The following is a 72,089-nucleotide window of genomic DNA, read 5'->3' as shown; positions in this document are numbered from 1 at the left end:
TCGTAATAAATATTAAAACCACGACTTAAATCCTGATACAGCCAAATTGAACAATATTATGTGGTTTTCTACAACACGTTTTGGATTCTATTATTCTTATACACTCGGCTTTAATATAATATTAACTCATGATGTTTTTTTAGTGGTCCACGGCGAGTGTGGGTAGAGTTCTTTTAATTGTGCAATAATGTAAATTATTAAAGCTTCGTCAACCAAATTGTATATTATACAGTTGATTTCTCATCACTTACTTTTTTATTTTACATTTTTTTTTATCCAAAACAACATATCTCTTTTTGAAAAAATATAATTTTTTTAGTATAATAACTAATAAGTATTGTAGTTTTTATGGTAACGATAGCTGGTATAACTAAAAAATGTCATTAGAAAAAATGTTGCGCAAAAACACAAAATTGAATAATTGACGGCCATTTTTAAACTGAGTGTGATGGCTGTTGAGTCAGTTTTTTTCCATCTAATTTTTAATCAATCATGCCATTAACATAATCAAAACAAAAGACCATGGAAGGAAACTGTGACCCATCATACTCAGGTCTCTGCAAAATGACCAATTAATAAAGTAATGCAACTGTCGCCGTCGCCGCAACATTATAATTTAAAAATAATATGCACACTTCCACCCACCGATGAACCACGATTTCAGCTGTAATCGCTTATCCCTTATTGAACTGCGTTATTTAATATTACAAATGAATAATAATTATTATTTTTTATTATATGTATAGAGTATAGACGTCTTCAACTACAGACCATTATCCGTCCAATCTCATACTTCGATTGTTATCGAAGTTGCATAACTATCGGTCAATAAGGACTCATAATGGAAGAGCAGCATTGGTTTCACCATAGCCGCTCTACCATGAAGTGCAATATAGTATGCAGTAACTTTGTTTTGACGTATTTTAACAAGTAATCATGTTATTTACACCGACTTCAAGAAGCAAATCAATACGGTTGGTCATGGTTTTCCTTTATAAAAATGCTAGAGGATCTAACCTCCAGTATGCCTTTAATAACTACTTAAAATTGTATCTTTATGGCGTTATAACAGAAATATGATTTAGACAATTTAGTCTTGCAGTATTTGGCACAAAGTCATCTATTATTCTAGGCCCGCCCAGAGTTCCTCAATGAGCGTCCCCCTACTCACGCATCTAATATCAAATGGCAATTTATACGTTTATAAAGAAACATTTTGAAATAGTTCATATTTTTCAAACTTATAGGTAGATTTGCCGATGACAAGAAACTGTTCACGAACCACGAGAATCGAGTGTTCTGAGGTTTGTATTAAATTTCAGAACGATCCCATTTGTTTTATAGACTGGTCTAAATCGCACTAGGACTTAGGTGCATTAAATTTAAATAAATGTCGGGTTGTGATCTTATCAACAAATCTCATATACAGAATATAAGGTATTATTTCAGAACCATCAAATTATTCTATACTAGATCTAGTAGCCTTGGTTTTAAACTAAATAGGTAGTAGTTTTTATCCCACATTGTAATTATATGTTTTAGGGTGCTAAACATTTTGTCATGCAAACAACTTACTGTTACAGCAAATTACATTAAACTAAAAATAACGTTATTCGCGAATAATTTCTATGATTTACCCAATTTTCGTTATAGACCAAATTACATGAATTCCAAATAATAGTAACTGAAACACGATGTGGTTATTATTTTAAATTTAAAACTGTATTATAGTTTATAATAAATTATTATATTATATTATTATATGTTATATTTATTTTTACAAGAAGCAATTCCGTGACATTTATCGATACAACTCTAGACCCTGTGGCAGACACAACGTTGATTGTTGTAACTTGTAACCTGTTGTATGTAATGGTAGCAGCCAGCTTATTGATGGCTCACTAACACAGCTACCAGTTTTCACGCATGTAGAGTGTAGACTGACGGCTAACCTAAACTCTAAAGCTGACTCTTTAGCGCGATTTAATATATCTTTAACCGAGTCACAGACAAACAGTAAAATCATAATTCATAAATATTTCATATCCGATTAATCTCGTTATTATTATCAACATTTCCCACCTCGTACGCTTATCAATACTAATACAAAACACTATATTCCAAATGTGTAGGCAATTAACGTTAGTTACTAGTGAATAACATTATATATTTCAATATAATTTAACTTACCATCACATACACTTTATACACTAGACTTGTGCACTTCGTAAACACAAAAAATAAATTTACTACAATTATAAAAAATAATGTTTCACTCCAGATTAAAACTTAAAACATTATTTAAATCTGTAGTCTGTAGACCAGCGGTTCCCAAACTTTTACGATCCATTATATCATCCAAATATTAGATACCAAGCCACCTAGGTATAACTGTATAAGTTTAGCTACAAAATGCTCTAAGGAATAGGTACAAACTAACTTATAATGTAATCGTAGGTATATACTTATAATCTACATCACAATTCTCAGCTATAGTATCTAAATGGCTATAATCATATTGTATAAATTAATTTCATAAAAATAAATTGAGCGAATATTGCATATACCTATATTATGTATGTAATAATATAATATGGCTAATACTCGTGATGGTAAAATATGTTATATAATTTGATTTATTTTATACTTAAAAAAGAACGAACGTTTTTTCTTTCAAACATAATATTAATAGTGTTAGATAAAAATAAAATGTAAAAAATATTTATATGTGTTATTATATAGCAATAGGTATTTTAGTGAGATATAGATATTAATGATATTATAGTAATAGATATTATATTACAGATGAGTAGCTTCTTCCATAAAAAATGTCACTTGTATATATACATGATGTACCCTTTAAATTAAAGTTTCCACATGTGGTTATTGTTCATATATAATAGATTGTAAATATCATAGAGACCTAATAGTTTATTTTTAATAAAAAAATACATGTATATTATATCTGCGAATGATTGAACATACTTGTTTAGTTATAGTATATTTTTGTGATTAAAATATTATGTACATCGGATGTTGCAGCACAGTACCTACAATATTTCTTCTCTTTTTTCCCCTTGTTATAAACACCTATTTATATATTACATATATATATACACACTATAATATAATAAACCACCCAAAATATCTTACTGAACACTTATGTTAATAAATTGCAACTAAGAGTGACAATATTTTTTTATTTTAGCTGTTATACCTCTATACATTATATGTACATCGTCCATACTATTAGTCACACCAGTACCATAGTCTTTACATTATCGCATAACTGACATATTCCCAAGCTCCGCCTATGCTTATCATGGCGCACGTGCCAATAATCAGGTGAAAATATTATGTTTCAATATTTTATTCGAACGGCGAATGAAAAATATGTTTTTAAACACCAATAGTGCGGTCCCTGGAAGGGCTAGGTACCGAGAATCAGATACTTATAAGGACAAAACGCAATTCGTTTTATACAAAATAGCATGTACTCGTATATTATATTATGCGCGATTACCTATATGTACAATTGTATACCTAGAAAGCATATTCGTTATAAAAATATTCTGCTTTAGAATAAGAAATTAAAAATGTACTTTCATTCAAAAAAGTAAAAAACGATGGTTACATTATAACGATAAAAAATAGAAAAAATGTTGTTTTCTAGCGACTTTATAATTCTTGTAAATTTTTTTTTCAAAACGTTTGTAGACTTTTCATATAATGGTTGTTCTTTGATACAAAAAACATCCATTTATGTTAAGGACACAAATTTGTTAAAGTATAATTTGATTTTCAAAAATATTGTTATTACTATCAAAACAAAAATAATTTTAAAAAAGTGGGTAAGTGGATGTCGCTCTACTGTATAGTAGGTTACAAGTGGGTCACGGTAAAGGATAGTGTTAAATTTGAATTCAATGATATCAAATCATTGTACACGAAAAACGATTCTGAGCGGAGACGGTATGTCAGTTTAGGATATTTTATATTGTTATTAATTATTAGTTATTTTTAACATGGTAGCCGGTAAGTTGAATTAATATTATTCTTAAATTATCAGTGATGCTGGAAAAATATTAAATATACCTATGTAAAATTGGGCTGTTTTGGAACCGAATTTCAACAAAATGATGATAACAGTTCTTCTTTATGTTAATAAGCAATTTTGTCCAAACTTCAAATGTCTGTAAACAATAACCATATTCATATATTTTTTAGATTTCTTAGTTATCGAAAAAACTGCTTAAGTGGGACCTTGTTTTAAATTTTCAATTCTTAGCTATAAAAATTGAATATTTTATACATTTTTAACTACAAAATCATTTTCAGTTTTCCACTTGATAAATATTGTCAACATTTGAACTTCAAATGCTTATAAAAAAAATAACCGTGACTATGTATTTTTAATATTTTTTAACTACGTACTATTGTAACAAGTTATTAAGAATCTTGTATTAAATTTTTATGCTTTTTGATACAACCCATACAGTTTTATTGACATTTAAAGAAAAAAAAAAATTTAAAAAAAGGAAAATGGAAATGTCCGTCAACAGCCTAAAAAAACAAGTCAGAATATTTTGAAAATTGTATCAAGTATATAAACTGATGAAATTAACATTTGGTGTAAATTTCAAGTGTTTACAATAATTTGTTTTTGAATTACAATAAAATAAGAAAATCGCTCCAAAGAAATCGAGTTTAAAATTTCAACTTCAACCGCTCATAAAAATTTAATTTGACTTTCCAGTGGAAATTTTTTTTGAGAAAGGTAGGCAAATTTTGTAAGGAGTCTTGTATTAGATTTTTAAATCTTAGGTATAAATATAACATTTTTTATGAATTTTTACTAAATATAATTTGCTAATTTTCATGATTTTTACGAATCTTGTCAAAATTCTAAGTTTAAACGCTCATAAAAAATGATTGTGGATTAACGCTCAACTTTTTTTAATTTTCCATTAACAACAGCTTAACAAGGATCCTTGTATTACATTTTCAAGTTTTTTGACTGAGTGAAAATTTTTTTATCGATTTGGGTTAAATAGATCAACACAAAAAAAATATTATGGTGTATGGAAAATGCTTACACAAATATTGAGTGAAAATTTCATGTAGGTATCTACGGTAATTTTTTTTAGAGTTACACTATAAAAACCAAAATCGATTTTTTTGGAAAATGGTTTTGTGTAAGAATTCCCGTTTTTCCTTAATTTTTTGTTTGTTTTTCCTGTTGATTTTGAAAACTATTGGGAATTTAAAATTATATAATTATAATATGTTTAATCAGATTTTGTTCGACCATACTACCCCTACTTTTAAAATTTGTACTTTTAACTTTTAAGTTCATTGCTCATATCGGTATAGTCTTAATAGAGATTCATGTAAATATAATATTCAATATTTTAATAATAATATTTTTTTAATTTGTCTTGTTTGACAAAATTACACACTTCACTTTTCAATCGAATGTTGTCAACTTTTATTTTGTTTGTGTTTTTCACCTTAAGTCATCGTACTCAACATTTGGACAGTGTACGTGACTTTTTCCTATCTTCCATCCCACCAAAATCGGGTATTTTGAAAAGTCCCCTATTTCTTATTATATCCTGCAGATACCCCCAAAAAATAAAAAATATAAAAACACACATCACTGTAAAATCAATACATTCATCTAAAACCGGCCTAATATATTTTCTAAATTTTTTTCTACAGAAGTAACTATTTACATGCGACTTTGTTTTAAATTTTCAATCCTTAGCTTAAAAAGATGTTAACTATAAAATAACTTGTAGATTTTGAATTTAATAAATGTTGTCAAAATTTTAACTTTGAATGCTTATAAAAAAAATGGTGCCTATGTCTTAACAATTTTCTTCAATTTCTACTGTTATAATAAATTAGGACCCTTTTATTACATAGTCAAGCATTTTGATCCAACGAACAACATTTTATTGACATATTTTATAGAAAAAAAAACTAAAATAATTTAATATTGAAAACTAATCAAAATATTTGAGTTCAGATGCTCATAAAAATTATTGTGAATTTACCCTTATTTTTTTTTAAATTCCGACCAAGAACAATGTACGAGGAATCTTGAATACTACATTTTCAAGTTTTATGACCCTGAAAAAAATGTTTAAATAATAGTACCTAATTTGAAAATGAACTAATATTACTCGAAAATGTCATATAACTATAAATAGCTCAACACGAGTCAAAACATTTTGAACATTTCATGATGTATAGAGTTACACCAAAAACCAAAACAGATTTTGTCAAAAACCGTAAAAATTCCCGTTTTTCTTTAATTTTTTTGTTTTAACCGGCTCTATTGAAAACTTTTGGGATTTTAAATTTTGACTTCCCGAATGCACCAACTAGATTTACATTCCCACCATAAAAGATACTGAAGAAGAAAATCGAAGCATTACATTGACTATTTATAGTGAACACTGTACACAGACACACACATCATTGTAAAACCATTGCATTCATCGCTCATCAGCTCAGAATCTAAAAGAGGCCAATTGGCAATTACTTATAAGTTATAACGCTCTGCTGTAGGTGCATTAGATGTATAGAGAAGTCACTGTCATGGATGTATTAAATTTGAATTCAATGATATAAAATCATTGTAGGTATACGAAAAACGATCCTGAGCGAAGACCGTCTATAATATATTATTATATTAGTTATTTATGTATTTAGTAATATATAAGTAGATATGAATGATATGATTATATTTTATGATATGTGTAAGTAATTTATTTTACTATAAAGTATTAGTACAACAGTAGCTTAAGATGTGATAATGATATGAAAATGTAATTTTGTGTATAAATGATAATAATATCCTTCAAAAGTAAGCCTAACCTAACCTAACTTACTTACAATTAATATTATTAAATTTTTAGTATTATTTTTATAATATTTTGAAATACTTAAATCGTTATGCTTCGTTTTAATAACTAATTTAGTCTAAATATGAACTTAAAATGTGTTTAAAATAACTGTATTTATATATTTTTTAGATTTTTTTGTTATGACCAATATATAGTATGAACTATTTATGAGAAATGAGAATCCTTGTTTAAAATTGTCTATGCTTATCTATATAATTTTTTAACTATCAACTAATTTGAAAATGTTCGAGATTTTGATAAATAACCTAACTTGTGAATATGTCTCTCTGTCATAACAGCTTATGGGGAACCTTGTATTCAATTTTCAATCATTTTGACTCAACGAAAAAAAGTTTATTGACATTTAACAGCTTAAAACAAATCAAAATGTTTTGAAAATCGTATGATGTATAGGAAATGATAATGTAAACATTTAGTTAAAAATTAAAATTTTTAAATACCCAAAACTATTAGTTTTAAATTAAAACAAAATAAGAAAATGCTAGTATATATTCGTATGCGCAAGCGGGCCCTCTGAAAATCCTAGATACACCACTGAATAGGTTTACATAATAGAACTCGTATTTTATAAAAATTAATTAATTATGTCAAATTCAGTTTCAAATTTCAATTAAAAAATATAGCAAAATTATAGGATTATTCTATTCAAAATCAATAATACATATTTAGCAATTTTTAATGCATACATATGCCCATATATTTTTTTTTCGTGAACGAAACGACACGTGGATTGAATATTTAGATAAATTCAATATATTACTTGGTAATCTGCAACGTCACACTTTCAATTTCAATTATTGGAATTTGCCTTATAAATTTATCAGGTTCACTTTTTCCAAGGCCTATTCGTCCATGTGATGGATTTTGTGGTTGTTAGAAATTTTAAATGTATAATTTTTAGTAACAAGGTAATATTACCGAATCATGGTACACCGGTACTAAAATACTGGTAATTACCGGTGTACCGAAAATACCATCTATGTGGATGGCTGCAGCCCTAACATATTCATTATTACTCTAGCTTAGAATTTAAAATATCTCATTTTTATATATTTAATCATTAATCATTATAAACCAAAATGTATGATTATATACAAAATAAATGTATTATTTATATACATGATTATATAATTGATGATCATGATTTATTAACGTTTAATTTGGTCGAATATACTTTACTTTTCCTTATAAAACATAACGAAATATTATGCGAAGTAAAATATGTTGTATTTAATTTTACAATTTCAGGAAAATAAATTTATAAATCATACCTAAAAATTAGAATATTCTACAAGCAACACAAAAAAAAATATGCAAATGCAATATGTCCGGAACCTTACATGATATATTACTGTAGTAATTACAATGGGTATCGTTTGAATGTTGAGTATACATATAAAATAATAAATAAAAATAAAAAACGTATTACAGAAGTTGTTTAAATGGCGAATTATAATAAAACACGTCACAACTATGTATGTATTTATCAATTTTAAAAAAGTCAACCTTCTATTGTATTCTAAGATTATTCATTGAAAATATGTTACACAAGTACAAATTAAATTAATATAATTTACTATAAAAATAACCAAAATATAATTATATGTATACGATTATTATTTAAATATATGCATTAATTAAATTATTTCTAATCACTTTATGGTGAGTTTTAACATACATATTAATATACTATAATATACTACAGATTTTTGCTAATTTATTTGCTTTCATCTTAACGAGTTAATAATTTAATTTAAATTATTAACATTGACATATAGGGGTACCCTTTGTATAGGTATTGTTATTTTCATAAACTGAAAAGTATTTCCTATTTGAGTTGTATATTTTTTTTCTGCAACTTTCATGATCATAGGAACTAAAAACCTATATATTATAGTCAAATATTAAAAGACATTATTTTTTTCATTTATTAAATAATCAATGTATTATGACCAGGCAGCTGTACAAATCTATACGGTACTGTTGAATATTAGGTATCTCTTCACAAATCACGATAATCTGTTATTCGATACATATAAAAGCTATTTAATTCAATTATTTGTTTATCGACCGTCTTATATATATTTTTTAAAACTTACTATTTGTATAGTTATATGCTATATTGATATTCTATAACAATTTAATTTTTTTGTGCTACATGCCCTTTTTTCTATTTTTACAGAGTATAATATGGACTATAAACTTATGAAAAGAGAACACAGAACTCACGCTGAGTCATTTCCGCCGCGGCGAGCAAATAAAAACAACTGAAACATTCGTTATCCTAATAAACTACACATTATATTTAACTATAACACCATATCAATGTTCGTACCAAATATAAACATATTATTATATTAACCGCTATGGATTATAATATAAAGATAAACTCTGAATGTGTGCATAATATCTATATAGTATCTAGTATAATTTTTACGCCCATTAACGCATACTTATAAAATTCTTCTATTGGATATTTAATATTATTAAATCAATAAAATTTATCCAAATCATGCCATCACATGTGGACATCACACTCACGCCCGTATGTGTTGTCTCTATGTATTATACTATTATACAAACGAACGACATGGACAAATTGCGTTTTGCTGTTCCAACTATTTTTTGTCGCCAGCTTTAATATTAGAGTGAATAAACCTATTATATAACTTAGAAGTAATATGGAAATATGCTAATATAAAAATATCTGTTTTCTCCTGGTTTTTACAATATTTTTATTTTTATACGAGTTATGAGTATTTTTAAATTTTAATATTTCGCACCGACTATACTATCATACCTCGCTTAAAATTAAACATCGTACAAATTCAGAAGCTTATGTCGGTCATGGCCCAAAGGTATTATGTACTTAAAATTTAAGATGATAAATAATGGATTATAGCCTATAGGGTCATTTTACTTGTCGAGTGTTCCAAATGAAGCAAGGTAGTAGCAATATTTTACACACGAACAAATATACCAGACACCTTTGCAGCAAGACAGAAGATATCTGCTCTTTCGAATAGCAGCACATGATGATTGCGGCATATGCGTGTTCTATTCATTCTTTAATATCTTTGCATGTACTGTCTACGTTGATTAGATAGTCATATACAATTATTCTGAATTCGTTGATGTTAAATTTGTCTACATCGAGTTTGTAGTCTTAGATTATTTCCCAGGACAAAATAATACAATATTATAAAATAATATAATATAATAAATAATATATTATTTATATACATAAATATTAAAACCTATAATTCATTTAAAATTACTTACCTATTTTATGTTTTTTTCAATCATATTTCTATCCGCATCAAGTATTGAAAGAATTATAAGATTATAATTTTACGATTGTCACCGAACGTTTGTCAAAAAAAAGTATGCATATTTGAACCATTTTCAAGAAATTATTATTAAATAATAAAATGGCATTAGATAGTGCATCGATAGGTAGTCAATTTCTATTATACTTATCTTAGTAAAAATAGTTTTAAAAACATAGAATTTTAAAAACCTATTAGGTATTTATTATTTTTACAATAATAAAATTCATCCAAATCATGCCACCACACATAGAAATCACTTACACACGCTCGTATGTGTTGTCTCAATATGGACAATTTACGTTTTGCTGTTCCAATTACTTTGGATCGTTGGCTTTAATATTAGAATGAATTAATCTATTATACAACTGAAAGGAAATATACTGTGGTTTTTTATAGAAAATGTTTGCAAAGTTGTTAAAAGAACACTCTTTGATGCACGATAAGTAAATTCTGTACTTGTCCATCGCGCGTATTCAGTGTCAAAAAACAATTAAAACCCATAGGAGAAATATACAAGGAAAATAGAAATACTATGAACAACCTATTATAGTATGTACTAACCTTATATTATAATTACATTACCTATTTTAAACTTTAAACTGGTGCAGTTGAAACATGAAATCTTCGCGGCAAGTAGAACCGTTATTGAGTCTGAACATCCAACCTCGGCGACTGTAGCAAGGCGACTATACACTTTTTCTATTGTCATTTGTCACTATATAACTAAACAAATATAAAAATATATAATAGATTGTAGCCGTCTGATTGGCTATCATTAGATTATAGTTGACAGAAGGCACGCCTATATCATAACACAACCAACGCTATAGCTATATAAACACAATAATATCATCTAAACTTATTTTTACCAAACTAATTATATTTTATTTTTTGATAAAACTTTAGTATTAAAATTACATTAAGTTAAAATGCTAAATAATTTTAATATAAAATATAACTTATATATATAATAATATAGTCACTCAAATCGATAAGTATTATTAACTACCAGGCTGATGATAATATTTAATTGGTTTTTCTAAAACAAAATGATATGCTTTTATTATAAATTGTGCGTACACTTTTATAAGTATAGTTATTAATTTTATACTTAAAAGTTTGATTCCTGTTTTGATTCCATGTCTTCTCGTGGATATTGCTGGATCCTTACGACCACTTTGCAGGGTATATTAAGTGTATGTCGACTAATCTAAATTTAACAACACTAATAAATTATAGATAGTTTGCAGGTACTTATTTAAAGTCATACTTTCCTGCACAGAGCATATCAATTCCTATTCGGTTACCGGTTGTGTCTATAGACGGAGCTGTCCTCAGCGAGGTTAGGTTAGGACAGGCCGTGAATTATTGTTACTCTAGTCTCTAGTCTCCGAGCCTCGCACAGATCGTAAGGACGGCCCTGTGTATTTACTAGTATAATATATTATATCGTATGGCCGTATGGGCTTAGTCGAGGTTTGGCAAAAAGAGAGGTTCTAGAAACTATATAGTAAGAGTCAAAGAACATTGAGCATTTGCGTATGTATTGTTGCTGCAGGAGCAGTGCAATTAAGAGTAAAATTAAACACATGTGGGTATGAAATATATATACTGTCATATTGTGTACTTCTAGTAGGCTACAACATTTTTATTTAAATGTTGTATTTTACTAGTATCAAATACTATGTGGCAAGCCATAAGCAAACAAAGTAAGAATTTAATTTGATAGATTATATCACAACATTCATCTATTATGTATGGGATATTAACATCATTCAAATAAATTAACCAGTTCTAGGTATATAGATTGAAGTCAATGTTAATCAAATAGTATCATTTTATAATGGAAGAATTCTGTTTGCTTTGAAGAAAAAAATACTATTAGTGATGACATTGATTATATAGATACTATAATATTTATAATAAATGGTGGTAACAATCGTCGGTCAAATGTAAATTATCTGCAGGGCCATAGTCCATATAAAACAATTTTATAATTTATACTCCATGGATTTTAAATAAACTGTACCAGCAAAATATCACTTCATCTAAATTAAAAAAATTCAATTGCCTATAAATAGCTATAATAATTAGTCTTATACATTTTAGATCTTCATTTTACAATGATATGTGTAAGCTATTTTTATATTTTTGTGTGTGTGTATATTTTTTTTGTATAAGCATTTTAAGTTTAAATTATGACAAAATTCGTCAAAATCAAGAAAATTCCTAGTTCATTTTGGAGTTAAAAATGTATAAAAAGTTCAATTTCTATAGCTAACGATTGAGAAGGTAAACAAAGTGGCTCATTAGTAGCTAGTTCAAGTGGCCACGTGGGATTTTCAACCTCACATGCTCCGGAGGGGAAACTTTGTAAATGTTAGATATACGTGTATTTTTGAATTGTTTGTCTTATACAAAATTTGTTGACCTAATGCCACTTTCCGTCTTCTGATCGACCGTGGCCCGGGGTCGAAACATCGTGCAGGACTCATATTATAGATATACCCAGAATACACTGCTAAATGGTTAAACAGAAAGAGTGGTTAAATCTTTAGATATGGTGGAATCGAAATTCCTGCTTTCGGAAAACGTCATCTCCGACTTGGCCGAGTTCTAATTCACCTTCTCTGCTTAGGTATGGCCAGCGGCAGACAATCCTGTTTTAATGGCCTATGTGTTAACGGGTTAACAATTTTAACACACAATTTCTGTTTTTGTATTTATAACATCTATTACATCGCCGTGTTGTTTTCCAGGCCCATTTTAGGAAAATAATTCTAGTATTGGTTATCGGTTCAACTTCATAAAAAAGAATTTTTAAATCGAAACGACTTTCTTAATTAGAGATTATTTGACAAATGAATCAATAATTTTTCAATATTCATTTCAATTTCCCTATACATAAAAATTGTAGGGATTGGAATTGCTGTGTCAACCCATTTAATATATTATTTTCTCAAATATGATTTAATGCGTTTCAGACTAGAGATTGTAGAGAATCTTTTTTTGCTGATCCTGGTGTTATACAGTTAAAATTCATAGTATATTTTTAATAATGATTTAATATAAAGAAAGATATTATTATATTATATCAGGGCAACATTTAGACATTTATTGGATTAGTTGACAACGTTTTTTCCGTCTTCCGTTTAATTTTCCATAACTCAAATTCTCCTTTTTAGCTGGAATATTATGGATGTGCCCATAATCCATATGGAATTTTATTTAAATCATGCTTGAACAAATCATTATCTGATTTAACATTACAAAATGTACATACTGGCTACAACCACATACTTTAGAGTTTAGGAGATGGAACAAACAAGTCAGTAAAGCTAAAATGTCTGAATTGTATTAAACGTTTCATTACAAGTTAAGATTAATATTAATCAATTTACATAAAAAAAAGAAAGCAAGTCATCTAAATATGGATAAAAATGTATACCATCAGTCATTATTAAGAATATTATTATAATTGCCTTTTTAAGTTCTCCCTAATTTTCTTACTGTATGAAAATACGTTTTCAACAAAATTATTGGCATAATCATAAATTGATTTAACTTAATTGTATTTCTTAAACTTTTTAAATGACAAATAGCAACAGCTGTCGTGTAAATGTTATCTAAAATTGTGATCGATATGATAATTTATCATAATAAAAGTAGTATATAATAGTAAATGGATGTATCAACTATCAAGTATAACTATATGAAAAGAAAAACAGATTAAATCCCCTATACGGGATACAAGCATGACTACCGTGGTCATGTAAAAGACACGATAAGATTTTATCTCACTCACTCTATAGGTACCACTGGCAACCTTATGTCAGAATTTTTCCACAGTATATTATATCATTAGTTAGTAACCAATTCGTAATTATTCGTAACCACAAATTCGGAATTCGTAACCACATTTTCACCGCGGAAAATCCAATTTTCTCCCAAGGAGAAATAAAATATTTTTTTACCATTTGTTTGTAGCCAAAAATATTAATTCAATAAAATAAAATCATAGTACAACTGAAAAATATTAAATGAACGAAAACAGACCAAGTTGAATAAAAAAATTTTTTTTACTAAATTAATATTGTATATGTGATAACATTTTTTAAAATCAATTTGGTCTTTTTTAAACGAATCTAGATTTTTCAATTCAATTTAGATTTTTGTTTGATTCATAAGTTTTATGGAGTACAGTTTGTTTGTTCTACTTGGTCTGTTTTCATTAATTTAATATTTTTCAGTTGAACTTTTATTTTATTTCATTAAATTAAGATTTTTCTATTGTTCGACAAATTAAATTTTTTATTAAATTAATATTAGAGATTAATAATATTATAAAAATAAAATATAATATAATTGACACAAAAAATTATTAATTTTCTTTCTTCATCATTTTTATGAGTCAAATTTACTAATTATTTTAATAATAATTTAAAAAAAAATCAATTTATCGTTAATTATAAGTTTCATAATTTGTGTGTGTCAATTATATTTATTATTGTTTTTTAAATATTATACTTTTATTTTCTATATTTAGAGTGAGTTATATAAATTAACTTTTTAACTTTTTAGTTTACATGGTTAAATTGTATTCAACATTTTTAGTTATTTCTAATATTAATTCGATAAAAATTTTTATTTGTTTATACAAACCATATTTAATGAAAAAAGCCTAGTTTAATATAAATTGGATAAAACTTCAAATTATCTAATTTCACTAGTCTCCCGGCCAAAATGTGGGTTTAAAAAAAAACATAAATCTCTACAAATTAAAAAAAGAGAGATAACAAAAAGACAAGCCTGCTAAAAACAGGCTACAAACAAATGGTAAAAAAATTGTATTTCTTCCAGGGAGAAAATTGGATTTTCCACGCCAATGAAGTTATAAATTCCGAATTTGTGGTTACGAATAATTACGAATTGGTTCCTAACTAATGATATAATTTACTGTGGAAAAATTCTGACATATGGGTGCCAGGGTAACGTACCTTCTTTCTATACTATAACGTCCATAAGAGAAAAATAATTTGGGATTTATTGTGTCGATTGTCATAGGGACAAAAGCGTAGCCCAGAGGACAGGGGTAAAAATTACAAAATAGGTAAACTTCCCCCCTCCCCTTTATGACATTTTTAGCTATGGTTTAAAGCTGATGTAGGTACCGTTCGTACTACTTATTGTGTTATTTAATGGCTTGGTGCTTCGACTGCTTCGAGGAATAAATTCTAAAGAAAAAAATGTCTTTATTTTGTAGTTATTGTTATAAACTTTGGTCTTGTGCGCAAACAAATGTTAAAGTATATAATGTAACTTGAAGTGTCATATCACTCATCACTTATCATCAAAGTTTACAGTGTTCAGGTAAATAAATTTAAAAACAGCATTTCTAGTATTTTTATTAAAATATAATAAAAAATAAATTTAATATTGTTTGATTATGTATTTACTATTTACAATCAAAAATGTATATTATTAGGTAATTTACTTGTTGAAATAATATTAGCTATAATAAGAGTATATTATAATACAGTAAAATTAATTTCAGCATATTTATAGGTATACTTTATACAACACTATTATATTATGTTTATTATTTGTTTGAAAGAAATGAAGAAATAAATATATTACCTATGTTTATTGTTGTTTTTTTTTTAATTTAATTATTTACATTTAAATGTAATATCACCTATTATGGGACATTATTTTACATTATGATTTATGGTATAAGTATAAAATGGTGGCTGTATAGTTTTTCTTCGTGACTAAAATCCTTTATAAGATAATGATAACATTAGCAGTAATATAGGTGTATAGGTCAATTAGGGCAATTATGTGCATTGCGCATTGTTACATAATATTAGCATAATATTATTGTTATCCATCATGATTGTACACATTGTATTATATAGATACATACGATTTATTTATACGATAAAATTATATTTTGTTTTGTTCTGATGCATAGATTTCATTGGTAGAGTAAATAAAAAACAACAAATTCGGCCCTTCCCCTCTAAAAAAAAAAAATGTCAGTAGGTAGGTGAATGAAATTACAAAATCGAAGGAATTTATGTAGTCGCTTGTTCGAATCGTGGAGTATCCATTGGGGTACACGCTGTAAGACCCCGAGCACTCCTATATATTGTTTTATGATGATATCGCCTTTCGGCTTTTTTCATGTGCATCTGCATAACTGAGTTTCGTATCAGGCGTGACGTGCAGGGGTCGCCCACGATGTCGACCTCCATTTTGTCTCAGACCTTGTACAATCGACATGCACTCCGTTTTCTGCATGTTGCTGAACGACACATCTGTGCAGCTTCAGTAGACTTTTTTCAGCCATTTCATTCGGATAAAACCGTAGGTATTCATTATTTTTATCAGACTAACAGCCTCCGCAAGAGTTGTAGAAATATCTCGGAGGGATGGCCGGGATGGATCAATAATCATAGCCCATAAGTACTGAAGGAACTAATATACATTTGCTTACAAATTACAGATGACACTTTTATTATACTTGGTACGATTTCGGAGTTTCAAAAAATACAATATTTACATAACAGTACTGCGACACACGGCGGGTAACTAATAACTGAACCTATTATGTAACGTTGACAATTTATTCGTCGAACCGCAATTTAATTGAAACGTGCGCGTGGTGAATCGCTGTCGAAGTAAACGTTCGACAATGTCAAATATGTACAGATTCTGAAAAATATATCACATAATAATATTGTGTTGGCGTTTGGTTACTACGCGGTAGTATAATAATATACTATGTGAGTAACCGCGTCTGTTGTTGTTCTGGGAAAAACGAACTTTACATAACAATAATAATAATAATAATAATAATATGGCATACAATACAAATATGTTTGCGATAAATTTCGTGAGATTTATTTACAGATCATTGAACAGCACATTATATTATAGATACCCATATAACAATAATAAAATGAGAAGGAATAGGACGAAAGGACGAATACGACTAAAGGATATTATGCTAAATATTTTATTATTTAATAATATTAGTACCTACAATCTACGTTGTATGAATACAAAATGAAAAGGTGATACGTGTTTTCATTGTTAAAGAATTTAAATTCCTGTATTTCTAAAAAAACACATTATTATTTTTATTATTTTTACTAAGAATGTTGCTAAAACAATCACATTTCAAACTGTAGTTTAAAAATCAAAATGCAGTAAAAGTGTACACCAAAATTAATTAATTTACTAATAAAGTAATAACTATTAAAACTTCGTTGTCCTGATCAAAGCTGCCGAGTAAGTTAACCATTTTTTAGATTCTGAGAGGAAAGATTGATAAATGTATTGGTTTTACAATGTGTTTATTTTTTTTCTATTTCTATTTATGATTATTTTAAATTTAAATGTTGACAAAAATTTACCAAAATCACGAATATGTACAAATTATTTGATGGTAAAGATGTATAAAAAGTTCAATTTTTATAGCTAAGACTTAAGAAATTAATATGATAGGTTTTTTTATAGATATTTGAACGAAATTAGATATTTAAACAAAGAATAATGATCTTAGTTATTTTGTTGTAATTTAAAAATATACCATCTGTAGGGACTTGCAACTTTTATTCTTTTCACTATATATTAATACTTTAAAAATACATATGTAGACTAATGTTGAGCCTATTTAAACCGTATTTTAGTAATGCCTAGTGAGATAAATTACTTTTAAATCAATATAAACGTATCACACAAGTACACAATATAGGTAAGTACTTCGTATTTATTAGTGTTATAGACTGACGCTAAGAATACATATCACATACACATATCACAGTAAATAATTTAATAATTGCTCAATCACTAGATACACTCGGCACCTACTGTACAGTGTACAGCAGTGTTGCCCACGTAGGATACCAAGTAGTGCAATTGCATTGGTTTCTCATAGGTACAGGGGCCTACCTACAATTGGGCGGTCCATTCTGGTCTCTGGAGCAAACACTATAAATGCATAACTATTCATCTGCATCTTTAAACCGTGAAATGAAATGCAGATCAAAATAAATTTGGGGGCCCTATTATTATAGCTGCACTAGTTCATGGTAAACCTGTGGGCGGCACTGGTGTACAGGCAGTACAGCTGCAGCAGAGTGGTTAATTATTTTTTCAATTAAATTGTATAGTAATAAAACTATTAAATCTGTTATTGATAGCCAAACATTTAGTTAAACTCATATTTTAGTATTTTATAAATTATAGTAGCATATAAATAGTGATTATAAACTAAAATTAATAACATCAATTTTAAAAGAAAAACATTTTTAATTTAGTATGAAACCAATACATTTGGTTCCACTTTTAATTTTAAAACACTACAGTTTAATAGATCGTATTTATTTCGATTTGCATTTTAAGTGATTATTATATAATTTACAACTATTTTTGGTTATTGTCATTTGCACCATACACATGTGACATGTCATAAATACGCGATAATGTTACTGACAACGTAATTGTTTTAGTTAATATTTTATCATTAGCTATTCTTGGATGAAGCATGATATGAAAAAAAACCATCTGTCTGCGCATTATATACTTACACTAAACAGACCGTGTATAACGCACAGTTATCTCTATACTATGACTTATTATGTCTAATACTGTTTGATAAATTTTGGGAAACCAAATAATGGTTTAACAAAATAATCACATAATAGTGGTTTTTGTGTATACTTGGTTTGGGTGCCTAGAGCCGCCCAGCTAACCACCCCATCATCACTAACCTAATGATTGCAACACTATATAGTATAGTAGTGTATATGTCTGTTTAGTGTTTAAGTGGTAATTGGGAGCGATAAAATTAAATTGTAATTGAAGAGTTAAGCACAGTTTGTTTGTTTAGCAACAGACCATGAAATCAATAGATGTAGTTCATATACTTCGTGTATTTTTTTTTTATGGTGGAACACGATTTGTCCATATAAATATAAAGAATATAATATATACAGTTTATATACCGGGTGATCCATTTAACAAAATACTCATTAATAAATCAAACATTTTTTGAAAATATTTTATTTTACCTGATTCCAATTCAATAAACATTAATTTTCTAAAAAAAAATCTCAATTTTTTATCGATAAAATTTTTCTAGTTATTAATTTGTTTAATGATAACAACGTGAGTCCTCTGCTACTCAGTAATAAACTACCTACTTGTGTAAAATTGTATATTTATTGATCAAAATACTTTTTATAATATTCTGCTTTGGAAGATGAAATTAAAAATATATGCTGTCATTCAAAAGAGTACATGACATGTAAATGATAATGATAAAAAATAGTAAAAAAACATTATTTTTTCCCGAAAATTTTGTTTTGTAAGACTTAAAATTATGTAAAACAAATATTTTCAAAAAGTTAATATTTCCTAAAATAATGAGTGTCTTTCGTTAAATTGACCACTCTGTATAGACGTATAGTAGAAAACATATTTTATGTTGTGGTACATAGTACACACATATTATATTCAAGAAGATTCACCACCAATTTTTCTTTTAATAATAATTTTACTACAATTTTGGATTATGAAATTTTTTAAATTTTAAGTAGATGTAAAATACTTAGATTTGTTTTATAATTTAGTAAGTGTTCTGTGGTGATACAAACTTCTTTGTTTCAAATAAAAACCACACTTTGTATAGTTAATTGTTAAGCAGAATATTTAAAGTGTTCTGTACTATTGAACTTAGGTATTATTTATTAAGGATATAATAACCAATGGTAATAGCCAATAGGTTTAAATATGTATAGGGACTATACTGGTTTTAAATTAAATTAGTATAGGTAATAAATGGTAATTAATATTCATGTACTTTTATTTATAGAAACCTATAAATATTATCAAAAAATAAATAAACTGCATAAAAGTGTGTGGTGAATGAGGGAAGCTGTTTTTCATTTAAAAAATAATAAGTTTGTACTCGATAATTCCTAAATAGTATAAAATATCTAATTCGGTATAATTAGGTGTAATCAAATTACAAGGTGATTATTTTAACAGTTTAGTGCAGAGATGGCGAACATATGACACGCGCACACAATTTTAGTGACACACACAAATGTGTAAAAGTTCGATAATATTAAAGTTTTTGAAAAAAAAATCGAAGAGTTATCGAACTAGTTGACACGCAGGGAAAACAAAATCCAACCAAGATTTTTATTTGACGTGCTGGTACAAAAATGTTCACCATCCCTGGTTTAGTGACTAGTGAGTAATTATATTATATTAGTAATAATATTCTTTCTCAACATTATTGAATTTTGTGAGCATATTATTTTTCACATAATTTGATATTATTACGTATATTTAGTTTAGATGCGCTGAATTGAGTATACTGCAGTATTATTGTTTGTCACAGCCACAATGCCACATTGACTTATGGTCATAGCACTCTTTAGAAGTACTCTATATGAAATGTGTTGATCCACTCCTCCACTCATCGTCTAAACTTTAAATTATGATACAAAATCAACTCATTTATTGTTCGAAATTCTAATTTTATTTATTGAGATTCTTAGAAAAATATTTTACTTTGGAATATGAAATTAAAAATGCATGCTGTCATTAGAAAATGTAAAAGACTTAAAAAATGATAATGATAAACGGAAAAACATTATAATTTATTTTCAAACACTTCGTTTTGTAATGACTATTGTTCCGAAAAACGTTAATTAATTTCGAGATAAGAAGTGTTTAATGTTCAATAAGTATCATAATGATACTTAAGTCTTAAAAGCTGTCCTTCCAGATTTTTGGATTTTTTAATAACTGCATTTTGTTTAGGTACTGAAAAATCCAAATTTAAAAATTTGAATAATTGAGTTAGAAGACACGTGATGAGAGTGATGATTTAAGGTGAATCAGCCTGTAACAGAGAGTATAATAAGTTATTTAACATATTAATATTATGTCCGTAGACATAATAATATAGTCCAATATGTATCATTATAGTGAATATTACGTGTCAGTGATATTGAAATCCTTATAATTAAAATATCGCATTTTAACATATTTTATTCGATAGAACGTGACACGTATGTACGTACGTACATATAAATTATAATATTGTAATCTGTGTGGTTAGTTTAATCGTTGTTATTCACTACCAAAAAAAAAAAAAATATACATGTCTATATGAAAATAATAGAGCCAGGAGCCAACGATCTGTATATTATGCATAAAAACGGTCAACAAATTGTTCAAAAAAAAAATTATCACCAACTTAACGCAAAAAATCACTCAAAAATGCATAAATCATCTAAAAAATATCATATCATTATTAATATGTATGCACATTATTATAATACAAAAAAAACCAACATGAATCGACACAGTGCAGTTCGATAAGTTCTATATAATCAGAGAGACACTGTTTAGATCCAATTAATATATTCAGTAGCTTAAAATAACAATATAATATAATATATGGATTCATTTATCTAGATACATAGGTTGTAGATAGTCATCATAGTTTATTTTACATGATCCATATTTTTTTTTATACGCATATTATTGTAATTGTGATGATTATGATGTACTAACTACAAGATAAACCACAACTTGAATGACGGCCGAGTAAAATAATGAGAGTGGCAAACTCACAAGTCAACCAGTTTTATACAAAAAAATATATAAGATTATATGTATACACAACGCATAGGTATATGTATATTTTTATGTTTTCTTCACAACAGGTATACACCTAGAACAACACAATGCATTAATTTATTCAACGATATGTTGGTGATTAACGCGGAGCCGTAACTGGGTAAAAAATTAAGGGAGGCTAAATAATTTATTCACCAAAATCGAAACCATAACATAATTTTAAATATTTACTCAAGCCTTAAAACTAACTAAAATTATCACTTGTTTCATAACAAATAGAACGATTATGTACCCATATGGCCATATCGTTAAACATAATATCCAGCTCAAAGGTTATTATATAACTCAAAACTTCTTAAACCAACATAATCTGAAAGGTACCTCAAAATTAAACAAAATTAAAAATACCATCCATCCATGGCCCTCTCCACCAGACTTCTCAAGGAAAATGGAAACCTCAATCAACAGAATTCGTATAGGACATATACATCGATAACCCACCAGTATCTGGTGAAGAAGGAAGACCCACCCCTATGTGCCATCTGCGGTACTCCTCTCTCAATCAAACACATCATAACTTAATGCCTTTCATATGAAACAGATAGACGAGAAGCAGGCATTTCAAACGGGTGTATATCGATTGCGCCGAAATTAACTTTTTACCTGTAAAAAATGTATTGATTCCGCCGGCTATCGACTCCACCGAAGTTTTTTATTTATTGATTCCGCCGGTTAATGTTTGTAAATTATTTATTTTAATAAAAACAAAATATAAAAAATTATTATTAAATGCAGAAGAAGTATAAGTGAAAGCCTTAATGAAGATTTTATGTCAGTCGTTCCTGATGACCCAAGGTTAAAAAAATTCTGCGATTATATATGTGATAATTTTACTGACGAAACATCAAAATTTAATCAAAAAATGTGGGCATCTTCTTCAATTTCTTCCGAACAAACTAAAAACAGTTGCGAATCGTTTCATTCGAAACTTAATACTCAATTTACCAAAGCACATCCTAATATATTTTTGTTTTCGCATGTATTAAATTTAAAAATTCAAACTGATAAATATATAATAATAAGAGGGCTCGATAATAATAAAATAAGTAAAAATAAAAATTATGACAAAAAAAAAATATATATAATCATTTTTGAAGACTATTTAAATAAATAAATTGATAGATTTAAATATATAAAATTGGCATCAAAGCACTATTCTGAAAAAAAAACACTTAATATTATTATTATTACTAACTATTATTTATTTAATTTTTACTATATTATTTTTGATTTTTTGGTGTTAACTAAATAAATTGTAAAACATATTATTTTACTATTTTAATATATTTTACCAACGAGAATGTTTGAACTTTTTTTTTTAAATTTAAATTAAAAAAATTATGGTTAACTGAGTGTATCTTATACCTGTACTATTGATTAAAAAAAATACAGTCAGTGGAATCAACATAAACAAATATCCGCCGAAATTGATAGCCGGCGGAATCAATAAATAAAAAAGCTTAGCGGAATCGATAGCCGGCGGAATCGATAAAACCCCATTTCAAACATTTTGCCAGAAGCCCTCCACCCAGACAACATAAGACACATGATAACCTTATTACTAAGTACAACCTTATCAATAGTATTTAATATGTAACTTATATAACATGCGTAAATAATTTAGAGTTAAATTCTTTGTTGCCAATAACCATGGTTGCCGAGGCTTAATTCAAATTAAAAAAAAAAATAATAATAATCTGATGTTAATCCTGTAATCATAATTAGTGAAATAATATTATTGGCTTATTATTTTTATTACCCAGATAATACGATAACGTTCGCAATATTTCAAGGTTAGGTTATATTAAATACAACAAGAGAAACATGAAATAAACTAACTTACTGCAATAATTTGATTAGAAAATATTTTTATAGTTTAATTGTATGTTAAATACTTAAAAGAATTGCAATTTTTCTTTCATTTTTATAGTTTTAATAATTTTAGTAGATTTAAAGATATTTGGATGGTCATGCGTATAGGGTCGAGTTACCTTTTTACCCACATAATAAAATCATTGTATTTGGGAGAGTTCATTACACTGTGTTTAAGTGAGTATGATAGATTATAAAATTGTAAAAAATAAAATTGTAAAGATTTAGATAAAATATCATATTATAAATTATATCAACCTAAACATAATATATATGACAATTATAAAAATTAAGCCCGAAAATTGTAGAAAGAAGATAAAATATTATATCTACTCAAGCTTAATAACTATGGCACAAATATCAGTTTTGCTCGAACGTTGCAAACGTAAACTCGTTATTTTTGGTGGCATTAGTTATTACTCATTACGTATAAATATTGATCTTAAAACATTTTTACCATCAATTAAATTAAAAAGCATTTTTATTGAAAGTTATGTTTTTAGTGTATCCAACCACTTAAAAACGGATTTGTTCGTTTTCGATTGTGTCGTTTCCAAGTCTGTAAAAATAAGCAAATAAGCGGGAAAATGGATTGATAAGACACTGCCCAAACGGATCACAGGATATTAAAAAAGGTTGCCCATTATATTATTACAATGTTTTAAGATCACTCACTCAAACAAATTGAAATTTGTATTTTGTACAAACTCACCCAAACATTTGCCCATCTCATATATTCAGATTCAAATATTCATATTGTTGGGATAACAATTACACCTCATTGGCGTTAACGAATATTTCACGAATCAACCACACATTATACATTGATTAATATTGTATTAGTTATTGCATTCATCAATAGCAAAAACACCACAAACAAGTCGATATATTCTTAATTATGATTATTATTATTATTGTGCAGTATGTATTATATTTTAGCGTGATAATGTATAAACAGAATAAAAAGTACGCGACGCAAAATATCAATGAGTTAAACCTAAATAAATCAAATACATAAAAATATTAAAAACAAATAATATAGGTAACGCTCGTGATCGGGACAAAAAATATAACATGTAATATAGGGGCTTCAAGAACAATTGTTATACATACGTGATACGTAAAACCTTTGTAATACGTGCATTTACGTTAGTACGTTACCACTTACCTTGTAACTGCAAGCATTTAGGGAACGAATCCGTTCAAAAATTCAAATGTTTCGATATTTGCTTAATTTCACCGTAGTTCACCACACAAAACAGTCCCACATAATTATGGGAAGTTAGAACGGTACAAATATTATTATTCTGACGTCGAAATTGTTATCATCGAATTTATTGATGCAGAGTATCGAATATCTATCATCCGTAAGTTGTACTTCCAGTTAAATTTTGTATACTATCTATTATTATACCTGAAAAAGCTTTTTCCTACTTATATGCGGGAGCACAAACCAACCCATCATATTGTGTTTACATTTAAGCGCAATGTATTGTGTTATTTGTACTCATTCCCATCAACTACCAAGGCCACAAACAGTTGTACAATAGCCAATAGGGTCCTTGGAATCGATTGTCAATAAGTCGTTGTGATATTAAAACACAGCACTAACTATTAACTAATACGTAACGTTCGTAACGTTTCGTGATGAAGTTGGTTGTACTTCTAACAGTTATTATGTAACTTGCTAACTTTGTATAATCACCCCATTTCCCAGTCACTTTGAAATAATCAAAACATTAACATCCAAAAGTCAATGCAATGGTTAGGTTAGCAATGGTTTTGCGAATTCATCCGTTAGATGAATTTTCCAACAACCATTGTTTTCTTAGCCATATAGTGGCACTATAAGTACAAACAAAGTCAACATAATATCAATACAACAAACAATATGACAAATATAATATTATATTATTTATTATTAAGGAATACATGTTATAATAGTGTTGCTTATATCTAGATTCATATTTTATTCCTTGAAACGCAAGCTTTTAAATGTTTATAGTTAACTCTATAATACTTAAAACCTAATTACCTTATAATTTATTCATATTATTATTTATTTTCAATTAAGAAAATTAAGTGTAGAACTAGTTTAAAAATAATTTTATAAGTACGACTTTTTAAGGAACATAAATGTAAACTTGGTTGCCTATTTCAGGCGCACTACGGCTTTTTAAACAAAAACAATAATTTTACAGTGAAAAATCCATATTATACAATTGTATTATTGTAAGTACTAAATGGCATCATCGGTATTATTGAATGTAGAAAAACAAATCTCTTTTTGAATGACATGAAGTTATTAAGACTTTAATATTGTACTTGTATATTTTCACACTGTCAAGCATGGGAGTTGGCGAGGAGAGGCACATATCGTACGTTGGAGATGTAACCAAAAAAATTATATAAATCAGGCTACCCTCAAGGGAAACGATTAATTTCATGAAAGTCAGTCTTTTTTGGTTATAAAACTTTGGTCTGGAGAAAACAACCAACAATTATTAACTAAAAACCTAACGATAATATGATATTACCTATATATCGATATGCATTTAAGTGTGTTTTAATAATATGCATGTTAAAGATATGTAAGTCTTATGAGTTATGACTAACGATTCTATCTACAATACTTATTCAATTACAGTTTACGTTTACCAGAAGATAAAACAGAAAAGTAACATAATGTTTACAGCTCACTGACATAGTTGTGACACGAAAGGAAAATTATATAATTTGTTCATTATAATTGCTATTCACGGGCCCTTAAAAAATGGGACGGGGGCTGCTTTTTTGACGCCTGCTCTAGATATGAGTGGAGCTATCGATTTCTCGCCGTGGAAACGCAAATATAGAGACGACAAAGATGATACCTACGACGTTTTCAATTCATTTAACACGGTCGAGGAGGTTCCACGTGTAATGGTTGCACACAATTATTTAAAACAATGGGCGGCAAGTACGCCGCTCAATTATATTTGATTTTATAAAAAGTCCACCTCGGAGTTTTGATATTCGATTGTTAATTAACTTTTCATCCCAGCGTGGGCGTCGGTGATTTTATCGATAATCATATTTTGGACAATGAATCTAATTCGTCCACAGATTGATGTATATACCGAATAATAATCGAGGTCGTAGGTATAAGCGCATAACATTATTCTGTAACTCTGTATCTCTATATCTCTAAGTATAATGTAAATATAATAATGCGTATTATGTACCTACAGACAGCAGTAGGTTACCTATGTGTGCCTACTTATCTATTTTACGGATGAATTTCAAATGGAAATTTACGAAATAAACAAAATACTAGATAACAGTTATGACGTATAAATTATGATACATTCATGCATCATGCATGTTTGTTTTACAAGTATTTATAAATTACATTATAATATTATTTGCTCAATTTGGCTCCTGCGTTATTCATTGAGTTAGCACACCATTGTGTTCATTGTGTTTCGTTGTTTCGTATATTATTATACATGTGCAATTAATGAGTATTAATTTATCAAGAAAGTAGGAGATGTATGTGTTAAGACGTATTCCAAGAAAGTTTTTAAAAATTATCTTAGTATCGATAAACATATTTATTAATTATAAACATTTTTCAAAGAAGCCAACAATAGAATCGATAAATAAACATCATAAAAACGATATCTTTATAATTCTACATGCATTATTTAACTATTTAAAATTAAATTATTAAGTACTTTGAGGGTATTGACGATATTGTAGATATATTTAGTTTCAAGCAATTTATGAACATACCTACGTATAAGGTCAGTATAATTGAGCATTGACATAACCTTGAACTAAAAACGGCCAACAATAGTTTTAGTATAGCTTATAATAATCCTTCATAACTTTGTTTATAGAACGAGTACTTATACTATGTTTGAAATGATATTAAGTTGTAGGCAGGGATAGGCCAAATACTTTTAAAACTAGATATAAATACTGAATAAAAATTAGGAGCCTGCTTCAATTGAGTTATAAGCTACAGAAACTTGTATAAAGACGAAAATAGTTTCTTAATTAATAATATTATAAGTTGGGTGAAAATGACAAGTATTTAGTGTTTATTTAAATAATTTTTTTATTAAAAAATGTGATATATTCATATATCTAATTAACTCATTTGTGAAAATGATTTATGATTTTGTAAGTGGTGTTTTTTTAATTGGTTTTTTACCAAACATAAATTTTTTTTGACATTTTGTGTGTTAAATTGAAATTTACTAGTTTTTTAATCATAATGATTTGAAGAGGAAATAAGGTAAATTCGCTTTAAATGAGTTACTATACAATTTCTTCAGTTATTCTCTCATATACTGAATAGAGAAATAGAGAAATTCATTTTATAGTAATTACTGTAAACTATTTTCTGATATTATTTACGACACAAATTTAAATGATTAACAGTTAAACCTTTTTATTGAAAATAGTCTGCCGTAGTTTAATGTTAAATTACTCAGTATTTTTAGATACTACATCTTTTTAAAACAATAGTAACTTTTTTTATAACAATTTTAAATTCTTAGATATATAAAAATCAATACTACTTTAAATACATATATTTAATAAAATACAATTATTTTTGTCTATTTGACTTAAGATACCTACTCATCTAATTAATTACTGTTGCACATATTCAAACATGTTTTAAATAATTAAAACGCTTGATATTTGATATAATATTATGCTTTTAAGATAATATAGTATGTTATACCTAAACATTATAGATTAAATTATCAAAGTTCCTAAATACTTAATACGTAATAATTTCGATGTTTTAAACTTACAGTTTTAGTTGAGGAGTAACTAATACAGTTAATGCTTAAACTATTGCTGTAGCTGCATTAACCAATTTTTACCTCTTTTCCTATTAATTTTAAACAAATGTCACAAAAAAAAGACAAAGAATACCAACTAATATCCAGTGGTGGTCAAATGACATTGGTGAGAGGGTGGTTGATTTTTTAACATATACACTATTTGATCATTGAAAATATAATTTATGGTTACCGTTTTAAACATATATCTTAGTTTTTGTAAATAGTGAAAAAAGGTCATTCCTCACCCTCTTCCCGGTTTGACAGCCTCTATTTGTCATGTACTAAATAGTAAGTAAAAACGGTTTAGAAATAATAAGTCTATAAATTAAAACATATATTAAAAGGATTGATATCAGATTTGGAGGAAAATAAATTGCTTACAAGTTTCAGTGTTCGTCAAACTCTAAATATTATTAATAGAATAAAATCAATTATTTACCATGTATAATATAGATATAGATGTAGATATTTACCTATAATATAAATTATATGTATTATTTATTATTCTTATTTCAGTTGTGCATAATATAATGGTTTAACAATTTTATCTGCATTCAGGAATTACATAGACTATTTTTCCTATAGTTATTTAGTCTGAAACTAATATATAGTATACTATAGTATTATACTAGGAGGGTAAAAAAAGTTGATTCCATGTCTCTGAATAATATTGTGTATTCTCTTATTTTTCTCTTTGAATAAGATTTACTGCTTATTTGATTCTTCTTGAAGACATTTATTGTACTTACCTTTTTTTCATATTTTAAATATAATTGTAATAGCTTAAAATTTGGATATGTGAGTTTTTTTACTACATGATTTGATTCAAAAAAGTTTTTCTTTCTATGGACACCAAAATCTCAATTTTGACAAAATTGGAGTTACTGTTTTGTGGTTAAACCCGGAAAATAAGGGTACTTCGATAACAATAGTTTTTCTTATAAGCAAAAATATTTGATAATTCAGTACAAGGTTTCTCATTCAGAAATTAATAAATATCAAAAATAATGTTAAAATTTTTTTATAAAGGTTAGGACTTTGAAAGTTCAGATTTTGACCAAATTTATTAAAATACCTATACTACACTTCCGAATGGATTATTTAATTACTTTAAAGACAATATTTTGTACTTCAGTTATAGTTAGTGTATTTAAATGTTTATTTATAATAGAATCTCAAAACAAAATAAATTACATCTATTACGAAATTCTAGCTTTAATTTTGTGTAAGGATGCTGATCTTATTACGTTCAGGAACTTCAACGCAAGGTAATTAAATATAAAAAGTTCTAATTTATAAGTATGGGCACGATTGTAAAGATTGCATGTTTAAATATTACGTATTACAAACATATTGTATCGACTATAGAGTATAAGCTATAGGTACTTATCTAATTTTCAAATAATAATTTTTTTATGACAGATTAAATTTGATAATACTAATCATTAATCAGTAATAGTTGGTACATAGTACATACACATGGCATAACTAGATATCGATGAGTGGTGTACAAATTGTATGTCACGATATAAATAGTTTTAGATAAAAAAATTATTAGAAATGTTCAGATGTATACGAATTTATAATTTATACATTAAAATATGTAATTGTTATGTTATGTTGTAATAGTATAACATTCAAAATAAACGTAAATAACAATATCCATAAATTGTTACGAGGGATTTAAAAAATGTGTGTACATAATATTGTTTTGTAAATGTAGAAACATAATTAAATAATAACAAAAAAATATTTTTACTCATAATATATTCATATATATTTATATAATATATATATATGAATACCCTAAGTGTAACAGGCCACAGGTTATACACCGAATGTTTGTCTATCGGATGTTCAAATCTGCGTACTTATAGAGCTAATTACAAATATATAGATATGTAATTTAAAATGACAATCATATTATTATATTATCATAAGTATCTCTGAAATAGTGAATTTATTAAGTGTATTCAATCAATGATTCGATGTCTTCGAATGTCTTTATTAATCTTGACTGCAATAATTATGTGTTTATTTAAAGTCTTTTTTTCAATAAATAAAAATACGTGTTGAAAATAAATTATTATCATCCTTTTTGAATGCACAGTGGTTTAGTTAATTCCTCCGTATTATATAGGCGACCTTGACGTCGATGCGTGCGTTAAAAATGTCGTTTGACATCTGTTTGGTTTTTGCTTAAATCTTCGCGCAGTGCATATAATCGCTGCGCTATGCGCGCACAATGTACTTACTACGTGCATATCAGGAAAGACTGTTTCCTGTACACGCTAAGAGCGAATGTTTTAAACTACAATATATTATATCGCCAACGATCGTTCATTCAAGCCGAAGACTACGATCTCTCATGGGGTCTCACATGAACTTCGAATACACCGTGAACTATTAACTCACTCTTATTGCGTTTATGCTTACCAGAAAAATGAGTCTGGCAAGATATGGGGACTGAAAGTTGAGTCTTGCCTTAGGTTTGCAGGAGTCAAGGAAGGATAGTTGGTGCCTATTGTTATTATCAAACATTACAGAACACTTGTGATAAAAATCATTGAGCGAAAAACCTGCACTGCAAATGCTGAGATTATTTTAATAATTAACAATTTCCGGCGGTCACTGTTAATTTTTCATTACATAATATATTTAAAGAAACTATAAGTCTATACACAACATTAAATATTATACATGTAGAGATTAATATATATTGCGATAGTTGCGATGCTGAAAAAACTTAAAGATGTCCCTTTTCGAATAATTAACTACAGCCGATAGATATTACGATATTACTGTAGGAATGTAGGATATATACCTAGACATTTTCAAAAACTCGTTCTATCATTAACTACACAAAAAAAAACATTGTTGTATCAGCTAAAACCATTGCATTCTTATTCGTTATATCATAAGGAGTAGGTTACCTATTATTAAGAGTTTATTAAGTGATGATTTTTGTCGTAGAGGTTTCTCGTGTATTATTCTGTGTTAAATCGTATAAGTTGTTTATAAACAAAGTCGATTACATAACAATAAATAACAAATCTTATAATATATTGTATACAAACAATATACGCTAAGATGTAGGTACCTATATTATGAAATATTTATAATAATGTAAACAGCGCGTTATATTAGCGATATTATTACCTGTAGACTACTTCTCCTATATAATATAATATTATACTGCACATTCATAATATTCTGTATAATGTTATACAATTTAATATATATAAATACAGTATGTGAACGCTTATAAATTATTCGCTTATCCTTGACTTACACTATTATATCGTCGTAATTCGTGTTTGTAGTTATTCAATGCGTTATAAAATTCACGTACGCGATTATACGCGACACAAATACCTTCAGTAGTCGTAACTTGCGTGAGTAAAAAACGTATTCGCATGGTAATCGGCAGGTATATTATAATAATTATTATATTATCTCTGGCTAGCAAATAGCTGGGCATGGACCGGTTGTGCCAAAAATAAAAATATCAGCAGATACCTAGCCATTTGCACTACCTTTGACGTCCGGGCTATAAATGCAATATATGTATTTGTACATTCAAGTACACCAATTATTACGATCACGTTCCGACTAGTAATGTGAAAAAACTTCTACCCAAACGGGTCAGGTTAGGGGTTCCTTTTAAGTTTTTAACAAATATTTAAAAATACATGTACAATTTGAGTACTAATATACTGCAACGTTAACGAATTTTATAGCATGATTATACGTACACCCATGAACTTGACTTTTTGCTGCATGCCTGCACATGTAGGTACACCAACAAAGTTCGCAATTTATAGTAAATAATAATATACAATACATTTACGTCAGCTGAGTCTGTGCCCCAAACCCGTCTGCAGTTATATGTGCCGATTCCTGTGTTTGCAACCCACCTGAGACGGAGTGCGGAAGCGCTTGTCTGGTATTTTTTTGTAAGTCAAAAAGTGAAAAGTAAAGCTATGATTGAGTGTTTAGATATCAGTCATCTTCTGTGAAAACCTATTCCAATTTGTACAAATTTTCATTTATATGTACATAACGACTATACTTTCAGATAAACTTAGATTTGTTTTACCATTTAATTATTTAAGGATTTTCAATTTTGTTTGAGGATACAAAATTATTCTTTTTTTTAAAACAAATTGTTAAGCACAACATTTTTTTGAAATGTTGATACATCTAAAAACGAAATCAAAATTCCCACGAGTAGTTTCAGAGTTCTTAATCCTAAATATTTTTTTCATCGAATATAAAATAGTTGAAAGTTAAGCCAATTCTTAATAATTGTTTTATATTAAATACTTGTAGAATAAATGTAAAATGTAGACAATTTTTAAAAATTTAAAGCTTTTTATTAAAAATAAACGTAAAAGTTAAATTATTAAGTTTATTATACAGTAATTACTTGTCCAAATTTCAATTTATCAACATTTAAAAAATTATTATTTGCAGTCTGGTTAAGGCTTAACAATTTACAGATTAAAAAAGTATGTATCAACACAGGGCAATCCCTAAATGGCATACATCCTAGTACTTAAATAATATTATATAGTTCTTGGAGTTATATTTTAAAATTCAATCATCCAGAATCAGCCAGTGTAATATTAAAACATAAATTATAATTTAGATATTAAATACACGATATAGGTAATGTACAAACCGAGACAGACCGCAGGAGACGGAATCCCAAGCACAGTGTCCGACAGTCAAATCCATTCTGAGAACCTCTGATGTAGCAGCGACATAACCGCCACTGACGGGGCCGTCGGTCGGTCGTGTGGGTATAATACGCATAGTCGTCGTCGCGTATTATTATAGTCGTTCGGTTTCAGTTTTGTTTGGTACCGGTCGTAGTAGTTGTAGTCGTCGTCGTCCTCCTACTTCACAACCACCTCTACCTCGGTAACCACCACCACCATCACCTCGTCGTCGGGCAACGCCGAGCCCGTCCGTCCAGTTCGGTGCGCGCGCCAGACGACCGCTCGCCGTGGTCGCACGAACTCAGGTCTCGCGCGTTATATCAGTCATCCGCGTCATTCCGCTCCGCCATAACCATATTTTGTTGTTTCGCGCCCATTTCCTTTCAATCCCTGTTGTACCAGCCACCCATCAGTGACGAAGTTTTTCCAATCCGTTTAACTCCTGACAGAATATTAATTAGTATATAATATATACACACACCTGCTCGCGTACGTGAACTGCAGTGTCGTCCGTTTAGGTTTCTTATTTTTCTTTAGAATTTCGTTTTTCGTATTCCGCTCCGATAAGTGCGCAAGAAAACCGTTTACCGGCAAACGCAGAAGTGCGCGCCTACCTACCCGTGTCTTCACGTCATCGTCTCGTATGACGCGGTAGCCGATTGCTGCGATGATGCAGGACGACGATGATGACGACCGCGGTCGTCGTCTTAATTATCTCCGTCATTGAAAGACCCACATGAAGGTAAGAATAATAATAAAATGGACTTGGGGCTGTAGCGATTGGACCCCCCACCCACCTCTTTGCGATGCCCAAAAATCGATACACCTTATATATACAATATACACCCAAACTCACAATGTAATCAAACCTTTCCTCACGTCGTGTATATTTTATTACGAGGATACTAAAATATTATGTACAGGCGTTGTTGTTTTCGATAAACACGCGCACAAACACGCAGGAAGACTCATTGACAGAATAACTACGTATATCGCCGTACGGCTTCTGCATATAGTTATTAATATATAATATACGTTCTCGGGAAAGTAGACGCGTATTGCGTTACTCCCACCCTACCCCCCTCAACACACACGCCGAGACTACCATAAGTCTGTTTTTCAAAAACCATCTTTTGAACCTACCCGACACTCGAGCGTGCGTATGATACGTGTATGCTATATAATGCGTACGGGTGTGCGTAGGCCCACAACGAAAACGACGAGACGGGGTATATAATAAAAACACCACGCTGTTGACGTATTGTAATGGTATTATTTTTTTTTTCGGTGCCTACGCCATATCGGAAACTGGATGGGGTCGATGTCAATGGAATAATAGTAATAATAATATACGTCCGTCTTCCTATATTTCCGCGAATTCCGGCAAAAGGTTTCTTGTCGTCGGGTATTGGTACTATATTGTTGTCTGGTGCAGCGTCATAACATATTATAACAATAATAAAATAACGCTTTTACTGTAGATGTATCTCTACCCATATAGTATTAATATATCATTTATGTTATAAAGCGTTTTTTAAAAGTCGTCGGTCTGAACTAGTTTCCCGGTTGGCCCGTTTGCGAACAAAATGTCAAAATCCATAGGAGAGAGATAAACTCGTTTCCATACATATACATATATATAATATTAAAACACACGTCGGAATCTCAATAACAAGGTGTCAACTCTCACTTTATACGCATACATACACAATATCTATTGGCCTGCCCGTGTGTGTACGAGAATATAAAAATGTATGTGTCTGTATGTGTGTGCACGCATGTGGTGTTATTAACAGATATTTTCTATAATATTATTATAATGTACACGCGGAGAACGAGCTCGAGGGTTTGAAACTTCTCTAGAGAGTATAGGATTTATATTATGATACTATATTATTCTCCTTCACGCGGTGTAAAGGGTTTGGAATCCAGCGGATAACGATACTGACTGCCGATGTAATAGGCGAAGAGGTACCTGAAGGTATAACACTCTTTAAACCGTATAACGTTATGAATTGAACACTTTAATTATTTAATAATATTGTCATATTGTACCTATATAATATTACTACTATACTTATGCGAACCGGCGCGCTTACAGTGCGTGGCCCGCGCCGTCTCCCTATCCGCGCACGCATTGTGTATCTGCTGCCTACGTCTTACACGGGTATAATATATTTTCGAAAGCCTGCAGTTAGAAACACAAGAAAATTCCACCGGTAATAAATGGGTTTCGTTTTATAGTTGTTGTAATATAAGAAACGCGTTGGAGACTCCCAAGTCCCGAAATTTAACGACCGTCGTCGCGCCTCTCGGAGGTCGTTTCTCGACCGACGGATGCTTCGCGTGGTCCGACGACTGAAAAATAGTTATTCAACACGAATACCTGTTTTGGCAGTAACTCGATCTGATGGAGATTTATGGTCCGCGTCTCTCCTTATCGCGCGCTGGTTGCTGCACGCAGTTATGTACATGTTACCGCCTCCACCAACGCCTATTATAGCTGCCCCGCACACCCCACTGAAACAACGAAAAATTTATAACATACGCACATAAATACATAATAATACATAACAGCATATAATATATTATTTAAAAGTACATTATAATGGACTAATGTAAAATCTGTTTCACTGTGTTAATATATTTATTTTTTCCATTCTCATCATAATAGGTTAATAGTTTGCTCTATACCTAATTCGAATAGTTAGAACTTTTTTTTAAGCTTGTACCTAAAAAATAGCATTTATCACATAATAATATCACGACCTTACATTACAGTGATTTAGATGTGTTACCTTTTGTTTTTCCCGACGAATCTTCGTTTGGTTTTAGTCAGTGGGTATATCAGCTCAAAAGCATAAATATACAAACAGAATCATTGATAATGTAAGACTTGACGAGCGTGGCGGTGACAGGTCTATATAGTATTATAGTATAGTCATAATCAGTTGCTATATACACTTTATACAGTATACACACATAGTACATACTCACACACACTCACACTTCTTCGTGTTTTTATGTACACTTAAGATGGATATAACATGTTATGTATAATATATATACGATATGAATAAAAAAAAGGAAAACAACGCGTTGTTGTCATCGCGTAGTACGGTAGTCTCACAACTCCGCTTTTGCTCTTCCAGAATAGCTAATTAGCCACGTGCTGTTCAGTTTGTTAGTTTTTATACATTGGTGGGTACATTATGGTATAATAATATTCGCATGTGACCATAATATTATTTCGAGCCTTTTGGCTATACCGCAATTAGCGCCCTATTGATATTATGTCACTTTTTGGATCTATTAAACGATTTAATGTCGTTATAATGGCCCCCCTGTTGGATAGCATCGATTTTTCAAGGACAACCGTATACGGCGATATTTTACATAGGCAATGTAGGTACTATACATATATAGGTACATTGAAATTATTTACTTTATGTATTATACGAGTATGTTATGTAATAATATAATGTGAGGGACTGCAAAACCGTTTTTGACGCCGTTGACAAGAAAATAAAAAAATGTGGGTATAATAATTTACCGAGAACCGTATAATGTAGTGGTTTTTTTCTTTTGCTCATTCGCATAGGCATACCATATTCATATTAATATATATTGTACACATAAGAGCGTGTCATGGGACATACTGCTGTCTCTAAAAAACGGTGAGCTGAAAAAAAAATTGTTTACTTAACATTTACGTCTACAGAATTCGACACACGATACGAGTAATAACTCTGGTGCGTGCGCGATTAACAATAAATAAATGAAAAATAAAAAAATAATAGCCGACGCTGAGTCGTCGCCACTGATGCAGCGTGCGATTAAATCGCCATTCGTCGTACCAGAATAATATTATTGACCGACTTTTTGCGCCACCATGGAAGACTTAAACATATCTGCTTGGTTGTCCGTACGACTAGGGCTTCACGAGGGATTCTTGGGCCTGGCTATGTATCTCCATAGAAAAAATTTTCCTAATGAATTTACATTTTTGAAATTTTAATATTTTGATAGGAATACTTATTTTATAGGGACTTCAAAAATATTTAATACAAGGGCCCAAAATGTGATGGGGGGGGGGGGGGGAGATGCTTACAGCGTATGCGCTGTGGGTACTAATAATAACTATAGTTAGGTAATAATATTTAATTTTCAGATATAGGCATTCGATTGTTTGGTATTATTAATCTGACGCTAGTTAGAATTTTCAAGATTTAATAATACAAATAAATATATACACTAGCTGACACGGCAATGCTTTGCTATTGCTTGATTTCAGTACATTTATATATGTTTAGGAATATGTGAAAAGTTTGATATGATTTATATCAGATATTTAATTTAATTAATTTGTATACATTTCTATACATTCCTACAGTATATTATACATATTATTAAAACTGATTAATGACCTATAGCGGCACATAGACATACTGATAATGTATTGATAGATTCAACAAATTTGGACCTTTCAACTTGATGTGTTGGTGCAATGCGCTTCATCGACCATCGGGTGGCCGTAGAAAACTCAACACTATTTTAAAGTACTTTTCTGTGTTAAAATATCACTCTTTAAAAATATTTTTCATCTTATAAACTATACATTTTTTAAATCATTGCACATTTTTCCTATTCACTAAACATACTTAATTTTGAAAAATAATAATCAATAGGTATTTATATTATAATTTATTATATGACTATTTTATATACAGGTAGCTTTAAAGTTGTTACTCGTTAGGTAGGTTTAAATATTTCTTGGTTTGTATATAGCAAGAATTCTTGATTTTTAAATAATCTACATTTCTATTGCGTTACTTAGCAAATATTTTTTTCACTATATGTATGTTTATAATAATATTTGTTTGTATCCACTTTGAATTTTTTCTACGGCATTCAAGATTGCCGAGTAGAAAATTGTTATTACAAATATGCGGTATGTTTGGATTTAGTATAAGTATACAAAGAATAGCTTAATGCTTATAGTAATTTATCAGAAAATTACTAAATAAGAGATTCATAGGTCGCGTCTATAATATTACAGCATAATGACTCTTAAAACTACATAACTGAAATGTTATCTCTTTTTAGCCAGTTCCTAGTTCACATGACGTAGTGTCTGTCATATTTGATAAGAGCAAACTGTATGTCTGTATAGGTATTTCTAGTGAGCCAAATCCATTTTTTGAATTTTGAGATAGCCATATATAGCCAATTAGATGGCTCCCAAATAAAAGACAGTAATAATCATATTTGAGCATTTCAGGAATTTCACCAAGATATTTTTTTTCTTGTTAGAAATAAAATTAATATAACTATAGAATATCTGAAATACGTATAAAAGATTGGAATCCAGTGCATCCTAACAACCGGGTAAAATAGTACAACGGTTTTCAGTTGAAATAAAAACGTTTTTCGTGTTTCTGGAGCGGGAGGATTGTGTTTCCGTTAAGTAGTTATTGATGTTTTTTCAAATTTGCTTCGGGGCAGAAACAGACAAGCATAATATCATTATCGTTTACGCTGGGAGATTGGTTGTCGAAATGTTGCAGATTTACACACACGACTGTAGGTGGTATCGAGTTTATATAATATTGTGGAGAGAGGACAATCTATAGGTACCAGCTATTGGGTATAGTATATTTATTACTTGTAACATTACGACGGCGACCTTAAAGGCGGGTTTCCACTGTACTTGTGTGCTGTGTGCACGAAAAATGTTCTGCTATGTCCAACAACTCGGTAATCTGGTAAATCATTTGGTAACCTAACCTTACCTACCAATCACAGCAAAGGATTTACGCGAACGTCTATAGTGGCAACCCGCCTTTTCTCGACGGACCACGGACGCATTAACCTTTTATGATATAGCATAATGCAAGTGTATAATGTTATGCATTGTAATGTTATTATACTATCGTGCACTTAAAATACACCTGTGAGCATACGCACTGCACCCGCCGTCTCCAAATCGATTTCAGTTTACGTCATCAACACGCGATGCGGCGAATTTTTTCTGCACTGCGATTTAAACAATTTTTTTCATATAATATTATATACTCACGTACACACACAGTACTCACACACGGCTTTCGCGTTCATCATATATCGCATTTACGGTGCACACACACACATTTGTGTTTGAGTGCGTATGTTTACGCGTGCCTGCGTGTGTATGTGTGTGTATAGGTATTGTATAGTCGGCACCTGGTCACGCACCTGGTCTCTGGGGATCCGGCGTGAGTATAAGTGTGTGTGAGTGTGTGTGTATGGGAGTGTGTGTGTATATGCGTGTGTAGACGGGCGGGAAAAAGGTCGACCGCATTCCAGGGCCGGATCGCTCCCTCCAAAGCAGTGTAGGAATGTCGTCGGCTCGTGACCCCGCCCCCCTCTACACCCCCGCGTCCATAACCGCCAACCCCTCTCCCCCGCGACGGCCCCACCCGATCCTCTTTCGTACTAGGTCTCTCACTCTCGCACCGCGTATTTATATACACACACACACATACATATTCTGATCAAACAACGCAATCGTCGTCGATCTGATATAAACATATAATAATAATATATACCTATAATACATATTATATACATACCTGCGCAGTCGAAGGTACCTACACCTATACATATACAAACCTTTTTTTCTTGGATTTATTATTATTATTATTTTTTTTTTTGTTTTCCGAACGCGCATCTCCTCTCCCGAGGCGACCATTATTATTATTACTATTATTATTTAACCACCGGTGGCTATATACGTATTTTATATTATGCGCTACTTTAACACGCACCCTCCCTCCGAAGAGATTTTTGTATTTTCCTTGGGACCTAACCGGTAGACGGTTAAGGAGGCGAGGGGCAGGAACAACGGAGACGTGTTTTTTATTTACGACAAAAATCACGGTCCGTTTATATACGCGTGTATACGATGACGAGTATAATAATATAATAATAACGCACTGGGTTAGGTGCGCGTAGGACTCGTAGGCACAACAATAATATAATATGAAAAGACAAAAAGTCGCGCCAATTATTAATGACACACACACAAACACACAATAACATTCCACGCGGGGTAGATAAATCGGAGAATGATCGTACACACACAACAATATACGAAAACATTAAACAACGTTGAATCACATTTTAACCGCGTTCGCTCTTGGAGAACCGGTTCGGCCCGGCACGGGGGAAATATATACGCATACGTTCGAGTCCGACGAAGACGCGTACCTATATTACTCGCGCGCATACTTGTAAAGAAGAAATAATAATAATTTTTATTCAACAGCGGTGCCCGCGATGTATATTATAATATTATTACATTACATTACATTTTCGTTGTGTACGATAAATAGGTACACGCGCGTCTGCAGCGGCGTGTATTGTAGGTTCAAGAATATTACTATATTGTTCATTATATCTTGCAGGTTGCTTGTTATGTGGTAAGATGCATAGGCGCAGTTTGGGGGTGTTTATCCCCCATGTAACTTGATTAATTATGCACTTACTAAGTATATATTAAGGATATATAGGTACAAGAGTGTATTAATTATTCGTAAAGTGCATTGAGTACGGAATTGGCTACGGACTAGCATGACGCAAGAACGATTTTCAAAATTATCAATGTTAAATTTTGAAAAAGAATTAACAAAATACCAATAAAAAACTGGAGATATTATTAATGAATTTGAATTTGAAACTTTAGACTAGAGAATTATTGCTTTGATTTATATATGTGGTTACTATTGTTATATTAATATTATGTTTAAATGATTTAGACATAAGTGTTGTAAATAATTTTAGTCCCCTCAAAATGTTTAAGTTTTAAGTTTCTTTTTTATAGGCATTATATTATTATAATATAACAGGCTTATTCGACTATCCGCGCCGGGTGTTTACTGATATTAGGAAAGCGTAAACGGTTCGGAAGGGATATTTTGTGCCCATATGAATTGTCTGCGACCCTCCTCCCCGACTTGGTCGCGTTAGAGGACATCACGCAACCTACATAATATTACGATATTATCGATATTCTGACGTGTCGTTGTAAACCAATTTCTTTTTCATCTGACCCCTTAATGAAAAGCATTTTGAGCACCTAATATGAGCACTCCGTAATAAACGGACTGTTCGTCAATCGTCCCCGTCATATAATCGAATTTACCAACGTGGCAAATATTAAGATAGGTATGTACATATAATAAATCTATAACGTCCTCCTCCTTGCCTTTTCGCACCCCAATACAATGGATGTCCCCCCCCCCCCCCAGAACGGGACAAATTACCCGGGAGAAAAATAAAAATAAAAATATTAATGAAGAATAATAACATACAATGCAAATAAATTTTCTCAATATAATTCTATTAAATTAATATATAAATGTAATTCAATAATACGTCATAATAACGCTTTTGCTATTTGCCAAATACCAATACAAATAAAAATTATAAATACTTACACAAATATTATATAATTAAATAATACAAGTAAAAAAAGACGTAACTTATATTTTATATTCTGGTAATATAGCTCACGAAAATTAAAAAATTAAAAATATCATCATTTGAAAAACTTTCTCATAACTTTTTTAACCTGTTGTCTTTGCCTAAATTATTACGAAAAGCTCCTGCTCTATAATTTAAAATGTTTATTGGTGTACTTGAGTTGCTCATCTGTAAATCTTCAATAAAAACGTGAATTATGATAGTAAATAGATGCCGATATCGATATGATATGATTATATATTTCCGGTAAACCAAAGAACCTATTTTCCAACCTATTATTATGTTTAAATAAAATTATATAGATTCATGTGGGAAATGTCTCTGTCCTGGAGAGGAAACATCCAGTACCTCTAAAATTGACGGTAGCGGCAGGGAGGGGCGTCCAAATACCACATATAAGATATTAAGTTTCTGCATGGAGTCATAAATCTTGGTACATCAGTGTTTTAAATCATTGCAATGGTTCATATTTTCATAATATCTTGATCGAGTCGACAAATTACTTTTCTAAATATTAAATGTAATTTTTTTTTTTTTTGTTAATCGAAAATGACAATAATACAAAATACAAATACAATTACAAGAAAAGAGTTAATAATTTACGTCCCACGAATGGCGGTTAATTATAACGTCTTAATTATATTAGTAAAGTTTTAAATCATTTAATTTTGAGTTATTGAACTCTTAGTTACTCATAACTATAATGTAAGTATCATTTTTGTATGTAATTTCCGTAATTACCAATGACTTGATCTAGAAATAATAATACTGTTCTGATTTCCAAGCTTTATGTTAATTCCCATTGCTATTCAAATGTTACTGAAGAAAAAAAATTAATATTGCCTAATAAAAATAATTTAAACCAGTGGAAAACCGGTGGACTAAACGCGTCCTATGCAATCAATATAGACCTGCAAGGACCGAACGTCCGTAAACTGATTTTTTCGATGGCGGCGGTCCTATATACATTCGAACACATCGCACACGGACTACGGTTATAGGTTTAACGTGTCAAATCGGAATGTCGTATTCGACGGGGACTCGACGTGGATAACCGAGAAAGTAAATGTTTTAGGTACCTACATTATATTATACACATCAATAATATAGTTGGAATTATCGTCGACGGCGCGGCGCCTCGGTCAAGTGGAAGGCCCGTGCGCGTATATTATAAGTATAATAATAAATGGCTGGTGTAGGCCGCGCACATTCTATATTATATTATAGGTAGGTAAAGTTATACGTTGCGGTATACCTTACTCGCAGCCGTTATTAGGCGCGACGATCGGATAATACTTAAGGGCGATTCATTATGAATGTATATATATATTATATAAGGTGATGCAGGCTAATATGCATCGTTTGATTGTAATAATTGTTTTTTCGTTCGTTAAAACGCATATTTCACCCAGAGCCGTGGACTCAAGTGAGATGTAGAAAATACGATATGACATCGAGGTATAGTGTATAAACTATAGTTGTACCTATACATATAATATGTAATATGGCACCTAAAATATGTATATTATATATTTATATAAAGGTAGTAATAATAAAGTATTCACATTTAAACTAATAAACATGTTTAGATATGTTTTTAACTTTATAGTATGTATTAACAAATAATAATAACCTATATCAGTTGAGCTAACGGACACGTGATGTATTCTGTAATATAAGTGGTACATTTCGAATATAATAAACGAGTTAAATCGTACAGAAAAAAATTAAAAATATGTTAATACAATATAATATATTCTACTTTGGAATAAGAAATTACAAATGCTTGTCTTCTCACTAAAAAAAGTAAAAAATGTTGTTTTTTAACCAAAGCTTAAAATTAGGAAAAAATATTTTTAAAAACCTTAATAGTTCTAATCTAATAAATGTCTTTCGTTTAATGGATCACCAGCCACCAGATATATATATATTATACAAGGTACAGTCCTGAACGTTAAAACTATTTCGAATAAATACCCATGCGATCAATGTAAAAGCGTAAATGCGGTAAGAATGCGTAAACAATATCGTGGATCATAATTATTGTATATAAATATATAATATAGGTACAATGTATACGGACGAAAAGGCTTAGAATTTTTTTTCATTTTACAACAATGTAAATAAAAAAGAGTGCCGATAATATTCTGCTTTTTATAAATTCTTTATTATATATATGTTATTATAGTCACAGACGTTTCCCATGTCCCGCACTAATTTGAAGTAATAAAACTGTGAGTACCGTGTGTATGTATATATACAGAAAGTTTAACCACATAACTCGAGGGGCGATGGACGATTGAGGCACAGACTTGCGGTATATCGTAGACAACACATGTACGAAATAGTTAAAATCCATCTTGTAAATATTTTATAACTATCATATGCTATATAGTATAATATGCAGGCAATCATTTTTCCACCCCGTCGTTAGCCCTAAGAGTAACACGACAAAGATTGTGTTTAAAGTTCTCCACCGCACAACATTTTGTCTGTGCTCTTAAAATCTTTAATTCATGTATAATTATATTATTTACATGCATTTTGACATTGCAATACATTTTTATAATCAACGTTCATTATTATATTGTGCAGTTACGCCGTTTTATGTTCCGCACGCATCCACTGTTCAATGTATTCAGTAAACGATTCGATTCGTTGTGTTATATTGTTATTCGAAAGTCGAAAAATTATAATTTTATACGATTGAAACACTCTGCAAATTGAAGGAATGTTTTAATAACTGTATACAATTATTCGTAAATTGGTTATTATATTGTATAAATATAACCTATAGGTTTGCATTTTGTACTCGTTTAGAAAATGACACTAATGACACTTATTATATATTGTCACCCATAAACGGTTTTTATGTACCAAACAAAAATATTTACATTTGGAAGTGAGAGAATTTGTTCTTATCACTTATAAGAACCTGGGTGTACAAAATGCACATATTTACATGTATTGAATATATCAACACAACACCGTCATTCGTTTTGGCTGTTGAAATTTACGATAATATTAAGGTTCGATAACTTGGAATCGGTGGCGGGTTTTGGGTCGTGCTTTCTAGTTTCTGCCACGATCGTTGTAATAGTTAATATAACAGCAGTTATTTAACAATATACCTAACCTCAGAATAAAATCTAACTATACCAATAACACTGTGCTGGGAACGGTTTCCTTCAGCGATAACGAAACTTACGCAGTGGACAGCATAGTTCGGAATCGCACTAGGCCACCTCCTAGAATATAATGTAAACACCTACGGTATTTCCTCACGCTTTTTTTCGCAGAACTATCGAACCGATACACCCATTTATGCATGCACGGGCAATAATGTTAGGCACCCGTTCAACGGTTTCTTAAATTTTTTTTGTCAAAACGAACCTTATATAGGTACCTAAGTAAAAATCAGTTAAAACGGTAAATATGTAATATTATCATTCGCGTAATTATTATATACACATATTTTAATATATTATCTAAATGTAGCTACTGCTGATATAAATCTATACACAACCAGACTAGATAGATCGGAAATTGATAGGGTAATTCGATATATATTATATACTATAATGAATAATTGGAAGCAAAGAACCGATAATATAATGCCTATAGGTATATATTATACATATTATATTTATTCAAATGAAATGCGCACGACAACACAACGTGATAAAGACTCACTCATCAAATTACGTTATTCCTTATTTGAGGGACCTATGTGGCAAAAAGCTGTGTTTATTTCCTTGTATACACCATTTAAAAAGTTTTGCAAAAGTCTTTATCATTTGCATCTTAAACTACGCAGTGTAGTGTGTCTTACACTCCGCGGTCGTTTTCGTGTACCTGCGCGTCTACGGCCTACCTATCCTCCGCATGCCTCAACTTATAAAGACTATTACTGGAAATTAATAATTATATTATTATAAATTAATTGTTAAAATAAACACGAAAATAAAAATTATTATTTGAATCAAGGCAAATCAATATTAATACTATGAGTCCTAAACTGTAAAATGTATATTAAAGGTAGTTAGGTAATAATTATTCAAGATCATCCCAATCATATTAATTGGAAAAAAGTACCTCCTCAATGGACGGCGACAAACCTGCTATAACCGCCATACAGTGCAACACTCTATATGTGTCACAAATATTAAAAATGTTAATAATATGTTATTACAACGTATGTAAAAGCTATTAGGTATTCAAAATAAGTCATCGTTAGTATATTTACGTACGTAGTATGTATTATGTATGAATTTGAATGATATAATATTATTAATATATCCGATTAAGGACATAAATATATATTATACACAATTAATACGATATTATAATTTATAGCATTTATAACCGAGATTGTGTGTGTGTTTATGTTGGTTTTTAACGATGGAATTTGTGAAATGCCGGTGTTTTACTTTCTCCCGAAGTATGTTTATAGTATACTCCACGTGATTAGTATTCAGGCACTTCCTGGACACAATAAAAATAATACAAAATACGAAACAAAACAAAACGTGACAATGGGTTATTATTGATAAACCCAATATCGACGACAAGACGATGATTATTATTTTTTTCTTCTACTGCCTGCCCGATCGGTTGCCCGTGTACTTAGATCCATCGCCTCTGACGGCCACGAAACGCGCCAGCGATCGTATTATATTACTATTATACTCGCGGTATTATATTATGTATATACTATGTATAGGTACTACGGACTCGCGTGTAAAGATGACATGCCAGGAATACTTAATGATAATTTATTGTTGTCGGTCAGCGGTCACAGTGAATGTGTGTGTATGTGTGTGTAACTGACATATAATATTATAACGTATATATATATACATATTACATATATATAGTACGTATAAACTTATCCGGTCGCCTTTTTACGTGTATATAAACGCGTATGTATAATGATAATACATAGTTGCATCATCCAGCCAGCCACCGCGGATGAAAAAAATTAGTTCTAGAATAACGGAATTCCTCATCGGACGGTGGTACATAATATTGAGGTATCTGTGTATATATTTATGTATATAAGCAGTGAGTGCGCACCGGTTATAGGTTATATTATGTATGTAGAGATGCATTATCGATAACATATGTATATATTATATTATATTATTACACTTGTCGTATATAATATACATATGTGTATATATATGTATCGCAACAATGGTGCGTATATATAAATATACACACATACCAGTGAAATACCTCTTTTGAGACTTCGAGTGGGTCCTTTAGGGCGCACACGCGGTCATTCCAGCGGCGATCGTTTTACATATTATTATATACTGGACAGTTATAGTCGGGCCCTCGGTAGGATTGTTGTGATATAGAGGGGGGAGGGGGGGGGGGGTTGGTTGTTGTAAATCGAAATAGTATACATTCACACAGGCATACATACATATACTAAAATGAAGTATTATCGTACTCTAAAAAGTAAAAACTATATAAATGTATATTGTATATAATATACACGTTGTCGCATTCTTGCAGTGTGCATCGTGTGTGTGACGTGTACATATAATATACTATACGTACAGCAGTGGGTTCACAGGCGAACACAGAGCGGCACAAGGGTTTTATGAAAAATATTGGTTTTCTACATATTACATAATAATGAATAGGTACATGCAGTTCATCTGAACTTGAAAAACCACTAATAAACAATACTCGTTCAAAATTTGTCATCCACCGCAATTCTCCATAAAAAATGTTGCTATGAAATATGAAATCAAAAAAGTAAAAAACCTTACACAATGATAACTATAAGAAAAAGTAAGAAGTATGATTAAAAAATGTATTCAAATAAATTATTGCGTTTAATAAAATCACCCAGAGTCTGTATATTATAATTTATAGTAAATATACGACACGACCGGTTAAGCTCAATGATCTCGAGTGTTTAGCTGCCTGACGTTGTGTTATTATACTTGTATCACCATCATACGTAAATCATACATTATATACATAGAACATTCCACGAGAAAACGAACAAAGATCTCTCAGCAATATATTATACACGCATTATAATAATATAATATATAGGTCTCCCTTCGTCCGCCGCAGTCGGTCGTCACAATAATAATAATAATAATTAGCCGAAAATAATAATAACCACGTTCCTCGACCGGATACGACAGCTAGTGCGTATTTTAACACTATATCGTACGCACTATACACAGAGTATAATAATATTATGCGTGTACTATAATATAATCTCTGTATATACACACGCGGACCATTGTACGAGCATAAAGACGTCGTCGTTGTGGCGACAACTCGGCGATGTTGTCTAGCTACGCGATTTTTTTTCATTGTCATAATTTATATTATACGCCGCACATACTCGGAGATAGATAAAAAATAAAAACGATTTTCGTTCGAGTAGGAAAAAATGTAACAATTTTTATGGTATTTTAATAACGGCTATTACGGAGCGCGCATTTCGATGCTACATAATTGGTCGGTATCCTTGCTGTAGCTTACAGTAGCTGCAGTAGTAGTTATACACTTATGTCTACTATAATAGTGGTCGATCACATAATAACATCAACATAATGTAATCGCGTAAATTACCCAGTCATATTAGTTATAAGTTTTAGTTTTTAGTTATTAATTATTATTATACACGGGTTTACTTTCGTTTTTATTTAGTCGATTATTATGGGATATAATTATTATATTAAAATATTATATGGAAAAACAGTCATTCGTGTACCTACTGTATAAGCGTAATAATCTTGCGTAAAATTTCAAATTTTTTTGAAATTGTTTAATTGCACGTTTATATAATATGTATGTGTGTGACACGAAACGTACTGTTTTTTAAGGGAGAAAAAATTTATTTATTGCTTACCATGCGTGTGGTGGTGGTCTTGAGCATAGTTCTGATTTCGCATTGCAGACAAATCACTACCTCCCATTTGATGCATTCCAATATGTATCCCACCGTCTCTAACCTGCAGCAATGTAAATAAAAAGATAAAGATGTTTTTTTTGTACATGTATGGGTATGGATCAATAAACAATTATGTTCAGTGTCTGCGGCTTCTAAGCTTCTCGGCCGTCACATGTAAATATGTAATGAATAATGATAAATGATTTATTTTTTATCTCACCAAAAATTACAATTTCGTTATATTTATTTATTGATAAACCCCGGACCGCTTAAGGAACTGCAAATGTTCTATAATGTACTGTGATATTGCTAAAATCAAAATAAATTGCCATTTTTAATGTGATCGAAACGTTAATGATTAATAATAGTTGGCTTGGAATTTAAAATGCAGTCTTGAGTATACAAAACTATAATCAGGCACTGTATAACTATACAAGCTGTACTTAAGTACAATAGATATTGCAGGGAATAAAATAGTACTAAATATATAGGTACTGTTATTAACATAATATTATTATACTTCACTAAGCACTGCACCACGATTCGCGGTATGGAGAAAAAGCACGGTACGTTCAAAATTCCAAGCGGTCATTCATCCATAAGAATATTAGCATCGTTTAGCTCGGTTTGAATTCGTGTTAATATCTCTGCGATTAGCGCAAGATCGCTGTCGTGCCACACGTAAATCACCAAATATTCAGGCGGCCATTAACTTAAAGATTCCGCAACGAGTTAAAAAAAAATAAAAATAAAAAACCCGTAATAAATTAATAACATTGTAGGTACCTATAGGCTATTATATTAGGTATGTATATTTGTAATGTTTGTATGTATATAATATATATAATATAATATAAAGTCGTTATAATTATATGGTAGTTGGTCAATGCGTATATATTATAATATTATTACTACTGGACGCCGAGTACGTATTATAATAAGGCCGTCGCTGTGTGTAATGAAATTTTTTCGGAGAATTGTCGACGACCAGTTTCATTATATAGGTACATATTATGGGTGTATATAATATACAGCGTGTATGTGAGACGATTGTGGAGAGGTATAATACACGTCATATACACATTACACATTACACGACGAGCAGGTAAACGACGGTTTTTTCGACGGAATTCGTAATTTTTTGGATTTTGTCTGTTTCCAACGCACACGGAGCTGTGCGCTGCGGGTATGCCCGGTGGCTGATGCATACTGCGCATATGTATTATATTATGTAAGTACGACGCAGTGTGTTGTGTGTATAATATTATGTGGGTACGGAGACGCTGTCTCGTTGTTTAGGGTCCGACGCGTTCATTATAAAAAATATATTATGTTTAGGTGCATTAGCGGGCGTTCGACGAAACTGTGTAGCGCTGCCGAGAGTGCGCGCGTTGGGGGTTTGGTCTCGTTTTCCTGCAGGTAAGATACATCTCCGACCTTGAACCAACGAAAACTATTATATACATTGTGTGTAATTTATTCTCTCTCTCTCTCTATATATATATATATATATATACGTCGAGTGAACTATATAATTAATAAACTAGAATTCATCATGCTGGGGAAAACATTCGGTTCTGACATATTTTCGTCCCGGGTATGTTTATATAGGTTCTTATAATACCGACTTCGTGTATATACTATATATTATACCGAGTACCAACTAAATACGTCTTATGATGGAAGTATGCTGTAGTGGGCATGGAAATAAAAACACGCTGTTGTGGCAATGTTTCTCTGCAGCGTTTCTTATAATATCATATCATTATGATCATTATGTAATATACTAATATACTATACGATATAGGTATATACCTATCATAATATTCATATTGTACCTACGCACTCGCGAATTATAATATTATACTGAACTCGTATCGTTTGACGCCTTCAAACACAAATACCATACACACACAGATACTTATTTTACGTATATATTTTTTTATAGTACGTAAACGTCTAAATATTTATACATTGCGCTTATTATCTGTACAAATAAAATTCATAAAATGTTTGTCTATTTCTTTGTCCTCTAGTATCACAACTACTGGAACGTAGTTATTAAAAGTTACATGAATAGATTCCTAGAGACTCAGGGAGTATGCGTACTTTAATTTTTCAACCCCTATATGTTGTTGTAGGGTGGGTGGCTTACAGTCTCACGAATTAATTGAGTTTTAGATCATGAAAATAGAATATTTTGATGTTCATTTAATTAGTTACCACATAGATAATTTTACTATTATAATTAGTAACAAATTAAGACACATAAAAATGTTTAAAAATATATTAAAATTACAAAGCTTAAAATCAAATATCATGAACAAAATTACAATGATTACTTTTATGATTTGCTTTCTGAATTCTGGAGGTATATTTGACAGTACCTAAACACATATGGAACAATCTTAATGATATAGGATTTACGTCGGCTTTTAAGTATTTGTTGAATATGTTTCCAGTTTTTTGTTTATAGATAAATCAAAAATAAGCCTATAATTTTTAAGAAGTGGATAATCATAAAACCAAACATTGTGTTTATAATGTATATTTTTCAACTGAAGCAAAACGGATAACTATTGGTAGATAGATTAATTTTAAGCCGAACGAATTCAGCTAGAATTATGCATAGGTCTTATGTACACATATTTAATATTACCATCATAATTTAATAATATGTAATATAAGTACTTGAATAGTCATATAGTTATGATGATGTCATGCTACAAACCTCTGTACAAGAGATTTTATAATATTTTTGTTTGACTAATAGGCAATAACTATTGATATGTACACTGTACCTATACACTGTACGAAGTACAACGAAAACTTACACATTTTTCTTTCCCGCTGTACCGGAGTCGGCGGCGTGTCGATTACGCTCGTGTAATAATGTATGCATGTTAATCAGTTGCAGATATTATGTGGGCGCGCGAAATGTAGGCGTCGGGCGAGCTAGCATGCGGAGCGCCAGCACAGTGAGCGGCCCTCTACTGTCTGTTTCAACGCCTGCCAGCCAACAAAACCGGTTAGCTGCCGTCCACCTGCTCACTGGCCAATTATTGTATTTCACTGTCGAGGTGAGTGTAAAATGACGACTACGGCTAGGTACGACTATAAGACGGCGGAGAAGAAGAAAAAGAAGAAAAAAGATTAAATTCGAGAGAGACGGCGTTGCTAGGGCGAAAGAGAGAGAGAGAGAGAGAGAGAGAGAGGAGAAAATATTTTTATTTTTCGATACATTGTTTACCGGGAAAATATTATGTCCGCGAATTTCAACTGTGATGATACCACCTATATAAATACATCATATATATATATATATATATATATTTATATGTCTCATGCGAGTTATGAGGTCGCCATAGTACATACCGTAATGCCGCCATATCGTAAAATATAATATTATATATAGAAACCTATACGCGCGTATAACACTGAATATAACAATATGTGTTGTTGTGGTACACGTGTTATAACTGGACCACTGGAAACCGGCATGGAATTCGGGTACATCCACGTTCGAATTTATAATATTATATTGTCAGAGTGCGTGAGCATAAAACAAAAAAGCACATTTTTCTAGATTATATTATTATACGACCGACCTACATAGTATAAAATAATATACTATTGTATAATAATATTATTATATTTGGTCACAGTTGAGATTTATTTTGGGTTGCTCAAAACAAATTTTAATAAATCGATCTTATCGTAGTATGTAATAAAAAAATCGTTTGTGTGTGTGTGTGTGTGTGACTGTGTGAGATATATATCGGGTGATCCTTAACGTAAGCTATTCATTATTTGGTTTTTTTTTTCATAATTTTAAGTCGTTAAGAAAACATTTTCTAAAAAATGCATTTCAGAATTATTTTTATTTTTTCAGTTACAACATGCGTTTTAAATTTATTATTAGTTACTTAATTATAAGTTATAACTAGTAAACTACTTTTCCAAAATTTGATTTTTATAGAATAAATAAAGAGATTTGTACACTCCAAATAATCACTTTAAAGAATAAAAAAATGTGTGTCATCATATAAAAAGTAAAACATAAGAAAAAAAAATGTAATTGACTTAAAATTATTTAAAAGAAATATTTTCATAACAATTATTAGTGTTTCCTGTTATAATGATTGTTTTGAAGGTACGTTGAATGGATCACCCCGTGCATTTATAGAAAATGAGAAATTATTATAGATTTTGATTATAGAATATACTGTTTTCGGATTATGTATATTTATAAACCTCGCGTGAACTTACTGAGTGTAATTTTTGTTTCTAGGGTAAATCTCGGGTAAAAGAAGTCTTCTCACAGCTGACGACTTACATGATTGCTCAAGGAATGCAAGACGTCGAACTGTTCGCACTGGCATTTATTCTAGGTGAGTAAAAGATTGCACTATAACGACGTTTGTAAACTAGAATCTACCTATAGTTTATAGAGATATAATATTACAATGCAATTAAAGTTAACATAATAAATTGTTCATCATTTTTATAAAGTATATTTTAATTTAACGCTTATATAATTGTATATATGTACTGTATACTAAAATATAATAATCGAATTCGTATTATAAATTCTCTGTTTCTATGACGAGCATCGCTTAATGAATGTAATGATTTATAATATATAATATAAGATATAACCTACAACTGCGAATTGCCACCATAATTAAGACTGTAAATGCGATCATTGCACATTATATTTACCGGCATGTATGATTTATGCATGTGTCGTGTGTATATGCGGTATATATATAATACATCATATATGTATAAGATTCGAGCAGTTTCGTAAACATAGATACCATTTAAATAAGTAATAATAATACAAAACTGAAAGGTAAAGATTGGTAATTACTAATTTATACATGCTTATAATAAGATGAATTTTACATTGCCGTCGCTTGTATATGATTTCGATACATGTATTATGATATATGCTAATCGAAGAGACGATCGATATTAAAATAAAATAATTTTTTTACATTCATGCCCACAGAACATAATTGTTCAACTACTCTACAGTCACGATTATATTTTCAATTAATTTTATTATTTCACAAATTCACCGTTTATACAATTATGCTATAATATGTACAAATCCGTTATGAATGCCAACGCGTTTTATGCGTTCCTATACCTACCTGTGTGTATAATACACATATATTTTGATTGTATATAACTGTTAAAATTAATACATATTACACAAATAAATTATGCACGAGAATGTTATTTATCGTTTTAAGTATTATATTTGAAAAAAAATCGGTTAATAATAACTGTTTATTTTACAAACAAAAATTAATTAAATTATATATTGTGACGTGTTTGTAATACAAAATTATAAGCTCGATTAACGGATGATCATTTCTTGCGAAATATTTTAAAATGACAATATTAAGAGGATGTTTGCGCACCATTTGTTTTCTCTCTCTGACCCACGTGTAGCATAGCAAATGTATGTTTAGCAGTACCAACCGTTTGTTATAACTTAATATTAGAGTGAGTTCACCTATTGTACAACTTTAAGTTAAGAACATTATCTGCATCCCTGCGTTGCTTATTTTATGATATTTTATTTATATGCAAATTATGACGTGTATTACAATTTAAAAATACTTATACATTGTATAATAATTAAAATATTGTAAAAAACCAAGGTAGGAACACAGGTTATGTCCTTACCCTAAAGTCGTATAATAAGTGAATTCACTCAAATATTAAAGTAGCAACACAGGGTTGGTTTTGTTGAACATCAATTTGCTGCGTTGCTCGTGGGTCAGAAGATAAAATAAAAAAGTGCTCTGACATACCCTAGGCATAGTAAAGGAATGCCGGTCGTTGTTTTTTTTTATTATTAGAAACTACTACTACTAATAATAATGTATAAAAAAACAATATGTCAAGGCGCGTCGTATAGACAATTCAAGCGCATGGCTGCCGCATAGAAGTTTAATTATTATAAATTATAATGTGTATTGTTTTGTTTTAGACGAAGAATATTTTTTCGCTGACCCTGAAAGTAAACTGTCTAAGTATTCGCCAAAAAGTTGGAAATCGTCTTCGACATATGTAAGTATTTTAAAATTTTTTTTTGTTTGCAAATTTATCAAAAGTAATTTATTCATTCCAACTTCCAACTTAACCTTGCTATCGCTCTAGAGTTAACGAAGGAAACTGTAGACCGTCGTGTTAACTGATTTCCTGCGATACGGTTGAAATTAATTAAAAACATTATAATTTGGGGCTGCTATAATATACCAAACATATTTATAGTTGTGCAATAACGTTAATAATTATTTAAAATTTTGTTATTCTATACAACACGGATTCGTATAGTTAACAACTTGGTTGTTAGTTATAAAGGGGGGGGGGGAGAGGGGAACTTAAAAGTGGGATTGTATATTTTTTTAATATTAATTTGTTGTTCCGCTCGAGCTGCCGGTTGGAATACATACACATACGTATAATTATGAGTACAACCCGCGCGAGAAGGGAAATTTATTATGCAACTGTCTCAATTTATTCCGGACGACATATATATAGATATATATACGTGCTCGTACACAATAATTGGTTTTTAAGTTGTCAAAATGATATGTTGTTTTGATACGTACAACCACAAATATGTATGTATACATTATATATATGTATAGTGTATACTCGTATCTGTATATATATTATACATAGTTTTTCGTCCCAATCCAAGGTCACGTTAGATTATCGTGTTCCTTCCAGCTAAAGACATACACACACATATATATATATATATATATATACTTGTGTAAGATTGCAAGAAAGTATTACCTAATGCCAAACGAAAACGGGTTTAATCCCTTCTTTGTCTTCCCCGTTTGTTATTTACATATATTTATAATACACACTCGTGTATTTGATTACAAGTCAACATCGGTATTTTAATTTTGTTTTTTTGTTTTATCACGCCTCAGGGTCTCGATCAAAACGGCCAACCTCTACTCCAGTTGCATTTACGCGTCAAGTTTTACGTCGACACTACTAAATCTCTACGGTAATTACAACGTATACACACATACATAATATACATTTATAAATATAGAGCGGATAGTTATATTATATACAATTTTAATTCGATTTAAGTTCGTGATTTTTTTTTATAATATAGCCGCCGAGAATATATGATATGTTTGTGTGTGCACATATATTTTATTACATTATACACATTAATACTTATTCAAGTCGCCGGACAAAAATGTTTGAATAAATATTAAACGAGTCATTAAGTTATTTAAAAAGTCATATTATTCGACTGGTAGCACGAAGCGTTTGCGTGCGTACAGTTTAATGCATTCGTGGAATTTATGTATAGTTAGTTACTCGAGCGCTTATATTATATACATTTTATACTTGTATAACATATATGTATATTGTATACACCTATATACATTATACATATACCCATAGTATATATATAAATAAATACCACGTGATCGACAGTAAATTATGCGTTAAAATAATTACAAAAATATTTACGACTCACTAGCCGTCACTCCTGGTAGAATTTTTTCCGACGTCAATTCGGTACGGCGGCGATGGGTGCGGAGAAGAGAAGATCTTACCAGATGCCTACAACGATGTGTTCGCCGCCCAAGAAACAAAAATACTAATGATTATTTCGATATACTGTTGTGCGTAACACAGGCTTAAGGTTTTTAAACCGTTCAGAGATCCTCATAATGTGATGTTTATAATATAGGTTATAGGAGCTCGGATTTAATCCTCATCGGTCATCACGTTAACTAGACGATATTTCGATACAAATAATTTGCCATGTCGTCGGGCGTGATTTCAAAGAACGGATTAAAAGCGTTATGTCGGATTAAAAATGATATCTAAACTTAAGTACATGTTTAGGTACATATACTAAATGATATACGCTACCTAATTACTGTGCATTTGTATGACGTCCAGCGTCCTCTATAGAAAGTTTGATGGCTACCCTACATTTTGTGAAGTGCAAATCGGCAATCGCGCATATTTGTAAATTTTCTATAGGTACTAACTGAACGATAATCGCGACCATCCAGCAGGGTCCCCGCGGTATTCCGGTATATTATCGGTGCTATGTGACGGGCGAGGTCGAACCCCGCATTTATTTTAGTTCGACTGCTTTCGGAATAAAAATACTGAAGTAGGAGTAATGTACTTTTTAGTGGGCAAAGTTGTGATACACAATAAAGACGTTTTTACATACCCATGTCCACGTGACAATATATTTTCATTGATTTCGTCATCGCTATTCCCCATAGACCTTATAATAGTATATAAAGTCATGGATGCTAATCCCTGTACGACATAATCATATAATTATAGTATACAACAAAATATAATAATCTCCATAAAGATCACAGAATTCATTAAATCAGCATGCACAAAGTCATTAAAATAAATCATTAATAGATCATTTCGTCAAAGAGTTAAAACCCACTAATAAGTGATCAATATTGACTTCTATCCTCTCGCACTTTCCTACCCAAACCCCTAACAGACGATTAAAAAGATACTGCTATCCTATAAGGAATTACTAATTAGTACTCTAGTCTCGCCCAATCGACCTGTTTGGTGGGGCACTGCTGGACGGTCGCCCATCTTTCACACCGATACTGTAAATTCGTCGTCACCAAAATTACTTATTGACAATAAGTTATTGTTATTTTTCGGATAAACTCGTATTGATAGGAATTATTTTTTATAAGCAAAAAATTGCGTATTATTCATAATAATCATACGCGCACGCGTATAAATGTGTCGAATTGTTGTCACATTATTATACTAAATCAGACACGTTTGCTTTGCAGCGATGACGTCACCCGGCAACACTATTACCTTCAGCTGCGCAAAAACGTCGCGGAAAGAGGCGGCTCCACGGAAGACGACCAGAATGTACTGTCGCTGGTGGCACTCGGCCTGCAGGCGGACCTCGGCGATCACACGACCGACACGGACATATCGTCCGAGTTGCTCGAACAGTATCTGCCATCGAAGGTATTGACTCGTATTAATATGCCTGCATCGTGTACCTGCACTCGCGGTACTTGCGTTACCTATGTATCATATACTGCCGCTTAAGTGTATCATTGGTTTGGTTTGGACAATTTCCCGACAGAATCATATTGGGCTTGGGAATTCATATTATAGGATATGTGCATGCTGCAGTATATATTGGCCCGGATAAGACCTAAACGTTGCCCGTAGGCTATATGAAAAATGTGCAGATGACTCTATTTTAGTAATCCTCGATGAAAATATTTTTTAAATATATATTTTGGTAATTATTTTTGTTTATACTCTAAGAACGTGCAAGCATGCTCATCCCAATTTTTTCTTTTAATTATGAATTTATTCAAATTCGAATGAGTAGTAACTTTAAGTACCGACTAAAGATAATAAGTACATGGTAATAGGTTTGGAATATACGGGAGTTATGATGATTTGATGTGCTATAGTTATTACTCATCAATATTAACGTATCAAGAATACCAAAAAATATTAAAGAATAAGAATTTGAATAAATAAATTATTGAAGGGAAAAATTAGGATGCGCATGCTTATAGTGAATCACATTTTATATGATATTATAACTTACCTGTAGGTTTTTTTAAATCTAATTACAAAATCATTTAGACGCCACGCGTATACACGATTCCGAGCTTTATAATAATAATAATCATAGATATATGTGATTAATAAAATCTGCAAAGGTATCTTATAGGATATTTCGAGGTATATACTGCAGATATCTTCTTATCGGTCAATCGGCGTTTAACTCATCACTCATGTTTGTTACAGGTGTACAAAGTTAACGAGCAAAAGGTGAAACAGACGTTGTGCACTTTGCACAAGGGCCATAAAGGATTGTCCAAGACTTGTGCGCAGACCATGTTTCTTCAGGAAGCTGGTGTGGTGCACAAATCTCACCTATACCGGTTGCGGTTGAACAAGTCGCAGCCGAAACAAACGCACGGAAGCTCGCTATCCATATGCAACAGCGTGTTTTTGTCTATTTCTACCCCCGGCGTACAGATGTTCCACGTGAGTTCCATTGCAAAATGCTAACATTAATACCCTTTTTTTCCCGTTTAAAAAACAAGGAACAATTCCCACCTGTTTACCACAGTAGTGACATTAATATATTATGGTGCATTTTATTGGTACCTACCCCACGTCATATATGCGTTAATGGGTTAAAATTATTTAGAGGGTGAAGGGGCTAAGAACTTACCATAGTTATGATTTCTAAATATATAATAATATTACAAATTTCTTTGGTTTTTTTTGTGGATATAATGTATATTATATATAAATAATTCATAAAATATCGAATTCGCCTAAGGCATATTTATGTTTAAGTATAATAAGTAATAACCAATTTCCCCATCGGATGGCCATAACTTCAAACACTAGAAAAGTAGCAGTCCTATCGTAACCTCGATTTTCATTAGCAGTGGGATTAATACATGTTTAAATTTATTTTTAGAGTAGGTATATTCTTCAGCGAGTACTCACATGGTTCACACTAACTGTTCGTCGAAAATAAGGAATTTTTTCAGTTAAAATATTTATTTGAATAGTAGTTTTTATTATAAATCTTTACTTGCTTAAGTACCATACATTTTTATGCACAAGATTCGTTTTTAGTACGACTTTTTTGAGCGGGGGCCATTCTCAATTTCCGCCTATGACCTACGTGATGTGCGTTATAATAATAATCTATCCGACAAACTTTTTTTAACAGGAAAGCTTATCGCAAGCGCTCACTGGTTTATTCTTGTGGAACACCATCGTCAAGCTGTGTTTTGACGTGAGTATAATAATAATTAAAATTATAAGTCACTTAAATATAGTCTAGTCAGTTGCGTAATTGTAAGGAGGCACTCCCACCCCCAAATATGCCAACAGTATAAAATGTATACTTTAAGATTTAATCTTTGAATATTCTATAATGAAGAAATAATGCAATACGTTTAACACTCATTTTTAAGATTAAAATAATTTTACCTTTTATTATTGCATATAAGTAGGGACATAACATTTTATTTGACATTTCTCCTGATGCGTAATATGTTGACGTATAATATTGTTGTCAACGCTATCGCATTATCTGGGTTACAGAAATAACTCAATAATATTATTTCATGAATTATTACGATTACAAGATTATAATTACCTTATTTTTTCAAACAATTTATATAATGTAGCTCCTTTTTTAATGAACTCTTTTGTACTTAAATACTTGATATTATTTAACGATATGAGTACGAAGCCATAAAATGAATTTTAAGAATTATGTAAAAACAAATAATTAGGTTATGGTTTCAATTTTGGCGAATAATTTATTCCCCCCTCTTAGTGTTTTACCCAGTTACGCCACTGTATCTAGTTTTATATTACCATACACTAGCTACACTATGTACAATAATAATAATATAGTCAATAATAACGATATATTATAAATTATAATAGTAGGTTGTAGGTACATAATATTATGTGTGACTCTTAATTGATTTTTAATGAAATGATATTCACACTGCAGCGTAAAAAATTCGAACTGAGGCCATCGAACACTGATCGATTGGTATACTACACAAATTCGGACGAGAAGAGCAAGAGGCTGTTGGCGCTGTGTCGAGACACTCATCAATTTTGCATGACAGTACACCCGAGGCTTTTGGACACGCTTTTGAACAACAACACATCTGGTGAGTGCACACGACTAATCGGCAAAAATAATAAAAATCAAAAACGCAAAAATGTCACCGTCTCTACACGTTAATGATTACCATCCACTAATTATTTATTTTCGTACGGTTCAGATAAGAACGCTTTCGACGGGCTAAAATGGACCAACGAGAAGAAATCAAAATCGAAGAAGGACGATGACGCCATCGAAAAGAAAAAATGCGAGAACGGCGGTTGCTCCGATTCCAGTATTTCGACGGCCGACCCGAAGACTTCTATTCCCAAGGACAAGGTATACATATTATATAATACTTTAATAGGTACATGAACGTTGTAAGTCCTATCACTGTTTTACAATATTAAAATTCCTTTTGAAATTACATATCTACTAGTTTTGAATAAAGAAACTTATAGAATTTTAAAAATGATTAACTCACTAGTGTTAACTTAAAGACATGTAGGTATATAACTACTATAAAAGCATGATTTTAACTTACGTATTATTTTTAAAGTCCACTGGAAATAATTAAGTCGATTAAATTAATTATATACAACAAGATGAGTTATGGTGTTAATAAAAATCAACTAACTGGTCAAGTTAAAAAGTTTGGTTTTCATTAAATTTGTTGATCTATCTGACTGGCTCACTTTTGCTCACAATATGATGTTTTTGCCGCAGGTACCAAATGGGAGCATATCGTCCAGCGTGGAACTGGGCTACAGTCACACGGCGCAGAACTCAGCCATGTCCGAGCTGGATTATTCTGTGCAGTCAGCGCAGGACAGTAGCGACGCATACTTGATGTACAGGCATCCGAGGGCCAGGGCGGCGTACGTAGACAACAGCAACCAATCGGCGAACACTAGCAGCGGCGTGTACACGTGCGCCAGCTACAGTACAGCGTCAAAGGACATGGCGTCCGCGTCGTACACCACCGAAAACTGTAGTTGCAGTGTAGACTGCAACCACGGCGGTGGCAGTTACAAAGGTACGACGGCCGCGGCCGCCATGCAGAAGTCGTCCATGATGGTACAGCAACCGGACGCTGACTCAGCGTACAGCGCGTCACTGCCGCCGGACACGGTGGCGGCGTCGTCCACGTCGGCGGACGAGGAAGGGCGTCCGGTGGGCCACGGGCAGCAGGCCGCAGCGGTGGACGACTGCGACGGTGGCTGTAGCGGCGCCGATGAGCTATACGACTTGTCAGCCGCGGCCACCAGCGACAGTTCGTATTGCGTCGGCGGCGCCACGACCGCCACGTCCGCCTCCGACGTAGCTCTGTCGTCGGCGTCATCGTCCAAATGTGGTGAAAATGGTTGCAGTAATCGGTGCGCGCTGGATGGTTACGCGGACGCGAGTGGTGCGGCGACTGGCGGCCGCAGCCGCAGCGGTTCAGTGGTCAGCAACTCGGGCAGTTTCCGCGGCGACGGCAGCGATCCGTCCGAGGGCGGGCGCGGCGCGCTCCTGTCCGCCGTCGAGCTGTCCGATCTGATCGTCGGCCGCAAGTCGTTGCAGACGCCCCGCAAAGGCTTCTATCCGTCCCGGCCAACCACCAGCTCTACGCTAGACTCAGACTCGGATTATGTGACGTTGCCCCCACCGATGAACTTCGTTACTGGTGCCCCGTCCTTGTCTAACCTATCATTAGCCAACTTCGACTGCGGCACTGGCACTGTGGCCCCGCACTGGGACGTCCGCCGGTCGCTCGACCTGCTGTCCAATGTGGTCAAGTTCTGCGGCGGCCATCATCATCACCATCACCATCACCAGTGCGTGCAGGTCAACAGCAACAATTACCTAGACGTGCACAAGAGTGGCGCTGCGTTTTACCATCATATCTACCCGGCTGCCGCCTCTGTCGCCTCAGTAGCACCACCGTTGCTGCACGCTCGACAACCGCCGCCGCCTCCACCTCCACCACGGCCCAAGCGGTTTGACTTGCAGCTGGAACAGTACAAACAGCAGCTCCGATCCGATGTCGACTTCGTTGTGTACCCGCTCCAAGACCCGGCGGTCAGCCGCCAAGAGTACGTGGACGCCAAGCTGACCCGCGGCCGTCGGCACCAATACCACAGGTACTACGGCCGAGACCCGCCGTCGTACCAGGCCAAAGCACACCTCTACCGAAGCACACCAAATGTTGCGGTCGCAGTCTCACCACCCCCACCACCACCGTCCTCGTCGTCTGCGTCGTCGTCGTCGCTGTCTCACCACCACCATCACCACCATCACCTGCTTGGTCAGCAGCAGCAACTGCAGCTGCAGCTACAGCAACAGCAACAGCCGCCGCCGCTGCCTCCGTTGCCGCCGCACTTGAAATACGCTTCCAACCAAAATTTGCTGTTCCCGGCCACTGTGGCCGCATCCGCCGACTACGCCGCGCAACACCATCACCACCGCCGTCACAGGCTGCAACCGTTGCCGCTGCCGGTCCGGACGTACTCTCACGATGACTTGTTGGCCGCCTCTTCTTCAGCACCGGCCGTGCCCCCGAAAGTACAGCTATTCCATCGACGACCGCCGCCACCGCCACCACCTGTGACCGGACTCCAGAAGCCCGCAGCTGTTATCCACCCTCGTCGCCCTGCGGTCGTGGACGCCGCAACCACCACCAACGGCGCCACCACCACCACCACCAATGACGCCACAACTCCGACGGGGTCCACGACGGTATTGGACATCATGTCATTGCGGGAGAAGAGCCGCAACCTGGACTTGCCACTCATATCGGCCCTGTGCAACGACCAGACGCTGCTTAAGCAGACTAACGCTCTGGTCACCGAAAACAAGGCCACGCAAACGGTGGCCACCAGTTCGTCGTCCCTGTCCGACGCTACGGCCATCGCGTCGTCTTTGTACAGACCACTGCCGCCGCTGTCTTTGTCTTCGTACCATCCACCGCCACCGCGTCCTTCGTCTGCGTATCAACCACCGGCGCAGCCTTCGTCTGCCGAACAGACGCAGCCGTCGCAGGGGGGTGTCGTGTCCACCAACAAGCCAAATTGCACGAGGTGCACTAACGGTACGTCGTCATATTCGTCGCCACCGCCGCCGAGTTTTATGTCGGTTTCGGCGTCACCTGCTGTTGTACCAGCCGCCGCCGTTAAGACGGCCAAATCAAAAACCAACCACGTCAAAACCAACACAAATATTATTTAGTGATTACCTATAGTTTAAAAACAGACAAAACTTCCATACGATTACGAAATATTTTTTTATTATATATTTATACATGCGAGGAGAGGGCGTCCGAGTAAGACGGTTTTTCTTTTTTAAGGGAAAAGGAACCAAAAATCCATTGTCGGAAGAAAGGGGGGGGAGATTTCCGTAGACATTGTCGTTTAGCCTAAGTCTGTCGGTCACTCGAAAAATTATATTGGAGTTCGACGAAAACGGTCTTTGTTCGACTAACGCACGTGTTGTGGTTTTATTTTTTATTTTTGTAATAAATTGGGAACGTGGGTTATCAACAAGTTTCCAAACCAGAATGACATTATAAGCTATATTCTATTGGCTATATAAGCTATATTTCCAGCAATCATCTTATTATATTCATCGACTATAGAGGTCAGTCAAATATTCAAATGTGTAACCCGGTTACTTTGGTTTTTACTCGGACACCCTCCGCGCACGCAATTTAGTATTGTTACCTTATGATATTTATTTATTTGTGCCAATTTTATTTTTATACTTGTGTATACTATACGAATGGTAAAATTATTTTTTTTTTAACACTTGTTACACAATTCGCATTGATAATGCAAATTGTAAGCATTTAATATATATTTTTTATACATTATGTATATAATGAAAAACGATCCGTGCAGGACTTGTACAAATTCGGGGCATAAGTCACTCGATATATAGTTTTTATGGTTAATATGCTCCGGCCTGTTTGAAGAATGGTATACTCAAAATTAGGTTTACCATAACATATGTTTTGGCCAAGTGTCAAGCTTTTTCTTTTTGTAACGGTCTTTCACACATTTCGTTGTTTTTAATGTACCGACCGTGTAATCATTTTACTGATAATAAGCCATTTTATTGTATTTATTAACCATGGCCGATAGACTGTTATTTTAGCACCGCCATAAATTTTAAGAGCGTTCGATTGTTAGTATTTAAGATAATTATATGTGTCAATTTTGATTTAACTCTAGACTTGATGTAATGTGCCAAAAAATGATTGGTCCGTAACTGTATTATTCAGTTAATCTAATGAATAGAAAACAATTTAAACAATTATGTCTACAGCCTCAATTGCCTATTCTTTTGTTATAGGACCTATTATATTATATATTATTAATTTTATAATATTTATATGTACCACATATTCGTGCTTACTTGTGTTAATTAGTTACCTAAAAAGTGCCTGATCATTTTTTTTACATTTTTGTATGTTATTATTAAATACTGTCAAAATACTATTTTTTTTTTTTGTACATTGTAAAAGTTACTTTTAAATTTTTAGTTATTTAAAAATCAGTACAAAATATTGCACAGTATTATTTTGTTTTTTTCTTTTTATAAAATGTTTAGATCTAAATTAAAATTGTATATTTACGTATCTTTGATTTGAATAAATATTATCTATTGTAACATGTTTTTCATAATGAACTTTCAGTTCAAGATAATGTACACACCACACTAAACCTATTTGCACAAAAAATTTACATACAAATGTCAGAATAAGAGTGAACCGCTTTATCAATCGTAGACGACCGGCCCTCTATAGCAGAGGGATGTGTTTAAGAGTGGAGATCAGCAGATGTGGTGAGTATTTGTCTGCTGAGCGTTTGACTCCTATTCTGATTAGATTATAGAAACATTTCTATTTAATAAAAGATTACATTTTGGTTTAAAATGTTGATTTTAATTGATTAGATACATCAATTTTGTTATTTTAATGATGATTATTCAGTAAAAATTGTATTTAATTTAACTTATTCATCGAGGGAATTGAGAGGTATGTGAAAAAACAATACAAAATATTATCCTCAAGTATAATGTATAAAATATATATGTGTGTAATTTAATTTAAAAAGCACACATATGGTTATAGAATACAATATATTATATAGTATACAAAAAGTTTGGAAATGTCCAATACAAACAAATAGTATAAAACATTTTCAAACTACATTTCATGTAATAACTGTATATTATATAATCTTCATACAAAATAAGATAAGTATGGAAAAAAAATTCAAAATAATAATTCAGTAATAATTAGGCTAATGTTCCCATTGGATCCCAAATGGGAAGTACTTGAGGTTCTTGTTGAAACACAGACAACACCTCTTCAGATAAAAGACTCTTGTCTACAACCACTTCAAACACGTATTCTTTAAACCAATCTGTGGTCATCATCAAGTAACCCTTGTCACCACGTTCTTCACCCCAGGAGTTTTCAACACGCCACTTGGTTGCATTACCATTCTAAACAGATGTAAAAAATCATTGGTTTAGGATTATTTCTAAATATTTCATATTATTTACTCACATCTACATTGACCCCAGTTAGTACCATCGCGTGTGTCATGGCAGATTCACCATATAACATACGTTGAGCTTTAGTCATCGGGATTGATACATCAGTTCCAAATACTAGCTGGTAATCATGACTAAAATTATAAATACTCAAATAAATTATTTGTTTCCAAATAAATACGTGTATAATAAAGATGATTTTAAGAAACTTACATTTTTAAATCCTCCAATCCAAGCTTATCAGAAAATCTTTTGCTCACTTGACATCCATACCAAACTGGTTCACCTTTATTAACAATCGATTCTTGAGCTGCCTTGATTAATACTTCAATGGGCTGGTTGTTATAAAGAACTTTGCGTCCACCAGCCATGTTATTTAACATGTCCAATGTGTACAGTTTACCGTACCGGTTGTTTGGCCGTGGATCCGAAATCAAACACACCTAAATAATAATAAAGTTTAATTGAATACATAATATACTACATATTATTAGGTAATCTAAGCACATACCTTTTCTACAACATCAAACACAGGACGGACATGTGTCAAATAGAAATCCAACGGAGTGATAGGTCCAACAGTGTTGAACACTTTAGATTTGTCATAGTATTGCCATTCAAATGTAGCTGGTGGTATACCCATACAAATACCAACAATTCTATAAATAACCTCCATTTGCTCTTCGATTTTGGTTTTAATCTCATTGTCTGTTGCATTATCGCTGACAAGTTTGTGCAAAATTATGGCAAATTCTCGGAGCTTAAAATGTAAAAATGTATTCAATATAAAACAGCTACAAGTTGTTAATCATGAGTTATGACATATTACCTTGCTGTTCAGTATAACATTAACAGTATTGCTTGTTTCGCAACTAAATGACTCTGGGAAGTTCTTCTTTGGCATCAACCCATACTTGGTTATGATGTTTACTAACATATCCCACTGACCTCCATCTTCAATAGGTTTCTTTAGTCAACAAAAATAGTTTTTAATTTTCAATCACATAACTATGTTATCTAATTAGCAATTATACTTACAGTGAGTAAACAAGCAGTAGTTCTATCATCAACAGTTTCACCACGTTTAGCGGTTTGAACAATTGCGTTTAAAAAATAATTGCTCCTTTCAATCTAAAAATATAATATATAAATTATTATAGACTTAAAACATTATATTAACAGTTACATTCCTCTATAAATTAGGAAATTAAAATAGCTTATAAAAATGATAATCACTAATCAGTATAATTCAGTTATAAATGCACTTAATTACATTTATATTTTTAGAAACTCCTTCTCTTGCCATGTAATTTTTGATTTTGCCTTATACTTCAGGAAATCACCAATGAAATAAGTACAAAGACTATACAAGTTTATTTTCTAGACCAAAATAAAAAAGGGGAAGATTCATTTTTTCCACATTGACGAGAAAATAATTGTATAACCAATTATCCCTACATTTCAATCAGAATATTTAAGGTTAAAATAATGAACTTGTGTGTAAGTACCTAATATACAGATTTAAAGATCTATATCTAACATCATACATTTTTAAATTCTACTTCAATACATTTGATTTTAGTAATGTAAATTAAATCAAGCTACTAGAGTAAATAATTTATTTTATTTTATTGAAAGAAAATACAGCTTACACAAATATACTTTATCGTCTAAATTAATGTGTTTAATGTCACATTTATTGTTATATCTCTGTAGTAATAACAACAGTCATTTAGAATTAACGTAGAACTGTTAGTTATGAAATAGTTTTATATCCTCCAACAAAATATTTTATTTTTAAATACCTAATGGGAAAAGTGAACAAGTGAATAAATATATAATATATTTAGTTGCCGTACAATATATGAGCTCATATACATTTATACTCTCAAATAATACACAACAACTGCATGGAAATTCATGTAGTTTTGAAAATCTGAACAGCGTTATGGTTTATTATACCCAAACCTTCATTGTGTTTGGGATAAATTTTGAACCCCCCAAAAAAAAACCAGTCCTATTGACAGACGTACAATACAAATCACAAATGAGGAACAGGTGTGTAAAAGGGACCACCTATTGTTAACATTATCCAACAGGCCAAGGTCATACAAGTATATTATATTTTTCAGGCACAAAGAATATCTGAAATTTTTATACAAACCATACCTTGTCCCAAAAAAATATATAAGCTTGGCTGAACTCAAATTCTTCTAAGTTGAATTGTTTGATGAATGGAACTCTGATCACATTTAAACATGCAAATATCCAACAACGACCTGAACTTCTTTGGTTAGTTACTGGTTTGCCTTCAGATTCAATCTAGACAATATACATACATTTAAAGGTTATTTGGATCTGAAGTCAGAAATCATTCAAACCTTGTGCGTGTAATAATGATGGCATTCCTGTACTCTATTTCTTGATGTGCTAACTTCTGTTGGGCTGACGCGAGAACAGGCATTTTGGGCCAACACATTTTTGGCATCATTGTAAAAAGCGTCACGGAATTTTAATATATGGTTGGGATTGATGATGGCTAAAATATAAAAACCTTATATTCCAGTGAGTGTATACAACAAAACGTTGTTTTAAAAAAAATTTAAAATAAGAATAATAGCTCATACAAAAAGTTGATACAATATAATATAAATATTTCACAGGAAAGCTATCAATTAATACTAGTTTAATTAGGCGTAGTCATAAATCAAATACATCAGTCTGATGGATGCCAGGTAATTAATTATTCATTAAGTAAATTCATTTTTTTCATACAATTTCATCACACTTGGTAGTTAATATAATTGAATCTGTATAGCTATATTTTATAATAGCCAATAAGCTATTAAACTATGAAGAAAACAAATTATAAAGAATTCTATAACATAATTCATTGAGAAGACAATATGTATGAGACGTATAGTGTTCACCTTGAACCCTTATAAATATAACAAAACAGAATTTATGCGCAGCTAATCCAACAATTTATCAAAAGGATGGTATTTTTTGAAACTATCAACAAAGACGATGAACATTGTCATTCAGTGCATGTCTCTTATTGGTTCACTGTATTCCATTGGACACAGTAACGGTAAATTAGTTTTATTATTAAAGTATTCATCTATTGCTCAATTGCATACCATTATAAAAGAAATTTATATTTGCTCATATTTTTATATTGTCTATGCTATAAAATGGGGAAGAAATATGTTATATCATCAGTATATTATATCAATTCAGGAATTTATAAGATAATAATAATAATAAAACTAGATTCAATTAATCTGTGCAAGACAGTAATGACACTATATTTTCCACTACGAGATTATTAATTTAGATTATTTGCTATAGTTAATTTCATAGAAGTATTGTAATAAGATGATGTGAAAAAATCATAATGATGGTAGTTACTAGAACGGTGGATAGTCCAATGCAGCGATCGCAGAAATAGCCGTAGTCTCGGATAACAGAAAATACCAATAATATTATCATTTTATCACATTAAAATATATGTAGGTGATTTGCCTTATATTAAATATGAAGAATATTTTAACAGGTGTCAATGAAAATTATCTGTATTTATAGAATTGGCAGTAATATTATGGATGATTATTGAGTTTAAGGTTAATCTAAGTGACTAAGCAACATTAAGATCAGTATTTATTTTAATAGCTAGGTGTTTGTAGCAAATCAAGTTTATATCAAGTCAAATAATTTAAGGATAAGAAATTAAAATATAATATTTCTGTAGGTAATTTATATGTTAGTTGATATACCTATACATTTTTTTAATATTGATAAAATATAGATTTTTTTATAGAGTTAAATAATTTTTAGGCATTTAATTAGATAAAAATAATTAGAACTCAGCTGATTGAACAGACTAGTGACATATCTAGAGGATCTTTTAAAATAAATTAACAACAAACTATTTTCAACAATAATCAATGAGCCATATAATTTATTTTAAAATACAGGAAATAAAAATTTCTATGGATGTAAAAAATCATCAAATATAATATCAGAATTGATACAACTCACATAATTGTACATGTCTGAATAGTGTTAGTATTAATATTTTTAGTAATATTATTCATTAAAAATAAATATTATCTGTTAAAATTACAGCAGTGTTATACTTTGCTCATACTTTGCTCAACATCAATAATGCATTATAAAAAAAGTTGCTTATCAAATAGATACGATAATATTGTTGAGTAGGCAAAAGTAAATAAAACAAGATTCAGTTATATCATAATATTATTATTGAAAAAAAATGATTATTAAAAAGGAGTTATTTAGGTAGTACAAGGTTGTCTACCTACAGGTTAAAATACTGTTATCTGCCCACTCTTAAATCCGTTATAGTTATAGTTTAGACTGCTCAAGTATTAGAATCCAGAAAATGTTTATAAACAAAATGATATGAATAAATATGTACAAAAACTGTTGTAGACATTTTTATTTGCATTTAGGTTGAAATAATGAACTTTTGATCCTGTCGAGCAACAATAGATAGCTGATTACTTTGAAATATATTAATTTACCTAGACAACACAGAACTCTGGTTAACTCAATCGGGTAGCATAACTGACAGAGAAAAACTTCAGAGCACTAAAAAAGAGGCAACAACCAATGATATAAATATTTTAAAAAAAGATAGCTACACCCGACAGCAACTCTTTGACTGTCAAATAGTTTAATTCTAACTTTTGTACGATTTTACCATCGACGGCGACGAGGAAATTGTGAAACTGGGAAAAAAGTCAGGAAAAAGGCATCGCCCTAGGGATCCAAAAAAAGTTCACCTATGTCACTTGGATTTGCCGATAGGTCGGGAATAAAAAAAAATGAGACGAATCATCGAAAACCACAGACTCGATATTGCGTGGGTGGTCCACGAGTCTTACATGTGGCCTCGGAGGAAGGAAAACCCTTTTCAAAAACCGACGAACTCGACGACGGCGATGGCCGACAGACATAATATTGTTTCGACTACATAATTATGGCGTTATACTTACACGAGAAGGTTTTTGCCATTTTTCCGGAACAGTTGACGCAGCACCGTTCGAGATCGTGTATCGGAAATTGCGACTGGGATTCCCTGGTCAAGCGTTATCGATGAACTCGAGTCGGCGGCGATGGCGGCGATGGCTGCAATAGTAGTAGTCACGGACTAGAGTGCACGACCGTGGAGCGCAAGCAAGTAAGTGTGTAATTGTAGTGTACTAGGTATATAGTGCGCACTACGGTACGAAGCAGTGTATATATATACCGTGGACGAACGCGCGTGCGCGAATAGTAATAATATCGTCGTCGACGGCCGCGAGGAGGGGTTGGGAACAAACAAAACGGTAAACCGGGAATTCGTATAAAAACAAAAACAAATAACGAGACTCGTACAAGGCGGAATGGGACGCGACGAAAACGAGTAAACGACAAATGGTGAAAATTCAAAATATCGTGTAAACGATGAAATATTGTGTTATTGCCGTGAGTCCGCGTACGGCGGGCGTGCGCGTGCGCGTGTGGCACACTACCGATGCGGCGGCGGCAGAGGGTCGTTGGCCCGATCGGCGGTGGCGGGCGGGTGGGCGGGGGTCGTGACGTTTACCGTTTGGCGGCGACCTCGTGGAGGCGAAAATGACGTGTCGTTCTGGTTCATTTTTTTTCTTCCTCCCTTTGTAACATCTCCCAGACATTTTTCCCCGCCAATTTTCAAATCTGAAAAACGCGCGAGCCGTACACTAAGTGACCATTCCACGATACATTCTACAAATATATTATTAGTAACTCGTAAAAAGAAGAATTAATTTTGATGATCTCTCATAAAGTAAAAAAATTCTTAAAATTCACAGTTTTTTGGTTGGTGAATTAACATTTAACGCTGTTATGGAAACAATCTGTATATCTTTGGTAATCGGTATTTATTTCAATATACCCATCATAAACACAAAATCTTTTTTTATTATCAAATGATACC

At 31.6% G+C, this 72,089-nt stretch overlaps 2 protein-coding genes across 2 annotated transcripts; one reads left to right on the top strand and one right to left on the bottom strand.

The window, feature by feature from the left end:
• Positions 1–33,611: 33,611 nt before the first annotated feature.
• LOC111031361 (protein expanded) lies at positions 33,612–64,522 on the top strand. The gene is made up of 11 exons (XM_022311267.1): positions 33,612–34,173; positions 51,794–51,962; positions 53,174–53,273; positions 54,890–54,969; positions 55,848–55,927; positions 57,735–57,921; positions 58,726–58,968; positions 59,672–59,737; positions 60,470–60,635; positions 60,750–60,907; positions 61,295–64,522. Exons 2-11 carry the CDS (start codon positions 51,843–51,845, stop codon positions 63,773–63,775), a joined length of 3,681 nt encoding a protein of 1,226 aa, XP_022166959.1. The 5' UTR covers positions 33,612–34,173; positions 51,794–51,842; the 3' UTR covers positions 63,776–64,522.
• A 1,232-nt stretch (positions 64,523–65,754) lies between these two features.
• Positions 65,755–71,379, bottom strand: LOC111031365 (bleomycin hydrolase). The gene is made up of 9 exons (XM_022311275.1): positions 71,128–71,379; positions 68,488–68,645; positions 68,276–68,428; positions 67,145–67,237; positions 66,936–67,073; positions 66,618–66,866; positions 66,320–66,549; positions 66,120–66,240; positions 65,755–66,055 (listed from the first exon to the last, which is right to left on the bottom strand). Exons 1-9 carry the CDS (start codon positions 71,144–71,146, stop codon positions 65,846–65,848), a joined length of 1,371 nt encoding a protein of 456 aa, XP_022166967.1. The 5' UTR covers positions 71,147–71,379; the 3' UTR covers positions 65,755–65,845.
• Between the last annotated feature and the right edge of the window lie 710 nt (positions 71,380–72,089).

Source organism: Myzus persicae, unplaced genomic scaffold, assembly GCF_001856785.1.
Source record: "Myzus persicae strain clone G006 unplaced genomic scaffold, MPER_G0061.0, whole genome shotgun sequence".
Lineage (NCBI taxonomy): Eukaryota > Metazoa > Arthropoda > Insecta > Hemiptera > Aphididae > Myzus > Myzus persicae.
The sequence above is the reverse complement of the archived record's forward strand: the minus strand, read 5'-3'. Positions and strand labels throughout refer to the sequence as shown.

Coding starts and splice junctions, on each gene's coding strand:
- LOC111031361 (XM_022311267.1), top strand. CDS start 51,843: ATGCGGAGCGCCAGCACAGTGAGCGGCCCTCTACTGTCTGTTTCAACG. Junction 53,274..54,889: donor CGCACTGGCATTTATTCTAG/GTGAGTAAAAGA, acceptor GTTTTGTTTTAG/ACGAAGAATATTTTTTCGCT. Junction 57,922..58,725: donor AACAGTATCTGCCATCGAAG/GTATTGACTCGT, acceptor TGTTTGTTACAG/GTGTACAAAGTTAACGAGCA.
- LOC111031365 (XM_022311275.1), bottom strand. Junction 68,429..68,487: donor ATCATTATTACACGCACAAG/GTTTGAATGATT, acceptor TATATTGTCTAG/ATTGAATCTGAAGGCAAACC. Junction 66,056..66,119: donor TAACTGGGGTCAATGTAGAT/GTGAGTAAATAA, acceptor ACATCTGTTTAG/AATGGTAATGCAACCAAGTG.